Raw genomic sequence first — 72,089 nt, 5'->3', positions numbered from 1 at the left:
TGATTGAGAAGGACTTCGGAGGGAGAAGAAGAGCAGAAATCGACGGTGCGTTTGTATCAGATGTCAAGGACAAGAGGAATGACAAGCAGATCATATGGCCAGCTTGCGTTGATTTTCATCTTGCCTTCAAAGGCTACATCCCTATCTTCATTTTCACTGTCTTCTGTTCTCATTCCAAATTTGTGTTGGGCTTTTCGATTCTTCAGCTGGGTCTCATCTTCTTTCTGGTTTTATGGGTTTCTTTCGTTTCCTCCCCTCAACTTTGGCTCTCGGTTCTTCTAGTGTTTGCTTTACGGAGTTTATTGTAATTTTTCCGTGATGGGTTTTGATCTGATCGAATGGTGCTCAAGAAACTTGTCTATTGGTGCGCAGAGAAAACCCACTGATTGTAATTGTTTTTTGACGAGGGTGATTGGGCCCGACCTCGTAATAGGGGGACACGTGTAGATGGCCTGACTAGTAGATGACAGTTCAGTATGACCAGTCCGCATCACAACAGTCTCGGGTACCCATCTACCCCGGGCTGAAGTGACCTCAAGACAAGGTCACCTCAAAATGAGATTGCAACGTGAACACTTCGATGCCAAGGCACTTTGATATTTACTCTAGTTCGGGACTTAAAGGCGTCAGCTCAGGGATACCGACGTGCCACTGTGAGGATCCCAAAAATCCCTCAGACGGTTCCTAGACTTCACAGGATCACGCCGCATAACAGCCAGCGTCATCTCGGACGTGCCACTATGTTCTCCAAAATGTGATGAACGATGGATTTGGTATTCTTTGTACTATTCTGTTGGTAAAGACCTAAGATCTCCCCTTAGGATGCTTAGCTGGGCCTTTTTTCTTTATTGGATGTTAAAAGTGAAACTTTTTTTTTTTAATTTAAGTAAATTAAATACTTTAGGATCTTTTTTTATTAAACAGCAATCCCTAATAAACATAAATAAAACTACATGCATTAGTTAAGAACTAACCAAGTCTTGGTTAGCTATAAGTTGGATCAATTCAGGTGGATCCTTTAGAAACAACCCAGAATCCTTTAGCCCTCTTCTAGCCAACTTATGGGCTACCATATTTCCACATCTACCAACATGCACAAAATGAGTAGAAAGTCCAGCTATACACATGAGAATGTCGATGCACAAAAAGGTTGCATCTAGCGCCAGGTCAGCCTTCTTTGCACTCAAAGCTTGAACCAAAGATAAACTGTCCAGTTCCACCAGAATAGACTTGTCCTTAAAGCTGTTCAGAATTTCTAGGCTTCTCAAAATTTCTAGAGCTTCTGCTTGTATAGGTGATGCAGCTCTAGACTTCCCAAAAATAGCAGCTAGCATTGACCTAGAAGAATCTCTCAGGACAGCTCCAAAACCAGAGTTCCCTGGGCACAAAAAGCTACCATCCACATTTAATTTAAGAAAATCTGGCTTTGGTGCTTTCAAAAAAGCACCAACCCTTACTTCAATGCCTTGGTGCTGATGAGAAGAATTTAGCAATCCGGCTTGGGAATTCTTCGGTCTCTCTCTCCACACCCTATATAAAGCAGATAAATTAGAACTCGGGTTTGGATTAGTATTTTCAAAGACCTTCAAGTTCCTGCTTTTCCAAATAATCCATAGGGTCAAGAAAGAGAAAGCAATCATATCTTTTTTAACATTTTTATCAGGAGATCATCTATTAAACCAGGCAGAAAGCCACTTCATAAATGAGCTCAAATTACTCCCCTTTGGCAATTTAAATCCCAATGACTAGCAAACCACAAAGCTTTTGCATGATTACATTCAAAGAGATAGTGCATAATTGATTCAGAGCCATAGGGGCAGACAGGATAGGTAGCATCAATGGCCAAATTTCTTTTAACCAAGTTCTCCTTTACCACAATTGCATTTACACGACATTTCCATATGAAGTTTTTAATTTTTGGATCAATTTTTTATTTCCATAACCTGACCATTGGCTTTTGTTTAACTCCCCACCATTACCCCTTTCCTCCCTAAGAGGAAAATTTCCACTTTTCAAAGCTTTAAGGAGAAAGTAACTAGATTTGACAGTGTAGTGTCCATTCGGATTAAGAGTCCATCAGAGTTTATCTTCCCACTAACCCTCTGACAAGTTTATACTGAGGATACTTCTTGCAATAGGGTCATAGAAATTTGTCCGAATTAAACTTTCATTCCATCTTCTTTCATTTCCTTCCATCAAATCCTTCACCTAGGCTATGTAGGGATTGTTTGGTCCAGGGCTTGTAATTCTAAAGGATTCAATGTTTTGTAAGGATCCTCCCCAAACCCTGACCTTTGTACTAGAATTTATTGCCCAACAAACTCCTTTTTTTATGACCTCTCTAGTTGTTAACAGACTCTGCTACCCCAAGGACCCATGTTTTGATAAATTATCAGTTAAGAAAATTTTCTTCTTTATGTATCTGGCTCTGATCACTTTAACTCATAGGTTGTCTTCTTCCTTGCACACTCTCCACACTTGCTTAGCTAGCAAAGCCAAATTAAATAGATATGGGTCTCTAAATCCCAAACCACCAGCTAATTTATTCCTACTTAGTCTTTTCCAACAAATCCAATGGGTTTTCCTAGTTCTTGGGAACCTCCCCACCAAAATTTTGTTTGGATGTTTTTCAACTCATTACAAACACTTTTGGGGAGTAAGAAACATGATATGGTATAATTTGGGATAGCACTGGCTATAGCCTTGATCAACACTTCTTTCCTTGCTTATGAGAGCATAGCTTCATGCCAAGTTGACAGCAGTTTCCCCACTCTTTTAGTTAAGAAGTTAAACATGGCCATTTTGGACTTCCCCACTTGGGTAGGTAGTCCCAGGTAGATAGAGTCTACGCTCTCCTCATTTTCATAAACCTGACCAGGATTTTTTGAATTTTGGGGTGCAAGTTCCTATTGAAAAAATTTCAGACTTTGAGAAGTTTAACTGTTGCCAGATCTTTCCTCATACACCTTGATAGTGTCTAGAAGAGCCTCTTCTTTTCCTAGTCTGCCTTAATGAAAATGTAACTGTCATTTGCAAAAAACAAATGAGAGATAGTTGGGCAATTCTTGGTGATGGAAATACCTAAAATTTTCTTTTGGTGTACAAGCTCTATTAGTTTAGAAGACATGACTTCTAAACAAAACAAAAATAGATAAGGTGAGAGAGGACCCCCCCTGCCTTAGCCCTCTTTCAAGGAAATATTTAGATCCCGGCCTTCCATTGACTATCACTCTATAGGAAACTGTTGAGACACATTGCATTGCCTAGTTCACCCATTTGGCCCCAAAACCTTGTTTAAGAAGCACTTTTTCTAGAAAGGTTCACTCAATTCTATCATAAGCCTTATTCATGTCCAACTTGAGAGTCATCCAAGGAGTTTTACCCCTTGTTTTTCTCATGAAGTCAATTATTTCATGGGCTACAAGGATGTTACCCTGAATACATCTACCAGGGGTGAAAGCACTCTGGTTTTCACTAATCAAATTCCCCAAGAATGGTTTGACTTAGTTCACTAAGACCTTAGCTATTATCTTATAGACTGTATTGCACAAGCTACTATGTCTAAACTGGGTAGGAGTTTCAGGGTTCTTCACCTTTGGGATTAGAGCAATGTGGGTTTCATTAAACTCTCTTAGAATTTTACCTATGGCAAAGAAATTCTTAACTACCTTTACAATATCCTCCTCAACAACTCCCCAATACTTTTGGAAGAATAGGTTTGGAGTCCATCCGGCCTAGGAGCCTTCCTTGGAGCCATTTGGAAAAGCGCACTCTTAATTTCATCACCAGTTATATCTAAGTTCAAAAGATCTCTATCCACCTCATTTAACTTAGGCTGGACACATCTTAGTAAACTATCCTATATTCTTGGGTGTGAGGTCTTGAAAATTGGTGGAAATGGTTCTCCAATTCCTTAGCTATCCCTTCTTTTGAAGATTCCAACTCTCCATTGTCTTTTCTGATAAACATGATTTTATTCTTGCTACCCCTTCTTTTTGCAATTGAGTGGAAAAATCTTGTATTTTTGTCACCACAATTCAGACAGTTTACTCTTAATTTTTGATGCCACATTACTTCTCTCTTTAGCTAGGTAGCTGGATCGGTTTCCAGGGTTTTAACCCTGTCTACATTGTAATTTTGGCCACTCTTCCTAACTTCACTATCTAGTTGATTTTTTGTCTCCATGATTTTTTGTTGAACATTCCCAAATTTTTCCTTGTTCCAAACTTTTAGACTCTCCTTCATCTTTCTGCCTATGTTCCCCAAATTGATCTGACTAGAGTTAGAGCTCACACTAGTCTAAGAATTTTCCAAAATCTTGTGGAAATCCTCATGATCTGTCCACATTTCTATAAACCTAAACATTTTCCTTCTCCCACTCTTTCTAAAGTCAATATCCAACAAGAAGAAAATGGTCAAACCCCAAAGACACAAGGACCCTGGTTAGATAATTGTTGAAATAGATAAACCATTGGTCATTACAAGCCACCATGTCCATCCTTGCTCTGATTAGCTCATTCTGCTCTCTCTTGTCTGACCAAGTGAAGAAAGGCCCTTCACTACTACTCTCTTTTAATCCACACCCACCTAGGAAAGATCTATATTTTTTGTAAAGAGCAATAACTTAGAATTTTCCCTCCTTCTTTATTAGAACTATGCAAGATGAAATTTAGGTCACCTAGGCAAGCCCACAGGCCCCTAACTTGGTCAGCTAACTTCTTCCATTTTTGTAGAAACATTATTCTATTTGCTTTTTTTGGTTCCCCGTACACAAAGGAATAATGCTACCCTCCTCTAAGATTGTCTGAAAAACACACATGGATTATATTTTTATCTGCATAGAAGACCCTTACATCAACATTTTTTTTCCAAAACAACCCCAACCCATCACTCAGTCCCACTGAATCAACACCCCAACAGTTCCAGTCTTTGAAAAACTTTAATTTTTTCTTACAATTCAACAAAGAGGTTTTGGTTTCCATAAGAAAGACACAATCTACACCTATTTTGATCTGGGTCTCCCTCAAAACCAGAATTGTCAGGGCTGACCTCAAACCCTGACAATTCCAAATTAGGATTTTCATTTCTTACCTGGGGTCTGTTTGGGGACAGAACCCTCAACCCAATTATTGGATTTAACACATACAAATTTACTAATGTTACTTTTCCGTGGCCTCATGTTGGCCTTAATCTTTCTTCTCTTTTTAACCTTTTGAGTAGTAACCATGGCACTATCAATATATTTACTTTCATGCTCGATTATCATTTCTTTTTTCTTCTTTTTTTTAATCTTTCTAGTCATATTTAGCCAATCCAACCAGAACATTTCTGAATTTACAAAATAGCATTTACTCCCTTTTAAGAAGTAATTCATGTTAGCTCTAAACCACCACCCAAGTCCTTTCTCTTTTACCCTTTTTAACCAATTTTCACCCCAACCAAAACTTTGGGGAGATATTGATTCAATCATTGAGGTCTCAGGTTTACAGAAATAAACAGACTTAGTATCAGAATGGTTTAGAGTACTTACCTCCTCTGATCAAAGCTCCATCAAGTTCTTTCTAACGTTTGGTCCTTAGTCAGTTTCCATTTCTTTTACTTCTAGCTCCTCCTCCTCCATTCTGGTGTTAGTTCCACTTTCACCAACCAACTCATCTATATTGTCAACCAAAAGGTCATTGATGTCATAGTTTGATTCCTCCATCCAGTCCTATATCTTTCTAGGGTCCTCCCATGACTGGCCAAACCTGGCCATGTCTCCCCCTTGGTCATTTCTTCTTTTTTTCAAATCATGCATATTTTGGCCCTTTGCTTCCTGATCTGAATCATTCAACTCTCTAATAATCACTCCCTCACTTTTCCTTTTCTTTGGAAAATTGTAAATAGCCCCCTCAAATTCTACCACATCTTCTTTTAGGATCCCCTTTCCCTTCTCTCTTTTTAACCCCATAACTGTAAACTCTACCGTCTCATCCCCCCTCAAGTTAACACCAACTGCTCCTCCTTTTGCTATGTCAGCACATCCCACCAACTCGATTTGTTGACATTGACTGATGCCGCCTGGCATCTGCATCCCAGTCCACATCACCTCTAGCCTTGAGCTCCTACCCTTTGAATGCATCGACCATGTGTCCGTACCATCATCATCCTCCGCCTGCACTTGCTTGCCCCTCTTCTCTGATGAGATGATCAGCCTAAAAGTACCCATTGGCGGAAGGAAGCCAAGCATGCAAGGGTTCAGGTCCACCTTTTCTTGGTACAATCTCCACCTACACGAGCCAGCCTCGTCTGCTACGTAATCTCTGCTTTGCCTATGCATGGGTGATGGAGCTGCATTCAACGGAGCCTCCTGCTCCCCCGAACCCTCCTCTTTCCCCAATGGAGTAACTCTATTCTCTACCTTTCCCCCTTCTTTTTCCTTCCACACTTCTTCTCTCGTAGTAGAATTTATAAATTTAAAGTCACTTCTATCCAATGACGCCCTCAGAGAAGTCCTGGAACTTAAATTTCCCAACTCCAGCCTTAAGCTTTGGCTTGCTATCTAGATTGCAAGCATTTCCAATGCTTGTAAATTGGAGATTCTCCTGCAATTGTTTTCCTCATGGCCTATGATGCCACATGTATAATAGAACTTTGGAAGTTTTTCATACTGAAAACTGTATCAATTTTTCTCCCCATTCTCCTTAATCTCAAAGTTGCCTATTGCTAAAGGCTTTCTCACATCCATCCTAACCCTAAGCCTAAAGTATCGTTCCCAAAGAGGTTCTTCACTGTCATGTTCCTCCTCCTGTTCTTGCTCCTCCTTCTCTATGCTGATTGGTTCTCCAACAATCAAGACTAATCTTGCCCCCCAGTCCCAACACCTTTTCTCCACTAGGTCCCTCAAGATCCTAAAAGTAATGCACATCTCATAAAAGAACAAATTGTCTAGGGTCACATTGGGCTCCCACCTTCTGAGTAGGAGGGGATACCCATTCATGAGCCAAGGTTCCTGTTCTAGGAACTTCTTTAGATCCTTTCCTTTCTTGAAAATGATCGATAATTCTCCAGCCACTTTACCTTATACCACGAATCATTCCAAAAGTTCTGTACTCGTTGCAGCACTCCGTAAGCGTTCATCTTTCTATTTGCAAGCACTTTCCCAAACAAAGCTTTCTGGCATTTTCTCTGTAAAAACCTTAGAGACCTCTTCATTTCCTTACACAATAATTGCCACTCTTCACAGCTTCTAAAGCCTTACTAATGGAGTAGAAAGTTCTCAAAAGCTCTCTCCACTCACAGCTCCCATTGAGCATTAATGCGCACTCATGGCGCAGTCACTATGCACTCAATCTTAGGATCATTTAATTATATTATAAAGTAATTTACTTAATTAATTTTATTAAAGGGACCATTTTCAAAATTTAAGGTCGAAAGTGGTCTTTACAAACTTTGGTAGTGCCACATAACCTTGTCTAAAGGATTTATCAATGCCATTTCAAACACAGTCTATTTATACCCACAAATGGCCTTTTTTCTAATCAAAGTTGGGGGTTGAAAATTGAAACAGAACACCGAAATTGGTAATCTCACATTGATGAAGTTGGAGAGTTCAGACTTGTATTTATATTGTGTATTTTGCGAGTTCTACATGTACAAGTGTCCTCATTTTATTGTTGTTTAGGTATATACAAGATAAGTATACAATAAACAAAGATAAGAAGAAGTTAAGATAGGATAGAGTTTGATATATGTATGACTCTAGAACCACTTCAGCTGTCATTAGTTGTATCATCCCCCTCAAGTTGATGGGGGTGGAACCAATAGTCAACTTGTCACACAGCATTCTAAATCAATCAAGAGAGAGGGGCTTAGTAAAGATGTCAACCACTTGGTCATGACTGGAAAGAAATTGAACTTGGAACTCCTTTTTAGCAACCCAATTTCTCACAAAATGATAATCAAATTCAATATGGTTGGTGTGAATATGGGAAATTGGATTTGCAGTAAGATAGGTCACACCATAAGGTGGGAGAGGTAGTGGATAATGCACCCAATTCATGAAGAAGTGATTGCATCCAAACCAATTCTGATGTAGCACAAGCAAGGCTTCCGTATTCCAATTCAGTATTAGAGCGAGAAACCATAGTATGCTTCCGAGAAGACCAAGAAATGAGAATGGAACTCTTAAAGACACAAAAACCACCATGGGATCATCTTTCATCAGGGCATCTGGTCCAGTTTGCATCTAAAAAGGCATGGAGGTCAAGAGATGTAGAAGGAGATAATTGCAGGCGAAAAAGAAGTGTAGACTTGAGATAGCATAGAATCTGCTTAATCACCTCCCAATGATTAGAAGTGGGCTAATGAAGAAACTAACATACTTTATTGACAAAGAAGGCAATGCCAGGTCTAGTTGAAGTCAGATGCTATAAAGCACCAATGATACTACAAAAAAGTGGAGGATCAACAAGAGGCTCTCCAAAATTTTTGGTTAGCTTTGTGGAGGTAGCCATTGGTGTAGACACGGGATTCACCCCATCTAGTGAAGCACAATGTAGGAGGTCAATGATATACTGGCGTTTTGACAAGATTAAATATATTTTCTCAGGAATGGCCTTAACATCAAGGAAGAAGTGTAATGGGCCCAAGTCTTTAACTGCAAAGCCATTGCTCATATGATGAATGATAAGTTGCACAACCTCAATAGATGACCGAGTCACAATGATGTCATCAACATATATCAAAATAAAGATGGTACCTTCAGGAGAATGCCTTATGAGGAGAGGCAAATCAGAGATTGACATCTTGAAATCAACTGTGAGTAAAAAGTACTTAGCTTATGATACCAATTAAGCTTGTTTTAAGCCATATAGCAACTTGCACAGACACACATAGGTAGGATGGGTAGGGTTCACAAAACCAAGATGTTGTTGTTAGACTAACCACGTTCTCACATAGGTTGGTCACATTGTTGCATTCATTGGGCAGTTAGAGAATTGAAACATTTAAAGGCATCAAGGTATTTGATGGGAGGACCTTTTGATTACCTTAAGAACATGTATAAATAGAGACAGTCACCACTCGGCCATGTGCTCATTTGCAAATTGGATTCCAACAAGATCATGTTTGCTACTTGGAGAGATGGAAGGTATGTTTTTCTTTGATATTTGAATATATATTTGTTAAGAATCATCTTTAGATCCAATTTCCACTATTTTATCTTAAAAAATCAACAATTGCATCATATATACATCCTCCTCAAGTTCTCTATGGAGAAATGCATTTTGAATATCTGGCTGCTTAAGAGGTGATCCCCTTGAGAGAACAATAATTAGAAGGACTCGTATGGTTATGGGCTTGATAGTTGATTCTAGGACATTGGTGAAATCCCTGAGCAACTAGTCTCACTTTATATTGACTAATGTTGTCATCTGGGCTTTGCTTAATACGAAAAAACCCATTTGTATCCAACCAAATGATTGTTAGGTAGGGGTGGTACCAATAGCCAAGTTTGATAACATTGCAAGGCATCAAGCTCAAACCACATAGCTTCTCACAATTTTGTAGTGCCATTCACTTTAACAAATGGTCTTGGTTTAGCAAATAGAGAGGAGAGTGGATATTTGAAAGTCATATATGCTTTAGGTTTAAGTATCCCACTTTTGCTCCTAGTTTGCATAGGATGACAGGTTAGAGGACCAAAGGAGGGCAACACCTGAGCATCATTAGTAGAGGAGGGAGGACCAAATGATGTACATTATGACATTTATTGTATATGAATAAAGTAAACATTTGATTCAGGTTATTATGGTGTTTTTCTGTGTAATACCCTTAAACTGGACACATATGAGACTCGTATTAGTTTAGAATCTTCACAGCCATTGGATAAATCTGGGGAGATTTATCCTGTCAAGGTTGACATTGATGTGCCGCCAAGTTGGTTGGGGTAGCTTGTCTCAGCTGCCAAGGTGAGACCTGAGGTACATGCAGTGTGGGTTTTCTTGAAACCCTACATCGGACCAGAATTCCAATATTGCACTGGACCTTGGAGATTGATGGGCAAAACTGGAATGTTACACCTGACCCCTAGACTCGATTATGATACTGCACTAGGTGTCGGACTAGACTGTCTTTGATATGCCAATCAGTGAGATCCTTAGAGGGGTCAAAACCTAGGTATGTTGGGACAGTCTGAGAATTCATCTGAGTGAGTGATCATAGTGACAGGATCAGCCCCTTTGTCAAACAAACTGAATGATCAGGGATGCACTCTCTCTGATGGAAACCAGAGCTGCCGACAGCCGATTTCAATCGTTGAAATTTGTTTTTGCAAAATACATTTATATAAAGATATACATATATATTACGGTTTCAAAATGTTTGCAAAAGGTTTTAATTCTCGGGATCCATGTGAGTAGAGAGTGCAACACTATTCCTTGCAAAATATACATATATTCGTTGAAAATGTTTTAATTCTCGGGCAGTGTTTGATCATTATGAGTTGAGAGGTTAAGTGTAAGACCATTAAGGGTAATACCTGATGGGCTAATCTTACATATGCCCACAGTCCTTAGGTTTTTATAAGGTGCCTTGACCCAAGGACCACTTAGTGTAAGTGTTGGGCCCATTAAGAGCCCATGGTGATGGGCTCAGGGGTTCACTGTTTCCTACAGTGAATTCGGCCAGGCCTTATAATAGAAGCTGGGATGAACCCATGTGGCTGATGTGTGGATCAATGTTTGGGTCCCACACAATACAAGGATACCCAACTGGGCAGCTGTTTGGAGGAAAAGTGAGCACATGGACTTAATGGGCCTAAAGCCCAAATCGAACTGATTTAATTTGATTAATTAAATAAAGATTTGGATTAGGAAACTCCTAATAAGATTAGGAGGGATGATCTTTATCTATAGATAAGATAATGGTCTATCCTAATCTCTTAAAGAGAGTCCAGATCCAAATAAGATTTGGATTAGGAAACTCCTAATGGGATTAGGAGGAGCTCTCTTTTAGGCTATAAATAGAGGAGGAGGGTGAACCCTAGTTCATCCTACAAGATTACAGATTCAAGAGAGAAGACAACTCCAGTTAGACTAACGCCATCTTCTGCTCATATCTCCTTCTATTGCTGCCGCCATAGCCAGTTCGTTCTCCACATGTACAAGCGATCAAGAAGCGTTCTTGATATCAGATTTTGGTGAAAAACTGATCTGAAGTCATGCTCACTCACCCATCATCAAATTCTTGCTGAAGAGTTTGGTTCTTGTTGAAGAATCACCTACTGATTTTGCTCCACCCTATGTTGTGTCATCTTCCGTGGGAGCAGTCTTTGGTGTTTTTCTTGGGTGTGAACACCTTCGTTGGGAGTTACTACTACTCCGTATCAGGTACATCCCTCTCTACCTTTGGTTTCACATCTGGTCCAGTTTAGGGTTCAAGACTGATCATTGAAAATGCAGTTTTCTAAAACACGCAATGTGATTCCCATATGGGAGAGAGAGAAACTTTTGAAATTTCGCCCTACCTTCCTACAGGGTTTGGCTATCCATATGATGGATCTCTCATCCATTCATTGGTATCAGAGCCAAGTTCAAATCTTGAACCGAAATTGATTAGATCTGAAACTACGCAAATGGGCAGAAGGCGTTCTACCCGATTTGCGCAGATAAGAGATTTTCTAGGAAATCAGTTCCCAGAATAAGGGCTATTGATCTGGAATTAAATATTTTAAATATGATATATATTTAGAATTGTTCTTTTTATTTATCTTGATTTATGAGTTGCTCGTATGGTGGAGATCACATTCTTTAATGGCGTAGGAAAACTGCGATTTGTAGTTTTTTACATTATGGTCTATAATTATTATTTTTTTTAATTTCTAGATTGAATGTATAGGAATTCAATCTGATGTAATATTAATAGAAAATTAAGGTTTTTGATCTGATGTATTTTATTTTAATTTCTAGACCGAATGTATTTTATTTTATTCAAGATCGAAGTTGATTGTGAATCTGCAAACTAAAATCTAACATCTGTTTTGCAGGTAGCAGATCTACAAACAACCCTAGTACTGATTCTTGATTGTCTTTAATCAGTAATTTAATTTTAGACCAAATCTTAAATTAATTCTTGAATTAAAAATCAAACCCTAGACCCATTCAAACCAAACTGGTTGGACCGAATCTGTGGTTCGATGGGGGCTGTTCTCAGCCCTAATTTTTCACTCTTGGATCAAGGGATTGATAGTTAATTGCAAGACCTAATTTGGCCCACACCTGTAAAGCCCAATTTTAATGTGTTAAAACTGCTTAAGCCCAATAACTACATAAAAGCTATATGGGCCGAACTGCTCTTTGCAATTCAGCCCATATACCTAGATAATATTAATCAATAATATTATGGATAAATATGGGCCTTAATAATGGGCTTTACAGATATTAATTGATTGGATCAATTTATCTCTGCATGTGATGTATGGATGTGTGATGTGCAACGTTCATGGGCCATAAACACTTGGCCCATGCTGATATGATAGTATCTCTTACGCACACCATGGATGAATGCACAACATTGCCATGGTGTCCTTAAGATCATTGGATGATCCTCCCTTTGTGGTGGGCCCCACACCTCCCATAAAGAGGAATTGTGCAAAACCCTAGCCGTTTAAGGCCCACCAAAATTTGGCCTTATGAAAGTCAGTGGGAACCACTTTGGTTTGACCTAAATTAAACTAGGGCATAACTTTTGTTCCCTCTTGAAATATGGGTGCATATGATAGGGAGATTCATATGATGAAATCTTTAAAGGCCTTCCATCATTAGCATGAAGATGGGTCGTTCAGTAATGAGGAAACACACTATAAAATTGGGTTATCCATTTGCTTCTTGATCTGTTGGAATGTTTCATAAGATGATAGGGGCATCATAGACCGATGTGGGAGGGGACTATCCTAAAATGGAAGACTCTCTCATGGTACCTTGGCGTTCACAAATATGATGGGTGAGCACTCACTGGACAAAAATGTTTAACATAAAATGGCAATGGACCTTATTTGATAGAGGCCAAAGGGAAAGCTTATACGATGAGTGGATATGATCATTCACAGAAAGGTGGTGGGGTTATGTAACTGAAACAGTTGGCTCCATGCAATCTATGTGATTTTTCATTTTTCCAGAGACATAATTCGTAGTCTCTGTCACTGAGATAGAAGAAAAATCTCAGATAAACAAATGGAAATTGAACATAGATTAAAAGCCATATCTATGTAGATAACATGAATCAAATTAGGTTGTGGACTAATATTTGCTTTTTACCAGAAATGGCAAACGGACAATTCGTTAAGCTGTTAGACGACAACAAACTTAAGGGCCCAAACTATGCTGACTAGTACCGTAATCTTATGCTGGTCCTGAACTCTGAAAAACTAGACAAAGTAGCTAAGAATCCTGCCCCAGAGCATCCGAGTGATAAGGCTTCTAAGGCCCGAAGGAGGGACTACCATGAATGGGAAGAGAAGAATTCCCTAGCCCGCTGCTATATCATTGCTTCCTTGGACAATCCGATGCAGCGACAGTTCGATCAGATGGAATTGTCCAAGGATATATTTGATAGTCCGAGGACAATGTACGAAGAGCATAACCGTTCTACTCGGTAGAAGGTCTTGAAACAGTTCATGACCGCGTAGATGTCCAAGAACCAACAGGTTCATGACCATTGTCTTCGGATGATGGGTTACATCAATGAACTTGAGGCTCTTGGATCCGGGCTTGACCATGTCACAAAGGTAGATGCCATCCTGAATTCTCTACCTCCTTCCTTTAATCAGTTCATCATTTACTACAACATGAACAAACTAAATGTCAGTATCCAGGAACTCAGCAATATGTTGCAAAGAACCAAAGAATTGATTAAGAAGGATAGGCCTTTTGCCATGCTTGTTGAAGCAGGAAAATCAGGCAAGAAAAAAAGGAAAGCAAAGAGAAAGCCTCAGAAGAAAGCTACCAAGTCTAAAAAGCAAAAGAAAGATAGGGCTTTAGATGCTTATCACTTCTGCAAGTAGACTGGCCACTGGAAGAGGAACTATCCTTAGTATCTGGAATCCAAGAAACAAGGTAATTTTGAATCTTGTATCATAGACCAATTTGTTGGTAACTTCTACTTCCTGGTGTATTGACTCCGGGGCTTCGACTCATGCGTGTAACTCACTGCAAGGGTTCAAGATAAGCAAAAGACTGAGTGACGGAGAAATAACTCTTTACTTGGGGACTTCTGCAAGTGTTGAAGCAATGGCTATAGGAACCGCAGAGTTAATTTTCAAAGAATGAAATATTGTACTAAAAGATTGTCTTTATGTATAGAATTTGAGAAGAATTTTGATTTCTGTTTCAAAACTGTGTGCGGATGGATATTTTATTTTTTTTAGTAATATGATTACTATCAAAAGAAATAACAAATTCCTCGCATACGGAGAACTTGAGAATGGTTTCTATGTTCTTCATCCTTCTCTGGAAACTAACATAGCCAAAACTACATCGGATGACACCCCTAAGAAAAGAACCTGTGGTACAGTTAATCCCACGTGTCTGTGGCATTACCGACTTGGCCATATTAATATAGATTGTATCACAAGGTTGGTAAAGTATGGTCCTTTGGATTTTCTAACTGTAGAAGACCTTCCAACTTGCAAATCTTGCCTTCAGGGTAAGATGACAAACGACCATTTAATGGTAAGCCTGAAAGATGTACAGGCACGCTTGACCTTATCCATACTGATGTATGTGGTCCCATGAGTGTTAGGACTCGTAACCAACACGTGTATTTTATTACACTCACCGATGATTATTCTCGGTATGGTTACGTGTACCTAATGAGATACAAGTCTGAATTATTTGAAAAGTTCAAATAGTTCTGACAAGAGGTCGATAAACAGTTAGGGAGAAAAATTAAGACCTTTCAATCGGATCGAGGTGCGAGTATCTCTCTAGCGAATTCAGGGACTACTTAAAGGTCAACGGGATAGTATCACAGCTAGCTCCTCCTTCTACCCCACAAATAAATGGTGTGTCAAAGAGGAGGAACAAGACTTTATTGGATATGATCCGGTCACTTCTCGTATACTCAGAGTTGCTCACATCCTTTTGGGGTTTTGCATTGGAGACTGCGATATACGTGCTAAACCGGGTTCCAACCAAATCAGTTCCGAAGGCTCCCTATGAGCTTTGGACCGAAAAGAAACCAAGTGTGAGACACTTGAAGATTTGGGGTTGTCTGGCACATGTTAAAAGAATGAGTGTGAACAAATTAGAATCCAAGACCAGTCGTTGCCTATTCGTAGGCTACCCCAAGGGCTTTGTGGGTTACCTATTTTATGACCTAGGAGAACAGAAGGTGTTCTGTAGCTGAAATGCCCATTTCTTAGAGGATGATTACATCCAGAACAATCATCGTCAAGAAGTTGTTCTTGATGAGGAGAGCTCAGGGTCAGTGAGAGATGTCCCACAAGTTCCAGGTAATGACCAACCTAGAAGATCTATCCGGGTTTCCAGGCCTCCAATTCATTTCGGCTATGACCAGGATAGTTACCTGGTGGAAGCTACGACCAGTGAGGAGGATCCCGTGACTTATACGGAAGCTATGTTGGATATAGATTCTTTGAAGTGGGTAGATGCCATGAGAGTTGAGATGGACTTGATGGAGAACAATGGAGTCTGGACTTTAGTAGATCCACCCCCTGGGGTAAAAGCAATTGGTTGCAAATGGATCTATAAGAGGAAGAAGGGCCCCGATGGTAAGGTTGAGACCTACAAGGCTCGTCTTGTGGCGAAAGGGTACACTCAGAAAGAGGGCATCGATTATGAGGAAACCTTTTCACCGATGGCCATGCTTAAATACATTAGGATCCTGCTAGCTGTAGCAGCATACCATGATTATGAGATTTGGCAAATGGATGTTAAATCTACATTCCTGAATGAAGATCTTAGTGAAGATATCTACATGCAGCAACCACAAGGTTTCATAGCTGCAGGTCAGGAACACATGGTATGTAAATTAAATAGATCCATATATGGACTTAAGCAAGCTTCTAGGAGTTGGAACATCCGGTTTGACTCTACTATAAAAAAGTTTGACTTTGAGCAGAACCTGGATGAGCCTTGTGTTTACAAGAAATCCAATGGTGAAAAGATTACTTTCCTGGTTCTGTATGTAGATGACATTCTACTCATTGGGAATGATGTAGGAATGTTGACTACGCTGAAAGTGTGGCTTTCACAGCAATTCTCCATGAAAGATCTTGGAGGAGCCTCCTATATACTGGGTATTCGACTCTATAGAGATAGATCGAAGAGGATAATAGGATTATCCCAATTTGCTTACATTGACAAGATAATCAAGAGATACAGCATGGAGAACTCCAAGAAAGGAAATGTTCCTTTTAGGCATGGAGTCACTCTCTCAAAGGGCATGTCTACCAAGACTCCCGAGGAGATTGAGGGCATGAAGGACGTTCCCTATGACTCAGCCGTAGGGAGCATCATGTATGTCATGTTGTGCACTCGTCCTGACATTGCTCAGGCAGTGAGTGTGGTAAGTAGATTCCAGGCCAACCCAGGGTAGGAGCATTGGACTGCTGTGAAAAACATACTCAAGTACCTTCGAAGAACAAAAGAGTTTTGTCTGGTATTCGATGGTAGTTCACTACAAATCTAGGGGTATACTGATGCTGATTTCCAATCAGATCCAGATAATAGAAAGTCTACATCTAGGTATGTTTTCACGATAGGATCGTGTGCTGTTTGCTAGAAAAGTAGCGAACAGGGGTCCACGGCGGATTCCACAACCGAAACTGAATACATTGCCGCAAGTGAAGTTGCCAAAGAAGTCGTATGGATGAAGAAGTTCATTCATGAATTGGGAGTAGTTCCATCCATCACCCATTCCACTGTTGTGTGACAACACTGGAGCTATCGCTCAGGCTAAGAAGCCACGAGCCCACTTGAAGTCAAAGCACATAGAGAGGAAGTACCATGTACTACGGGAGATAGTTGGAAGAGGGGATGTCCTGATTCAAAAGGTAGCATCAACGGAGAATGTAGTAGACCCATTAACTAAGCCACTAACACAGAAAGTGTTTGAGAAACACATGGAAAGTATGGAACTCCGGCTCATACTAGATTGAACCTAAGTGCAAGTGGGAGTTGTTAGATAGTGTATGCCCTTAGCTCTAATCAGAATGATGTACATTATGACATTTATTGTAAATGAATAAAGTGCATATTTGATTCATGTTATTATGGTTGTTTCTGTGTAATACCCTTAAACTGGACACATATGAGACTCGTGTTAGTTTAGAATCTTCACAGTCGTTGGATAAATCTAGGGAGATTTATCCTGCTAAGGCTGACACTGATGTGCCACCAAGTTGGTTGGGGTAGCTTGTCTCAGCTGCTAGAGTGAGACCTAAAGTACTTGCAATGTGGGTTTCTTGAAACCCTGAACCGGACCAGAATTCCAGTATTGCACTGGACCTTGGAGATTGATGGGCAAAACTGGAATGTTACACCTGACCCCTAGACTTGATTATGATACTACACTAGGTGTCGGATTGGGCTGCTTTTGATATGCCAATCAGTGAGATCCTTAGAGGGGGTCAAAACCTAGGTATGTTGGGACAGTTTGAGAATTCATTTGAGTGGGTGATCATAGTGACAGGATCAACCCCTTTCTCAGACAAAATGAATGATTGGGGATGCACTCTCTCTGATGGAAACCAAAGCTGTCGGCAACCGATTTCAATCGTTGAAATTTGTTTTTGCAAAATATATTTATATAAAGATATACATATATATTACGATTTCAAAATGTTTGCAAAAGGTTTTAATTCCCGAGATCCATGTGAGTAGAGAGTGCAACATTGTTCCTTGTAGCTGAGGGAGAGGTCCTCTCTTGTCGGGCGGTGTTTGATCATTATCGACTGAGAGGTTAAGTGTAAGACTATTGAGGATAATACCTGATGGGCTAATCTTGCATTTGCCCACAATCCTTGGGTTTTTATAAGGTGGCTTGACCCAGGGACCACTTAGTGTAAGTGTTCGCCCATTAAGAGCCCATGGTGATGGGCTCAGGGGTTCACTGTTTCCTACAGTGAATTCGGCCAAGCCTTATAATAGAAGATGGGATGAACCCATGTGGCTGATGTGTATATCAATGTTTGGGTCCCACGCCATACAAGGATACTCAACTGGGCAGTAGTTTGGAGGAAAAGTGAGCACATGGACTTAATGGGCCTAAAGCCCAAATCGAACTGGTTTAATTTGATTAATTAAAGAGGGGTGATTCTAGGATTTAGATTAGCAGATAGGATAGAGAGTTATCCCTTTACACTCAAAGAGTCCAGATCCAAATAATGATTTGGACTAGGAAACTCCTAATAACATTAGGAGGGCTGATCTTTATCTACAGATAAGATAAGGGTCTATCCTTATCTCTTAAAGGCAAATCCAAATAAGATTTGGATTATGAAACTCCTAATGGGATTAGGAGGAGTTTTCTTTTAGGCTATAAATAGAGGAGGGTGAACCCTAGTTCATCCTACAAGATTACAGATTCAAGGGAGAAGACAACTCCAATTAGACTGACACCATTTTCTGCTCTTGTCGCCTTCTATTGCTGCCGCCATAGCCAGTTTGTTATCCACCTGTAGGAGCGGTCAAGAAGCGTTCTTGTTATCAGTTTTTGGTGAAAAACTGATCTGAAGTCGTGCTCATTCACCCACCATCGAATTCTTGCTGAAGAGTTTGGTTATTGCTGAAGAACCACTTGTTGATTCTGTCACCTTCGTTGGGAGTTACTACTACTCTGTATCAGGTACATCCCTCTCCTACCTTTGGTTTCACATCTGGTCTGGTTTAGGGTTCAAGACTGATCATTGAAAATACAGTTTTCTAAAACAGGGAATGTGATTCCCATATGGGAGAGATATAAATTTTTGAAATTTTGCCCTACCTTCCTGCAGGGTTCGGCTATCCATATGATGGATCTCTCATCCCTTCATTCTAGTGCAAGTGAAGGAGACAAAACAGATTCTCTAGGGGATGTGCATGGCTGAAATAAATCAGGTGATGCCGTTGAGGGTAATAAAGAGCCTGGTGGATCAATGGAATGTGTAGTAGGAGTAGCAGTACATAATAGTAGTTGAGCACGACACTGAAGGGATATAACTGACCATAGGAGGTGGTCCAAGAGAAAACCATGTACCTGAAGGAGGCGAAGACTATTGTTTGGGCACATGAGCTTCAAATGGAAACACATATTCATCAAATAGGACATGTCAAGATGTAAATACATGTTGAGAGGGAAAATGTAAGCATTGATACCCTTTATAGTTATCATAGTATCCCAAGAACAAGCAAGCCGATGAATGAAAGTCAAGTTTATTACGAGCACAGGGCTGAAGAGATGGAAAGCATAAACACCCAAAAACCTTTAAGAACTCATAATCTGGATTACATTTGAACAACAACTCAAATGGTGATTGCATATTGAGCGTCGGTGTTGGAAGTCTATTAGCCAAAAAAACTGCTACATGAAAGGTCCCCCACCAATAATCCTAAAGCATTCAGGAATTTGCTAATAATGTCAATCCTATTTCAACAATTTGGTGATGGCATCTTTTAACCATCCCATTTTGCTCTTGTGTGTGTGGACATGAGAGTCGACGAGAGATGCCACATTGCTCAAGGTAAGGTTGAAACATTTTGAATTCTCCCCCACCATTAGTTTGAAGACATGTAATTTTAGCATTGAAGAGATTTTTTTCAACTTGTTATTTAAGTTTGATGAATGTAGAAAGATCATCAAAATTGTTAACAAGAGGAAAAATCCACTAATATTTGCAAAAGCCATCGACAAAAATAATATAGTATCTGAATCCATTTAATAGAGTCCATAGGAGAAGTCCCCATACATCATTAAAAATAAGTTCAAGTGGAGACATATATTTAGTGGAATTGGAAGTGGTAGTTTATGCGACTTTCCAAGAAGACAAGAATGACAAAATGCCATCTGTTTATTAGAAGACAGAGAAAGATTATTGGAGGTGACTACATATTGAACCAGCCTTGCAGTGGTATGCCTAAGCCTTTCATGCTAGTGGTCAATAGAAGTCTGCACTCCAAGGAATGTAGTGGGAGGAGGGACATTAACTCCACTTGAAATCCCTTGTAACTCATACAAGCCATGTTTACTATGATCTTGAAGTAACACTCTACCTGTCTCCCAATCCTTCAAAAAGAATTCACTGGGGTGAAATTCAAAGAAGCAATTGTTGTCCTTAGAAAATTTTGCCACATAAAGTAAATTCTTAGTAATGTTGGGAACATGGAGTATGTCTTTCAAAACAAAAAAATTATCAAAAGCATGTAATGTGGAAGTACCAGTGTGTGCAATAGACAAACCTTCTCCATTTCCGATAGTTATCTAATCTGGCCTAGTATATTCAGATTGAAGATGAAGATTTGCCAAGTCTACAATCATATGGTCGCTTGCACCCAAATTTGTGTACCAACTACTATCAATGACTGGACTAGTTGTAGTAGTGTATGCAGAAGGAGATGAATCCATGTGAAATTTCTTATCAAAATGATCCATGCACGTATAAGTTGTATGATCTAATTTTTGACATATTTGGCACCTAACCCCTTAATAGGGATTAGGTTTCTTACCTTTCTGGTGACCAGGCTTTGGCTTAAACTTGTAGCCATTTGTTTTGAATGATTGAGGCTGCTTCTAAACTACAACATTGGCCTAGGGAGACATGGGATCAAACAAAATTCTAGTGTGTTGCATTCAAATCTCATGATTAAGAAGAATAGCATGTATGTCATCAAATGATAGATCTTCTCCCTTCAGCAAGATAATGGTGACAAGAAATTCATAGTTTGGGTCAAGACCTCCTAACACAAATTGAATTAATTCAGAGTCTATGATTACTTCACCAATAGAAGTCAGGCTTTCAGAGATCAAATGAGCCTTTTCTAAATAATCAACCATTGACTGATCCATTTTCTTCAAATGGGTTAGTTCAAACCTGGGCTGCATCACACAAGCTTTAGATTTTTAAGCAAACAGACTTGACCTGGGCCAAAACTCCATTTAAGAGGGAAGAAAGGATCCAACTAAGAAGCAATTGGTCCTATTGTTCCCATAGAGCAAAATTAGGATTCACAATAGAAATACCATCCTTCTCAATGGTCTTGGGTGGGCATTGGATAGTACCATTCACATAGCCCATAGCTTTGAAACCTTTGAGAGAAGCCACAAAATGAGATTTCCACAATAAGTAGTTCATCGATTTAGTTTGATTTAGATTAAATGACTTATTCTAGCTGGAATATTCAGGTTCACGATGGTGATGACACCAGCTTCAGCAACGCATGAGTTTGCAAATGCTGTTGACATGATTGAGTTAGCAAGAGTCCAACTTGCACTCTGATACCATGAAATAGAACATCGAAATTGGTAATATCACCTTGATGACATTGGTGAGTTCAGACTTGTATTTATATTGTGTATCTTAAGAGTTCTACATGTACAAGAGTCCTCACTATATTGGTGTATAATACAAGATAAGCATACAATAAGAAAAGACGAGCGGGGGATTAAGACAGGATAGAGTTTGACAAATGTATGACTCTATCACTTGAACCACTTCAACCGTTATTAGCTGTATAAAAAATGATTCTTTAGCATCGAAATTGGCCTTTTTACAAAATTTATGGGTTATTAGAGTTAAAAATCTCTCCCTTTCTCTCCCTCCCTCTCTCTCTCTCCAATGAATTGCGAAATGATAGTAAGACAACAGCCCATCTACACATACACTGCCACAAGAGATGGTAGGGCCTTGTCTGTAGCTTTTTCTACTTACAACCATAGCTTCTAGGCTTCTAGCTATGATATAATGCCATAATTACATGTATTGAATTACTGATAGTTGTTATATAATTATATTATATGCTATAGTACTAAATGTTTTAATGGAAAATATATATCTTTAAGAGATAATCTAAAACTGACTTTTCTCTCTCCCTCTCTCTTTTTAGTTGCACAAGCCAAATGATTAAATTATTCAACCTGTGACTTAGTGATGAAAACGATTCTATATATGTTATTCCAAAGTCTGGTGACATTACCTTGACCTCAAGCACTTAAGACCTTTGATGATAAAGGAAGTGTCAGTTGTTTTTGGGGTGGCCTAGTGGGGGATGCCTTCTTCATAAAACCCAAAAATTTTCTTGAAAACCTCAGTGTGTGAAACACTACAATTCCTTTATTGAACCGTCCAATGTACTCTAGTTGGACCACGTTGGGAACTGAGACAATTTACAAGATGCCCTTAGGATTTCTTCTCTGCCTATTTCGTTTGCATAGTAAAACATTTAAACCTCCTATGAGATTCACATGGAACCAGAAACATATATCACCTTAGTTGAACCAAAACAATTTCATCATCTCCGGTAAATCAATTACAATACTCAGGTGCCAGATAGATCATAAAACTCATGTTCTTATTTTTTATGATTGATGATGGACAATGTCAGAAAAAAATAGTCATGGCGGTAGCTTTATCCTACATGATATGGAGTGGTAATTTTCAGAATGGATCATTTTGCGCCTAACACAGTGAACTCTTTATGTTTTTTGTATTAAATATGAAACATATTTACATATTTATAGTGTAAGTCGTTTGGTTGGGATCTTGGATCCTGTACAACCGTTTGCCAGGTCAGTTGGTTGGTTTCTAACCACCTAATTGCCGTGTGCCCCCCCGTGATATGCCCAACTTGGATAAGAGAAAATGGAAGCACCGAGAGCTTTGGACAGGTCATCTAGCTGGGATTTAGTAGAAAGGTGTCAAAGTTGAATGGTCTTCTTCCGTACATGTTCCCATACAAAATGATAGTTTATATCGGTGTGTTTCATTCATTCATGAAACACTGGGTTAGTGGCTATGTGTATAGCCACTTGACTATCACATAAGAGTTGAATAGGTTGTTCTAATGAGAGTGTGGTCACGAAGAACATGTAGTAGCTAGATCAACTTGCTTGTAGACATTACCATTGCCCGATATTCGGCTTCAACAGATGAATGGAAGACTGTTGATTGTTTCTTAGTCTTTCATGAGAGAACAGATGATCACAACATAGTAACATATCCAATTATGGAGCAATGCGTTAAAGGACATGTGGCCCAATCTAAATCACAATAAGCATGAAGTGACATAGCTGAGGAAGAAAAGAAGATGCCTTGTGCTAGATCAGCTTTGATATATCAAACTATCCTTTTTGTAGCCTGCATGTGTTCCTCTCATGGGGTATGTAGGAATTGTGAGAGCATATGAACTGGAAAGCTGAGTTCAGGTCGTGTAATGGTCAAGTACATAAGGTGGCCCACTAATCTTCTGCATTGTGAAGGATCTACTAGTAATGGGCTATCCATATCCACAAACTGTTGTTGTTGTTCCATGGGATGAGATATTGTGTTTGCCTCAAGCATTCCAGTCTCAGTAATGATATCCAAGGCATATTTATACTGGCAAACAGAAATGCCTGAGTCTGTCCTATTGATTTTCAGGCCCAAAAAATACCGAAGTGGGCTCAAATCCTTGAGATGAAAGCATTCATTAAGGTGGCTTTGAGGGCAGCAATTTGAATTGGGTCGTCTCCCACAATGACCAAGTCATCAACATAGACAAGAACAGCCATGAAGGAGTCAGATTGTGTAGATGTGGAAAGAGAGTAATCTGCCACAGACCGAGTAAATCCAAATTTACGAAGAGCATCAACAAACTTTTCAAACCAGTGACGGGATGCTTGTTTAAGGCCATAAAAAGATTTTTGAAGTTTACATACTTTGTTCTTTACATATTTAGGAAACCTAGGGAAATGAACATATATACTTCTTTTGTCAAGTCACCATGTGAGAAGGCATTATTGACATCTAATTGATGTAATGCTCATCCTTTAATAGTAGCAAGAGCCAACAAGCAGCGGAATGTTGTTAATTTTGCAATAAGTGCATCTACATCATGATAGTCGTGACATTCAGTTTAGGTATAACCCTTGGCTACAAAATGAGCTTTATATCACTCAATTGTGCCATGTACCTGTTGTCTTAATTTGTAAACCCATTTGGATCTGATGGGCTTCTTGCCAAGAGGAAGATCAACAATTGTCCATGTATGGTTATATTCTAGTGCAACAATTTCATCATCCATTACTTTACACCAATTGGTATCCTTGACAGCTTGGAAATAAGATGTTGGTTCCAAGGCAAAGAAGATGTAGCATTCAGAGTAGTCAAGGAAGTAGGAATGTTGCAAATATAATCCTTCAGGTGCACAAGCTATCGTCTGCCAACATGAGTGTTATGGGCAGGACTGGTTTCAGGTGGATTTATGGTAGATATATATTTTGAACTTTCAATTAAGGGTTCTATGGGTTTCTCACCTGAATGTCCAATTGAATTATTGATGTCAGTGAGGGAGGTGCTAACAGGATCCATGATGCGGCCAGCATCAACAACATGATAGTGGGTTATTGGGACAATAAACGTATCATCATTTTGTAGTAAAGGAATGACAATGTCCGTTTTTTTTTGTCCAATGGTGTTATGTGTTGCTATTCAAAAGGGAATGTGTCTTCATAGAATAACACACCATGAGATGTAAAGAACTGGCCAGTTTCAAGGTTGTACACCATGTATCCCTTTTGACCATAAGGGTAAGCCACTCATATGCAACAAGAAGCTCATGGGGGCAAACTTGTCTTTCTTGGGAGGTTGTTCTTGAGCATAACATAAACACCCAAATGTGCAAAAATGTTCATGACTAGGAGGTTTGTCAAATAACATCTCATGAGTGATTTTCCTTGCAAGGGAATTGCATGTAAGTAGTTGATGATGTAGGTTGCAGTTAGAGTGCACTCTCCCCAAAATGATAACGTTAGGGAAGCTTGGAATCTCAATAATGTCATTTTGTTTAGGGGAATCAACACATGAACACTGATGCATGATATCATTATTCTTGAAATAGGATGCATGGGCCCGGATAGAAATTCTATACCATTGTCAGATCTTACTGCACAAACAATTGTATTAAATTGTGTATATACCATATTACTAAATGAGACAAAGAAAGAGTATGTGTCTAATTTGTGTTTCATGAGAAAGACCCAAGTTGCATAGTTGTAATCATCAACAATGGATAGGAAGAAACGAGCACCATCATGTGTTGAGTATGGTAGGAACCCCAAATATCACAACGAATCAGATTAAATGAAGCAGATGCTCGAGACACACATATTGGAAATGGACTACGAGTGTGCTTGGCCCGTTCACAAATGTCACAAACATGTTTTGGTGGAGTGGTATTGTAATCAAATAGAAGAGATAACTGCCTTGACAGGTAGTATCACCGTCTACATTAGTGATTGAGAGAGCTACAGAAGGATGTGTAGGCTGAAGGTAGTAGATTCCATTGGTCAGCATTCGTTTGCTAATCACAGTCATGAATGTTGGGTCCTGAATTACATATGAAGTAGGAAAGGAAATAATAGTGCAATGTAATTGTGTGGTGCGTTTGCTTATGAACAACAAGTTGAATCGAAAATCAGGAACGTATAGCACATCATGAATAAGAAATTTTGGGCTTATCATGACTAAGCCTTTATGAGTGGCAAACAAAATTGAACTATTTGACAAGTTTATTGATAAAGGAGAAAGCAACGGTTCATGATGAAGAAATAAAGATTTCATTGGGGCTATATCATCAGATGCCCCACTATCAAGAACCCAATTAGAAGAACCAACTGTTGCTAAAAAAGCCTTACTAGACATATTCAAAGCACAGATGGGTTGTATGTCAGTGTTAACTAAGTGAAGGAGTTGGTTATATTCATCAGGTGTAAGAGATATTGGTGAGGCTTGGGAAGGCTTGGGAAGGGCCACTAGTTGTACTAGTAGCAATCTGTAATCCACTAGTAGAGTCAACATTTGTCTTGGTTCCATGACCTAGCTTCAATTTTTTCCAACCTTCAAGATATCCAATCAATTCATAGCACTTATCCTCAAAGTCTAGGTTGAGAGTTGGAAGCTCGATCACTAGATCTGGAGATAGTTAGGGCAGCAACATCCAAAGGAGAGGTGGTCTTTTGATACATCAGAATTTGATGTTTCTCATCTTGAACTATGAGCGCATAGGCTCGATTAATGGTAGGAAGTGGATTTGTGGCCAGAATGGTGGATCTAACATTATTGAAAACATCATTCAAACCCACCAAGAATTGGACAATTGGTAGAGTCTGTCTGTCTGCCTCTCTCTCTCTCTCTCTCTTTCTCTCTCTCTCTCTCTCAATCTGCTATTATTTCTTTAACCACATTGCAATTAATCCCACAATCACAGTTAGGAATGGACAACAAATTATCCAGCTCATCCTAGAGACCTTTTAGCTTTGTGAAATTGGAAGCAACTAGGAGATCTCCTTGGTTTAGGTTGGAGAGATCTCACTTGAGTTGATTCTTGCAACTTATCCTTGAGAGAAGCATTCTTCAAGTTCTTTTCATATGTCTCTAGCTGATTCCATGTAGGCGACACTCTCGTGGAGCTCACAAGCCAAAGAGTTGAAGATTCATACTACCACCATGGAATTAACTTTGATCCATGCCCATTTTTCCATCGTAGATAGACTTGTCCTTTGTAGTGAACCATCCACGAGTCTGAATTTGCTTTTCGCCCTTAGAGCAATGTGCATCGCAAACTGCCAAATGAAGTAGTTGTCTACTATGAGTAGGCAAGAAACCAAAACAACTCCAAGGTTATCAAAGGGATGCAAATAATATAGATTGTCGAAAGTTGTCGCTATTTGCCAACGAAAAGGAAACCCAGCCAATGGGAAAGGGGAACTCACGCAGCGGGAAGGGACAAAGCAAATCTTGATTGTTGTCAAGTTTATGATACCATGGCAAACACGACCGAGCAAAAACAAAGTATCCAAAAACTCTTTATGTTTTCTGTATTAAATATGAAACAGATTTTCATATTTATAGAAGATGGGGATAGCCGGTGTAAGTCGGTTGGTTGGGATATTGGATCAACCTTGGATCTTTTACAACTGTCTTGCTAGGTCAGCTTGTTTGGTTCTAACCACCTAACCGTTGTGTGTCCACACTGATATTTTGAGTATTTTCTCTTAGAGTTTCAAGGAATCTCATCCATAGAAAAATGATGGAAAACCTAACTTTATTCTCCATATCATCTCCAATTTTAAAAATTAAAACTTGTTAAAATACCTTTAATTTCCAGATGCAAGAACTCTTTAATCAGGACACTTTATTTAAACTACTGATTAATTTTCTTCTTTAATAGCTGATGACCTGGTTGGTGGAGCTTGTTGTAACCTTGACGATTCAAATATGTGAAAAAGTCTAATTTCCCCCAAAAAAATCTCTAAACCGAAAATTAGCTTCATTCTCCATTTTCTTGATCTGACAACTCTATTGTTCCCATGAACAAAGATCTTGTTTCAGTTCAGCTACTGGGATTTGAGTTTCAGGATGGAAAAAGTAGTGAGAGATACCAATAAAGTGTGCTTTACCTATGAAATAATGGGATTTATTGTGTTTAGTTCTCCGGAGATGGAAAAAACGATCATGCTTTGATTCTCTGTGGAAATGGAGTTTTATAATAAATTTGCAGTAGATGGTCAAATGTGATTATTTTGAACCCATACAGGATAGGCAAGTAAAAACCCTAAGGGTGCTTTGTAAATAAAACCCGAGTGGATTCCTTTCAGTCTTCACAAAATTTGTCTTCACACTGTCATCCCAACAATTGCGGCCCTGCATTTGCATCATCTCCAGGTGAATGAAAAAAATAAAAGTGCAAAGATGTTCCAAATGCATGACTTTTAAGTGTTGTGAGAACAAATTTTGTGAGGATTGAATCCATCTCCTACTTCTACATTACAATGTTCTTTTTGGTCAATAATAGTCTTTCAAATATGTCATTTTATACTTCTATTTAACTAAACCAGCAGTAAATAAGCTATTGCAAAGTAGAGGGAGTATTTTAGTAAAATGCAATCTCTAGAAAAATTCCTTATCAGTACCTTATACTTTGGCTCGAGTGACAATTTGGTCATTGCACATTAAAATGCAACGTACAATTCAATACCCGAACATTCAAAATGTGACAATCCAGTACCTGTCATTAACTGGTCCGTTAATCAGTCGTTAAGTGACAATTGAAAAGTCAAAAACGCTTTAAGAATGTCATCTAATTCTCTTTATCAACCATCCAAACATTGACAATAAAATGAACAGATCCAAATTCTAAATTCTTCTAAACACTCACCAATTTTTTTGAATAAAAGAGTCTAGGATTTGGGATTGTTTAGTTTTTTGTCAACATTTGGGTGGCTGATAAAGAGAATTAGATGGCATTCAAAAGGTATTTTTGATTTTTAAAATGTCACTTAGGATTGATTAGTGATAGGTACTGAAGTGTCACATTTTGAAAGTTTAGATACTGAATTATGAGATTTTAAAATTTGAGGACCAAATTATCATTCAAAATAAGTACAAATAGTGATTGGGAATTTTCCCTAAATCTTAATAATTATGTTAAACTATAAGAGGTGTCTATTAAAATGCAAATTATAGACAAATAAATGATCGGAGTCGACAGTTGACGTACACTATACCATCGGCAGTAGTACACATCATCATTATTGACTAATTACCCATTAGATTTATTTATTAATCTTAAGACGATTTAAGTATCTTCTCATCATAAAATAAAGAAGGGAAGAAAGGATTAATTTATGGGAAATAAAGAAAAGGGAAGATATTCCTAAGTGTGATTCTGAGGCATCTCCTTAAAAAACTCTTAAAAAAGCAGCCATGCACTTGCAGAATTATGTTCAAATACTCAACATGCATATAATTAAGACATAAAAAATAAATAATTAAGTAATTTGAACAAAATCCTCCTCCTCCTTCTCCATCGATCTTCTTCTTCTTGGGTTTAATCTAGTCTTCAAATGTGGCTTCCATTTCTAGTTTTCCACTTTTTGCACTTGGACTGCAATTCTGGCAGATGCTGTAGAGAGGTTTGATCACATGTTTCCTCTTGATTGCGTGGCCTTCCTTACTTTCGTCTTTATTAATTAATTATGTGCTGCCTCTGCATGCATATATGCAATATGTGTAGTGAAACCACAAATCTAAATCTAAATGGTTGTTCAAATTCAAGCGCTGTAAAATTTGATGCAATTCTCTAACAACTCAAGGTTGTTGCCAGGGATGTCTTTGACCCTTGACCCGTTCTTGTATATCTTGAAGCTTGGTACTGCACTCACGCCCTCTGATTTTTTCAAGTAAGGATGGTCCTCAACCTCTACCTGCAAATGCAACCGACATTTATTTTTGTTAATTAAAATTAGCTAATTAATCACATCTCTTTATTTATTTATTTATTATCTTATCTTAATTCACATGTAATTGCTATTGACCTCATCGGGTTGACATGTCATTCCTCCATCAACATTCAACACCATCGTCATGAGAATTGAGAAGCCCACACTGCATTCCTTCTCAATCCCCAATCTGGTGATGGTTGGGGATGTTTAAGTAGGTCCCACAACTTATCCGAGACCGAGTTGATTAATGGGTCTCTGTGTCTCATCTCACGCGCGTTGCGAGAGCACGACCACGACTGGGTCAGAATTCAGAAAAAGCTCACTGGTCTACAGCCCTAAACTGCTCCTATGTCTATGGTCTTGAGCGCTGACGCGCGAAAGCCGTTGCGCGGTAGCGCAGGTCCATTGGTCCCCTCTCCATCTTATTTCTTAACCCCTCCCCTTAACTAAACCAGCTTTTAAAAACTCCGGTTTCCACTCTCCAACGTTTGTTTGAGAGAGAGAGAGAGACCTTTAGGAAGTTGACAGATGGATATCTTTTGCACAGTTGCTGCATAAACTCAAATGCTGGCTTGTCGCTGGATTTGTTGCAGAAAAGCACGACCGACATTCCTGCAAAATAAAATATGATCATCGATTTTTCAGTAATTTGACCACCACATCACCTATACTTACCATGCTGTTACCTAAATTCTCGCACCAAAGCTGAAAAAGGGAAGAGAATATATTTTTTTACCTTCTTCTACTTCTACCACTGTGAAAGTGAAACAATCCACTGGCTCGGATACGTACCACCCACAACACAACCCACTGACTCGGCTCTCACGATTCATGACCCGTCGGATTTTTAATGTGGGCCTGGCAGTGAAATCCAATTTTCCGAATTTACTGACTGAGGTCGGAATCAGACTTGAAAATTAGGACAACGGGTTCAACGTAATAAACAATCCCATTATCTATTTGACACTGGGCAGTTCATACCACGGACGGACAGAGACTACTTATATCAAAATCTGACCCGATAAGGAAAGACGAAGAGATCCAATGGTTCTTCGGGGCGATTTGGCCCGACATATTAAAAAAAAGGGGATACGCGGATACAACTTGACTAAGATGATAGCTCAGTCTAACACGTCTAGTCTGTATCAGATCGAGCTCGGATATTCAACCACCTCGTGATAAGGTCACCTTGGGATGAGATCATCTCGGTACAAGATCACAACAGGATCACCTCTACCTCAAGGCACTTTGGCATTCAATCCAGTTCAGAACTAAAAACCATCAGCTCGGAGATACCGATTCAGACCACTATGTGATGATCCCGGAAATCCCTCCAACGGATTCCGAATCTCATGGGATCACACCGCGTAACGGCAAGCCTTATCTCCTCCCCGCCCGGTTCGGGCGGAATTGATAAGCGTTATTAGTTGATAACGTTATCTCCTAATTAAAGTGGAAATGGATTCCATCGTGACGAAGATCCCAGAACCAATTCGCAAAACCCGCGAGGATTCAACTATATTAAGACTCCAACCCCGATGGCTCAAGGTACGCGTGATTTTTCTGCTATCTACCTCTCTATATTTTCGAGGCTATTTCAACTCGTAACAACTTGCTAACTTAAGCATCGGAGTGACCTCGTCTGGTTAATCACCCCAGGTTCTCTGATCTTATTTTGCAGATCCGCTTAACTCCCCATCCGACTAGAAGCTATATCATCCTCCAGAAAGGATCAATCAGATCGTGCAAAATCACCTTTTGTGTGGTCAAAGATGCACCCATGACCCAACCAAACCAACCTGGGAACGTCTATTACTCACGTGCAAAATGTCGCAACATGAATAGTTAAATTAATAAATATTTTCGGTTACCAGGCGACGTAACGAAGTGTCTGAAACGCTCGTTGTTGGAGACGATGACCACGTCCTCACCAAACTTCATGTCTTTGACATCTTCACCGCGCTGCTTCTTGAGCTGCACCTGGGCCTCGAACAAAGCCCGGCCCACCGCTTCGTCTCCTGGCGTTTCTCTTATCAACGTCTCGTAATCTTGTATTGAGGCCTCCCAATGTTCCAGCTTTGTAATAATTAGTAAACAAAACAAAATTAATTATTTTCAGTTCAGCTTGACAGCTTAGCTTAGCTTATCCCCCGTCCGTAATGTCTCATACGCACGTTAGGCTCAGTTTGGAAGGAGTATAAATACAAATATGTACGTAGAGTGTAAAACCTTACACTTTGTATTATTTTGTATGTATTTGTATTGTACATTTCACTCCTTCCAAATTAACTGAGCCTCAGGTTGTTGGTTAGATACTCTTACCTTAGCATTACAGTCAGCTCTCCTTAATATGGCCTTGCTGTAAGAGGGGCGCACGTTTAACGCCTTTGTGCAATCGTCAACGGCTTTCTCGAATTGACCGAGTTTGGATCGACAGGCGGCTCGGTTACAAAGCAAGACCGAGTTGAACGGGTCGTACTCGAGTCCCTCACTGTACGCCATGGACGCCTCTAAGAATTTTGAGTCCTTGAAAAGGTTGTTACCCCTTGATCGGGCCGCGGCCACCGCTCTGGCCTTCTTCACCACCGCACTCACCTCGTTGTTACTCGAGTCGAGTCGAATCGCTCTCTGAGACTCAGCCACCGCGTCATCGAACCTGCCAAGTGCCAACCCATGTATTTATTAATTTAATTATATTTATTATATATATAGTAAAATAATTACAAATTAATCCCTAAATAAATAAAAATTAAGTATAAAAAACAAACTTATTTGTTTTCTTTCTACAGTTCTACTTCTAGAATGCCGTCTGACAGACTGAGCCACTTTTAAAAACTATAAAAGGAGGCAGTGTTCATTTTAAGTTTCAAGGTCAACAGCTAGGCCACGTCTCTCATATATGGTTCAGTTCAGAGTTCAGACAATAGAATCCGGCAGCACATAGATGATAAAGCTACGGAGCCTCCTTCCATTAAGTTTGTTGACTTTGTAAAACTTGTTACGTTGAGTATAGTTAAAGCAGCCAACCTGCCGACGGACATGTCAACCTGAGCTCGTATTAGCAATAGCTGAGCAGTGACGGAGGGGCCAAAGAACTTGGTGCAGGCCTCCATCTCAAACTCTGGTCCCTTGCTTAACGTGGCATCCGCGTCTTGGTGCCTACACAGTCTCAGCAACGCCTCTGCTTGCAACGCAAATACCTTTTTCTCCACAACAAACCAAACAACCACACAAAGATCCACCACGTAAGTTTACAAACCGCACACAAATTAACCTGACGATCGAGTTTACAAATGGACTAGTTTTGGTGATTGACCTGTGGAGCTGAATCGGCACCGGAGGATATGGTGCACTTAGTTTCCTTTAACAACATCTGCCAGTCCTTTAGCTTGCGAGCTTCGGCCAACTTGTTGAGATGGGTTTGAAGAACTTCGGCTTGAGCAATCTCGTTAGAGTTCGCTTCGGGTCCTGACTGTTTGTAGTGGTTCAAAGCTTTCTCTGCTTCTCCTAATCTATAAGACCAACATGTGAACGTGAATTAATGTAGTTAGAATATTAGTTTTCACCTATTCAAAGATCGATGTAGAGAGGGTAAGGCAGATAGCCTCTTGCAATTTACTAGCTAAGTACCTGAGATACAATGTTGCTAAACGGTGATGAGCCCGGTGATACGAAGGGTCGATTCTAATGGCTTCTCTGCACTCCAAAGCCGCCTCGATAAGCCGACCCATACCCGTCAATGCAGCACTCTTGTTGCTACGGTAAGAAGCCTTTTCTGGGTCGAGCGCAATGGCTCGATCATACAAGGCCAAGGCCTCTACGAATCTCCCCTTCTTAAACTCCTCGTTGCCCTGCAACTTCAATTCCTCGGGATCTAATCCCTTGGACAGAGTTCGACATAAGGGCTCTGCCTGCTCCTTTGGATGATGGGCCTCTGTCCTTACTATATTACCCATTCCAACGTTGCCGCCGTTAACATGTTTGGACGAAGTCTCCCTTGCAGTTTTAGGTAGGTAATCGAGGACGTCCATGGTGGAATCAGGAAGGTTATTTGAATTAGAATTGCCGCTTCCTGGCTGCCTCAAGTTACCTAAATGACCGAAGAGCATTACATTGCTTGAAGAAGCTCGAACAAGACCGCTACTTCCCTTGGTTTTCTGGTGATCGGTTATCATGCTATCGAGCTCGACGGAGATGCTAATGGCCTCCTTGGGTACCTTTCTGCCTTGGCCGACGCCTTGTGTTGGTGATACCTTGGTTATGGTTGCTGTTGTTGCCGATGTTTGGATTGAAGCCATGTTGGATGGGGCGTTTGTCGTGATTATTCCATCTGAAGGTTTTCTGGCTTGGTTCTGATGATGGGAAGATGGTACAGATTCTACGACAGGCTTGTCCGGTAGTTTCGACGGAGGTTCGGCCAAATTATTAGAGGAGCTGAGGAAGGTAGACTCATCGGAGTCTCCTCGTCTTCTCTTGGAACAAGTACTACCGTTCTTGTCGCTGGGTGGGGGGAGATCGCATGCACAGGCTGATCTTCTCGACCAGAAGCTCCGGCGTCGGAAGACTCCACTGTATAAGACCATAACACCACAGCCGGGTTTCTTTTCCGGCGAATACTCCGCCATTTCTGTCATGATAGATATCTCCCTTTCCTCTCTTTTTGGATGGTTCTAAAAACAGTGGCGTTTTATAGGAAATTCAAACATTATATGTAAAAAAAAGGGGGCCGGGGAGGGTCGAAAATACGAAAAAATCTAATTAAAAAATTGAATAAAATGACCAAAAACTGCCGGGAAAGCCCATGTCCTCGGCAGCTCTGTTAACATAGAAGGTAAAACAAAAAGTTGAACCATTTGAAGCTTTTCAACAGCAAAAAAGATAAAAAAAAAAAGAAGAAAAATTAATGGACCCCACTCAGAAATAAACGAAAATTAAAAGAAGAAGAAGAAGAGGAGGAAAAGAAAGGAGTTAGATTGCTTGAATCAGAAGAAGCCTACCCCAGGAGGTGTGTGCATATTTCATCCCACACAACCTCCTGGAGTGGCTGACAAGAAACCAACTATTCCTCCCTCTTCTTTAATTTTCTTTCCGCCTTGACGATGAGAAGGAAGGAGAGGAGAAAAAATAAACAAAGAAAAGAAAATAATGTTTTATTCAATACCAAAAAAAATTGTTGTTTATTGGAATGTGATTTGTGATTTTGTTGGGACAGGAGTGAGAGTAAGCGGCTGATACGGTCATTGAAAAAATTTGGATCTCTAGATTTTCAGCAAGAAAGCCAAAAAATTTGGGTCCGGATTTTGTTATTGTTATTGTTATTTTGACTTTTACAAGTAATTAAGAATCATTTGGGATCATCAAAAGTAAGCATCCCACGTAGGATTGCCAGCTGTACCATGGCTCTCTTTCTTTCTCTCTCTCATTGAAGCTGTGCAAGTGTGAGTTTGCTTTTTACCTTTTATTGCATTTACAGGTTTTACCGTGAAAGAGAGGATGGATGACAAAATTAATAGGAAAATTGAAGCGGAAGAATGAGGAATGACGTTGTGTGAGAAATTGGGGCATCGGGGTCGGGGGGCATATGTGGCGGTGCCGACCTGGCTTCATCTGGAACAGAATAACCGAATTGGGGTGGACTTTCCACAGGATTAATTGGCCGGCACTGAGGGATGATAATTGATAATGAGTACAGTTGGAAGTTGTGAGTTGTGATGATCGATAAGACAGAGAATAGTTTTGTTGTTGGGTCTCAGAAATTGATGAGAAGATGGTGTTACTGTTCGGGTTAGGATGGAACATGGAATATATGTATCATAATGATAGAAATTTATTCTTATTGGGGTCTCGAGGGCCTCACATCATGTATTGATAGAGGTGTAACTCGGGCAGTATATATATATATATATATATATATATAATATTAATAAAATAAATAAATGTCTTTAATTTTATTATACTATTTTATTTAATTATTGTATATATAAATAATTGTATATATCAAAATTCATATAAAAATAAAAATTTTAAGATCTTTTTCATTTTTTTTAAATAAATAGATTTGATTTAATCCATAACTAGAGGTGTATAGTGGGTCGTGTTGGGCTGGCACGACATGACTTGTGGGTAGTCTGCATTAAAAGCGGGTCGTGCTGTGCTGGCCTGCGAGGGTTGTGCTACCTTCCCCGATGAAAATTTTGGGGGTCTACCCTGCACGACCCATGGCCTAGGCCCAAGCGGGCCCATGTTGTGCCATCTCGTGCTGCAAGCCTGGGTCGAGCCAAGCTGCAGGCCGTGCCGTGGGCTTTGGCCGTGCTGGGCTGGGCCATAAGGCAGGCCTTGGACCTGGGCCGAACCGGGCTGCACTGTATTTTTTATTTTTATTTTTTTTTTAATTTTTGATTTCTTTTCTAAGTAAAATTGTAAAACTAAAATATTTAACTTTCCTTTGAACTTTGGGAATTGGGAACTATTTAAAAAATTAAGAAATGAAAAATCTAAGTCAACTAACACATAAATGAAAAAAATACTTAACCAAATTGAAATAAGAATGATAGAATAGCAAATTGGAAGAAAAATAGGAATTTTATTTCAGTTAAATTTGAATGGTACAAATTACAAATACAATGATTGGATCATTGGATACTTGGATGAATGAAATATGAAAATGGAATAAATTAATAAAATATAAAAAATACAATATAGTTACAAATTGAAAATACAAAATTGCATTATTAAAAAATTAAAAAAATATCAAATAAATTAAATAAAATTAAAAAAATTACAATAATTTGAAAAAATAAAAAATTCTATACAAGTAGTTAAATTCATGAATCATCATTCATGACTTTCATCATCTGCTTCGGGTGAAATATCTGGTATAGTATCATGCCCTCCCTTGCCTTGTAATCCATCTTCTGCATCTAGCTAATCCTTGAAGCAAATGCACATATCTATGCTCTCATCGTTCATGCAACATCTTTTGTCATCTAATACCCTAGTACCTACACTAAAACAGGACTCCAATGGAATTGTAGACACCAAAGGGTTTAGTAGATCACGTGCCATGGCGGTGAGAACTAGATAATTTTTTGAATGTTCATTCCACCAGGCTAAAATATCAAAATTATTTGATCATTCACCTAAATTAGAAAAATTTGTTTGTAAATAAAAATTAAGTTCAATAAATGAACTTGTTGTAGAACTAGCATATTTTTGTCTTCTACTTATTAAATAAAAAAAAAATCTCTTCTATTACTGGGCTCAAGGTCAGAAGTAGAAGAAGATGATGAACAAGTTGTAGGAATATTTCCTACAACTTCAAATTCATACAAGCTGTACATTTTAAATAATAAATTATCAATTTCTTCATTTTTATTTCCTATGTCAATATTCATATTTTCACAATATGATTCAAGTAAAATATCTAAACCATCTTTTCTAATTGACGCAACGTGGAAGCAATGGAAACCGGAGCTGACTATGCAAGCACCGGGCGTTCGCTAGCACCTAGTGAATAACACCGATTTCTCTAGGAGAGAGAAAAGGTGGCGAAAGCTAAAAGAAGAAAACTCAAGAAAATCTGAAAAATATGAAGTATGAATTGATTCATAATTCTGGGAAACAACAACTGAAATAGATCCAAATATCTAATCTGATAGGATCGAGCTCTCCTTGGTTTGATCTCCACCGTCCGATCTCCCTAGATGTATGAATCTTGGATTATCTTGCTAATCTTGATGCTTCTTGGAGTCTCTCTTGATAATCTTGGAAGAGTCTTGGAAGAGTCTTGCTTTATCTTGCTAATCATTGGAAGAGTCTTGCTTTATCTTGCTAATCTTGGATCAGTTTTTGCTTATCTTGAATTCTTGGACTTAACCTTATCTTGAATTGACCTTATCCTAGGAGCTGCCACCCCTAGGGGTGAGATGGACCTTGTGATGGGCCTCCATTACTAATCCTAGGGTCTAATATTGTAGCTAAACAATAAAGGGAAGAAATGTTCTCCCAATATTTTTTAAATTTATTGTCCATAATTTCAACAATACATTGAAATTGTGGACTATTTCTATATTTTGCAAAATAATCACTAATTATCATTAATTGATAAGGTAAATTACAACTAGTTGGATAATAAATTCCAGATAATTCATTAGTTGCATCATAAAAGTGTTTTAAAAAATCTCTTATACAAACTGTCATTTTCCAGTCTTCCTCAAATATCATATCATTAGCCACTTTTGAATTATAAAAATCAGAAAGAATTTGTTTATGATATATTCAACTTTCCAACATAGCATAGATAGAATTTCACCTATGCCTTATATCTAATATAAAATGCTTATATTTTAAACCATAATTTTGACACAAATATTCAAATTCTTGTTTTCTTGCCCCTGAACTTTTTATATATATAATACAATTTATAATTTTTTAAATATGAGTAGAAATAATATTCAAGGCATCTTGAATACATAAATTTAATATGTGACGTATACATCTAATATGAAATAATTTACCATTTAAGTATGGTCTTAATTGAGATTTTAGAATATTTATTGTAGAATCATTATTGTTGGCATTATCAAAACTAATAGAAAATAATTTATTTTCTATTCCATAAGCATGCAAAGTATTTAAAATACTTGCAGCAATAGCTGGGTCACTATGTGGCCTTTCAAGCCTAGTAAAACTTAATTTTTTTTTTATTCAAAAGTCAAATTTCATCAATGAAATGGCCAGTAACACAAATATAACTAATATTAAATTTGGATGTCCAAACATCCGAAGTAATTGCAACTTTAGAATTAAGATTTGTTAACAAAGAAATTAAATTTTGTTTATAAGAACAAAAAGTTTTTAAAGCATCGGTTCCTATAGTATTCCTTGAAACTTTTTTATATTGTGGATTTACAGAACTACGCAACCATTTTTCTAGTTTTGGATCTTCAGCTAATATAAATGATTGTTCTGCATGTACAATATATTTAGTAAGTTCTTGTCTCATTTTTTCTTGTGAATATTTAAAAGTACCAAAACTACTTCCCCTCCCAATCTGTGTTTTGGTTGTTTCCCTCCCTTCATCTTCTTTTTTCTCATGTGTGAACAAATGTCTGTTCAAATGACCCGTACCACCCTTGTTACAATAACTAAAGTCCTTTTTACATTTTTGGCAAATGATCATTTTTTCCTTCCCCTCAATATTCTCTACTTTGAATTTTTTTCAAACCGGGCTACTTAGCTTAGAGGCCCTCCTTTTTCCCCTAGTATCAGTAGCGGGGGTGAAAAGCTCCACTTCCATCAACATCAATCGCATCAGTGCTAGCACTATCATGATGTGATTAAATATCATCAATAGTGAACATGTTGGGGAATCAGTTTTCAGAAGAGCTAGTCTTTTTTTTTTTAATTCTAAAAAGATGAAAATTAATCTAATTCAACTTACTCGGATTGTTGGTTCAAAATCCCAATTTGATTTCAATGGTTGAAGCTTTTCAACGTTCAGCCTCCCAAATTGAGATACTTGACTTGATTGAGCAAGCCTTCTTTTTGTTGAAAGTCGAAACTTCAATAAAGTTGAGACTTGAGAATTGGAGAATGCAGAATAAGACAATCAATTAACCAAAATTACTCAGACTACAGAGAATTGAGAATGTATGAGTATAAGAGAGAAAGAGAAGAAATTAAAATAATTGTTGAATTGGTGTGATGAGAATGGTGGAGGATAGGGCAATTTATAGGAATTGAACATAATTTAATTGCCCAAAATACCCAAAAAACTAGTTGTTATTCAGTTGTTGGGAGGGTATTTTGGTCATTGTAAAGTTATTTATAACTTTACCCAAAAATCTCCCCTAAACTAGTTATATAGTTGTTGGGGGGCATTTATGTCATTTTTCCAACCCTCCATAAGCAAATACACAAATACCCCCCTAATATGGCTGTTTATAGCTGTTGGGTGGTATTTCTATAAAAACCCCCCCAAAAAGCTGAAACTAGCAGTTGGGCCCCTTTTGGGGGGGGGGGGGGGGGGGGGAGGCAACGACTATATTCCGGGCAGGCCGCCGTGCCATACTGGCCTGTGGTGAGCCATGCTGTGGGCTGGGTAGTGCCGTGTTAGCCCATGGACCTCAAACCCTCGACCAAATATGGCACGGACCTTCATGTCGTGCTGGCACCTCTATCCATAGCCCAATTTAATCTAAGAATTAGCCCACAAGCCAATACGCCCCATGACAAGGCATGGATAAATACAAACTCAAATCATGGACTATATCAAACCGACCCCCAAAAATATTCTAGAAAGAGAGGCACAGCCTGAGACAACCCGCACTTTACGCAAACCACATACAGACCGTTACATGCCGGCCCAACATGACCCGTTTTATAGGTATAATAAAATTCAGAACAAGCAGAGAGGATGTGGGGAAATCCAACTGATGATAGATGGAGATTGAGGGACCCATGTCTGTTGGCTAAATAGGATGCATATATTTCCCAATATCTAGGTGGTGGATAGGACAGTAAGATGATGATTTAAATGACCAGGATTCCGGGTGTCTTTAACTTGTTTCATCGTCTTTTTGCCGACCAAAGAGAACCTTCTTTCATTCTCTTGGGCGTAGTAAGAGCGAGCCTAAATAGGAGTCAAAAGACCCAAAACTCGAAGAGGCAATAACCCCGTGAACATATATATGCATGTGCCTGCGTATTTTCTTTATATATATATATATATATATATATATCTTTTGAAGGGCTACACAGTGGGTAGTTTATACATCAACCCATAACCCCCCAATTCAGGTGCAGCGAGAATTCCAATACCTTATCAATTAATGGGTGTTTATCTTATAAATGTTTATTTAAAAAATGCTATTTTAAATGGTTATTACTTTTATTGCTTTATGGATATTTCAAATAACATACTATACAGTTACTTTCCACCTTAGCTTAAACATTTCGTTTTAATAAATGCCCGGAGAAAATAAGAATTTTATGTTTTCTTAATATCTCATGTATATAAATCAATACTTTTTTTTTTTATTTTTGATGTTTATTTGATAAATGTTGAAATTAAACAGTAGTTTCATGTATAATAAATACCAATGCCTATGTGAAGCTGATATAGTGGCATTTATTTTTATAAACGCCCATAAAACCAAACATAATCATGTCTGCATGCAAAGCGATTAGTCGTATTTTGATTTTTGAGGCAAGGGTTAGAAATTCTTTCTCTTTATTGAATGATCCATTACAATTCATAACAACGAGGATTAATTGAATCACGTCAATTTTGGTTCAAGGCACATGTTATGATCCTACTCACCCTCTTTGTACTTGTCTCTTTTCTTCAACTACAAAGTTTATTTTCTGAGTTAGCATCTTATGTCTTATTATAAAGTCTTTATTTCTTTTTATGTTTTCATTAATTACATAAACATTCCATGGCCATAGGTTTCCTGAAAAATGATGAAACATCTCCTGTACAGCTGTATTTTGACATCTTAAATAAGTCCCTTCACACCAATGAAGTTTATAACTATACATCTTCTATTAGTTTACCTGAGTGGGTGATCATAATGACATGATCAACCCCTTTGTCGAACAAAGTGAATGATCGGAGAATGCACTCTCTCTAATGGAAACTTAAACTATCGGCAATTGATTTCAAATTGTTGAGATTTGTTTTTGAAAAACATATTTATATAGAGATATACATATATATTATGATTTCACAAAATATTTGCAAAAATGTTTTAATTCCTGGGATCCATGTGAGTAAAGAGTGCAACACTGTACCTTATAGCTAGACCTGTTCATGGGTCGGGTGGCCCGACGGGCTGGCCCGGCCCCTGGACGGGCTTGAGCATGTGTTTTAGCCCACGGGCTTGACCTCGGGCCTAAAAGCCGGAGTCCGACTATTTTACGGGCCGGGCTCGGGATTTGTTAGAAAAGCCCGGCCTGAGCTTGGCCCGGCCCGACTTTTCCTAAACTACCTAACCCTAACCCTAAATACTTAAAATTTTTCTTTTCATTCTCCTTTCTCACTCTCACTCTCACAGAAGTGGCTCTCATTTCTCCCTCTCAATTCTCAAAACCGGTGAACCCAACCCACCTGCGAACTCAGTCACCGACGGCCAACTCCACCAGAAGGTCCAGAACTAGTCATCTCTCTCTTTGGCAGTGATCTCTCTCTCTCTCTCTAGCTGGCACCATTTTCATCTTTTTTCTTCTCATTCTCAGTTCTCTCTCTTCTTAGAACTAGGTCTTCTATCTTCTCAGTTCTCTCTCCAGCCAGCGGCCCAGCGCCACCAAAACCTAGGCACACCATTTTTATTCTACAAACTCAGGCACCGTCGCACCGACGGCTGGCATCACCAGATCTAGATCGTCTCTCTCTCTCGAGCGATGAGCTCTCTTTCTCTCTCTCTCTCTCTCTAGCCCGCACTGTTGTGTGTTGTCATCTTCTATTTTCTCACTTTCTGGGTCTTTATTCTCACTCTCAGACTCCCAGGAATCGGCGAACTCAACAGGCACCATTCTCTCAGACGACACCGGCGCTCAGACTCCCAAGTCAGGCTTCAAGCTCGGGCCCGAACTTCGGGCTTTTTTGAGGGTCGGGCTCGGGCCCAAGTTTTAGGCCTGTTGGTCGGGCCGGGCTCGGGCTCGGGCCTGAAAAGTTTATGTTAATAAAGAGCAAAAGCTCGGCCCGGCCCATGAACAGGTCTACTTACAACCGAGGGAGAGGTCATCTCTTGTCGGGCAATGTTTGATCATTAAGGACTGAGAAGTTAAGTGTAAGACCATTTAGGGATATTAAACCTGATGGGCTAATCTCACATATGCCCACAGTCCTTGGGCCTTCATAAGATGGTTGGATCCAAGGACCATTTAGTGTAAATGTTGGGCCCATTAAGAGCCCATACTTATGGACTCAGGGGTTTACTGTATTCAACAATAAATTTGGCCAGGCCTTCTAAGAGAGGTTAGGCTGAACTCATGTGGCTTATGTGGAGATCAATGATAGGGTCCCACGCCATACAAAGAGAAACAAGCTAGCCAGCATTATAGGAAGTGATCCTGAAAGCCTAATGGGCCTAAACCCCATTTGAACTGAGTTAATTGGATTAATTAAATAAGGGGCGAATCTGGGTATGGATCAGCAGATAAGGATAATATCCTCTTATCCACTTAAAGGGTCAATATCCAAATAAAGATTTGGATTAGGAAACTTCTAATTGGATTATGAGAAGCTGATCATGATCTACAGATAAGATAAGGGATAAGCCTTATCACTTAAAGAGTCCAAATCTAAATAAAGATTTGGATCAAGAAGCTCCTAATTAGATTAGGAGATTAACTCTTTAAGGTTTATATAAAGGAGGACGGCGAATTGGAATAACACACATAGTTCTGTTGCTTTCTGCTTCCAATTCTCTCTCTCTCTCTGCCCTATCACCTATACTGACTGATTCTGTAAACTTATGCTAGTTTTAACATCCGAGAAATTGGACAATGTTGTTAAAAGCCCTGCTCTGGATCGTCTAGGTGATAAGGCTTCTGAGGCCTGTAGAAAGGAATATCAAGAATGGGAAGAGAATAACTCTCTTGCTCGGTGCTACATCATAGCCTCCCTCAACAATCTGATACAAAGACAATTCAATCAGATTGAAGTGTCCAAGGATATCCTGCATAGTCTAAGGACGATGTATGAAGAGTATAATCGTTCTACTTGACAAAAGGTCTTAAAGCTATTTATGACTGCTAAAATGACTAAGAACCAAATGGTTCTGACCATTATCTAAATATGATGGGTTACATCAATAAACTAGAGGCTCTCGGGTTAGGGTTTGATCATGTCACCAAAGTTGATACCATTCTAAACTCTTTGCCTCTCTCCAATCAATTTATCATGAATTATAACATGAATAAGCTAAATGTTAGTCTTTAGGAACTCAGCAATATGTTGCAGAGTAGGGCTGTTCACAAGTCAGGTTGGGTCGATTTATTGGGGTTTTCCCAACCGACCCGACCTGGTCGAGTTACCTGAGGTGGAAACTGAAACCCACCCACTTATAGTCAAAACCAACCTAGTCGGGTTGGGTCGGTTTGGGTCAATTTCAGTTTTGCTCTTGTACAAAAAGGACAAAGAAGCTTAGAACTAGAAGGAAATTGAGAAGATGGGAGAGTTGGGAGAGCCAAGTTCAAAAATCAAATGATGTCTTGAGTTAAGGACTTGAGGGGGGCAGACCAAGTTAGAGAATAGAAGACAAAAGTTATCAATAAAATAGAAAGTCAAACTATTTTATAGAAAGAAGGCTAAGATATTTATATTTCAAGAAACTTTCTAAGTTCTAATCTAGGTAAAAAAAAGGACACCTAATTCTAATTGTAATTGCCTAATGGGTTGCCTATTTGGTGTAAAAGACTATAGAAAGTAGGATAGATACAATTTAAGTAAAAAATGACACCTAATTCTAATAGAAGACAAAAGTTATCAATAAAAGTTATCAATAAAATAGAAAGTCAAATTGTTTTATAGAAAGAAGGTTGAAATATTTATATTTCAAAAAACTTTCTAAATTCTAATCTAGGTAAAAAAGGACACCTAATTCTAATTGTAATTGCCTAATGGGTTGCCTATTTGGTGTAAAAGACTATAGAAAATAGGATAGATATAGTTTAGTTAAGTAGGAACTAGAAGACTAGTTAAGTAGGAATTACCGAACTAGAAGACTAATTGGTTTGGTTCGGTTCGGGTCAGTTTTGGTTTTCACACAAGAAAACCGAAACCGACCCGATATATCAGTCTATGTATTTGCCCAACCCGAAACCGACCAGTGCTAATGAAAACCCATCCGACTCGAGTTGGGTCGGTCCAGGTTGGTCAGTTTGGCCGGGTTGGGCCTTCTTATGAATAGCTCTATTGCAGAGGGTCGAAGAACTGATAAAGAAGGATAAGCCCATAGCCATGCTTGCTGAAAGTGGTAAGTCAGGCAAGAAGAAGAGGAAGGCAAAGAAAAAGCCTCAAAAAAAGGTTAGCAAACTTAAAAAGCAGAAAAAGGACAAGACATCGGATGCTTACCACTTTTTCAAACAAATTGGCCACTAGAAGAGGAATTGTCCTCAGTACTTGGAGACCAAGAAACAAAGTAATTTCGAATCTTTTGTCATAGAGACCAATTTGTTGGTCACTTCTGCTTCCTGGTGTATTGACTCTGGGGCTTCTACTCATGCATGTAATACATTGCAGGGGTTCAAGACAAACAGAAGATTGAGTGACGGAGAAATTACGCTCTAATTGGGGACTTCTACAACAGTTGCAGGTACAATCATAGGAACTATAGATTAGTTTTCAGAGAATGAATCTTTGCACTTAAAGATTCTCTTTATGTACCAAACTTAAGAAGAAATTTGATTTATGTCTCAAAGTTATGTTTGGATGGTTATTCTATTTTATTCAGTAATGTGATATCAAATGGAATAACAAATTCCTCACTTATAGAGAACTCGAGAGTGGTCTCTATGTTCTCCATCATTCTTTGGAAACAAACTTAACCGAAACTACATCAGAAATAATCCCCATGAAAAGAACACATGAAATAGTTAATCCCACGTGCCTGTGGCGTTACCGAGTTGGCCACATTAACCGTATCACAAGGTTGGTAAATGATGGTCTTTTATATTTTCCAACTATAGAAGATCTTAAAACCTATGAACCTTGCCTTTAGGGTAAGATGACGAAATGACCATTTTCAAGTAAGCCTGAAAGATCTACGGGCACACTTGACCTAATACATACTGATGTATGTGGTCCCCTAAATGTTAGGACATGTAACTAGCACATTTATTTCATAACATTTATTGATGATCACTCATGGTATGGTTATATGTACCTAATGAGACATAAGTCTGAATCCATTGAAATGTTCAAAAAGTTCAGACAAGAGGTCGAGAAACAATTAGGGAGACAGATCAAAGCCCTTTGATCAGATCGATGAGGTGAATATCTCTCCGATGAATTCAGGGACTACTTAAGGGACAATGGGATTGTTTCACAGTTAGCTCCTCCTGCTACACTATAATTAAATGGTTTGTCAGAGATGAGGAACCAGACTTTATTGGATATAGTCCAATCACTTTTCGTACACTCAAAATTACCTACATCCTTTCAGGGGTATGCATTAGAGACTGCGATATACATACTGAATCGGGTTCCAACCAAATCCGTTCCTAAGATTTCATATGAGCTATGGACCGATAAGAAACCAAGTGTAAGACACTTAAAGATTTGGGGTTGTCTGGCACATGTTAAAAGAACAAGTGCTGACAAATTGGAATCCAAGACTAGTTGTTGCCTATTTGTAGGCTACATCAAAGGCTCTATAGGATATTTATTCTATGACCCAAAAGAGCAAAAGGTGTTTTGCAGTCAAAATGCCCATTTCTTGGAAGAAGATTGTATCTTGAACAATCATCATCAGGAAGTTGTTCTTGATGAGGAGAGCTTAGGAATAGTGGGAGATGTCCTATAGGCTCCAGATAATAACCAACCTAGAAGGTCTACCCGAGTATCCAGGCCATCAGTTCGTTACAACTATAATCAAGAAAGTTACTTGATAGAAGCCACGATTAGTGAGGAGGATCCCATGACTTATACGAAGCTATATTATACATAGATTCCTTGAAATGGGTAGAAACCATGAGAGCTGAGATGGACTCAATCGAAACCAATGGAGTATGGACTCTATTAGATCCACCCCTAGGGTGAAAGCAATTGGATGCAAATGGATATATAGGAGGAAGAAGGTCCCCGATGGTAAGATTGAGACCTACAAGGCTTGTCTTGTGGTGAAAAGGTACACTCAAAAAGAGGGAATTAACTATGACGAAACCTTTTCGCCCGTGGCCATGCTTAAATCCATTAGGATTCTGCTAGTTGTAGCGGCACACCATGATTATGAGATTTGGCAAATGGATGTGAAAATCGCGTTCCTGAATGGAGATCTTACTGAAGATATCTACATGCAGCAACCACAAGGGTTCATTGCTACAGATCAAGAACATATGGTGTGTAAACTTAATCGATACATATATGGACTTAAGCAAGATTCTAGGAACTAGAACATCCAGTTTGACTCTATCGTCAAACAATTTGACTTTGAACTGAATCCGGATGAGTCCTGTGTTTACAGGAAGATAGTGGGAGATAAGGTTACTTTCTTGGTTCTGTATGTAGATGACATTCTACTCATTGGGAATGATATAGAAATGTTAACTATAGTGAAGGCATGGCTTTCACAACAATTCTCCATGAAAGATCTTGGAGAAGTTTCTTATATCTTGGGTCTTCGACTCTATAGAGATAGATCGAAGAGGATAATAGGATTATCCCAGTTTACTTACATTGACAAAATTGTCAAGAGATACAGCAAGGAGAACTCTAAGAAAGAAAATGTTCCTTTCAAGCACGGAGTCACCCTCTCCAAGGGTATGTCTCCCAAGACTCCCGAAGAGATTGAGGGTATGAGAGAGATTCCCTATGTCTCAGCCATAGAGAGCATTATGTATGCCATGCTGTGCACTCGGCCAGACATTGCTCGAACCATAAGTGTGGTAAGTAGATACCAGTCTAACCCGGGACAAGAGCACTGGATAGCTGTGAAGAACATACTCAAATACATTCGAAGGACAAAAGAGTTTTGTCTGGTATTCGATGGTAGTCCACTATAGATCATCGGGTATACTGATACTGACTTCTAATCAAACCCATATTATAGAATGTTTACATCCGGTTACATCTTTACGATGGGGTCCTGTGTAGTAAGAATAACAATTCATAACCCAAGTTGAGCACATTATTGTAAGTGAGATTGCCTAATGGATGAAGGTGTTCATTCTAGAATTTGGAATTCAACACATCACCCATTCTACTGTTGCATGATATCATTGGATCTACAGGAGATTAGTGTTAAAAGGTAGCATCAATAGAGAATGTGGCATACCCATTGACTAAGCCACTAACACAAAAAGTGTTTGAGAAACACGTAAAAAGTATGGGACTCTAGCTTGTACCCGATTGGACCTAAGCACAAGTGGGAGCTGTTAGACAGTGTATGCCCTTAGCTCCAATCAGTTTGATGTACATTATGACATTTATTGTATATGAATAAAGTACATATTTGATTCATGTTATATTGGTGTGTTTCTGTGTAATACCCTTAAACTGGACACCTATGAGAATCGTGTTAGTTTAGAATCTTCACAACCGTTGAATAGATCTAGGGAGATTTATCTTACCAAACACTGATGTGCCGCCAAGTGGGTTGGGGTGGCTTGTCTCAGCTACCAGGGTGAGACTTGTGGTACATGCAATGTGAGTTTTCTTGAAACCTAGAACCAAACCAAATTCTAGTATTGCCCTAGACCTTGGAGACAGATGGACAAAATTGGAATGTTACACCTGACCCTTAGACTCGATTATGGTATTGCACTAGGTGTTGGATTGAGTTGTCTTTGATATGCCAATCAATGAGATCCTTAAAGGGGGTCAAAATCTAGGTATGTTGGGGTAGTCCAAGAATTCACCTGAGTGGGTGATCATAGTGATAGGATCAGCCCCTTTGTCGGACAAAGTGAATGGTTAGAGAATGCACTCATTTTGATGGAAGCCTAAACTGTAGGCAGTTGATTTCATATTGTTGAGATTTGTTTATGCATAATATATATATATATATATATATATATATATATATATATATATATATATATATATATTTATTTATGGTTTCACAAAATGTTTGCAAAAATATTTTAATTCTCGGGATCCATGTGAGCAAAGAGTGCAACATTGTACCTTGCAGCCAAGGGAGAGGTCAACTCTTGTCCTTGGACTGAGAGGTTAAGTGTAAGACCATTTAGGGATAATAAACCTGATGGACTGATCTCACATCTGCCCATAGTCCTTGGGACTTCATAAGATGAATGGACCCAATGACCATTTAGTGTAAATGTTGGGTTCATTAAGAGCCCATACTGATGGACTCAAGGGTTCATTGTATTCAATAGTGAATTCGGCCATGCCTTGTAACAGAGACTAGGCTGAACCCATGTGGCTTATGTGGAGATCAATGATAGGGGCCCACGCTATACAAAGAGAGTCAAGCTAGCCAGTATTACAGGAAGTGAGCTTGAAAGCCTAATAGGTCTAAAGCCCATTTCGAATTGGGTTAATTGGATTAATTAAATAGGGGACAAATCTGTGTATGGATCAACAGATAAGGATAAGAGGATAGCTCTTATCCACTTAAAGAGTCCATAACCAAATAAAGATTTGGATTAGGAAACTTCTAATTGGATTAGGAGAAGTTGATCCTGATTTGCAGATAAGATAAGGGATAAGCACTATCACTTAAAAAGTCCAGATCCAAATAAAGATTTGGATCAAGAAACTCCTAATCAGATTAGGAGATTAATTCTTTAAGGTCTATATAAACGAGGAGGGTGAACTGGAATAACACACACAATTCTACTGTTTTTTGCTTCTAGTTCTCTCTCTCTACTCTTGCCACCCTACCCTATTCGATCTCCACCTCTTGGAGTGATCAAGATTGGATCTTGATATTGTTTATTGGTAGAAGAAACAATCTTGAAGATGTGCTCACTATCTTGTTCGATTCTTGTGAAGAATCTAAGGTTCTTGCTGAAGAAACACTTGCTGGTCCTACCTCACTTTAAGTTGTGTCATCTTCAGTGGAGGAAGGATTTGGCACCCTCTTTGGGCATGAACACCTACATTGGGAGGAGCTTTTTGCGTAGATTCCATATCAGGTATTCCTCTCTCTAATCTTGGTTTCAGATTTGGTCCGATTTGTTTCAAGAACGAACATTGAAAATGCAATTTTCTAAATAAGGGAATAGGATTCCCAGATGGGAGAAAGAAATTTTTGAAATTTCGCCCAGCCACCCTGCATGGTCCGGCCATCCATATGATGGATCTCCCGTCCCTTCAAATACAACACACGGGAATTTTGCAAAACATGAAAACAAATCAAATCAACCATTACAAAACAAAAAAGTCAGAATTAATTGTGTCCCATTAGATTGGAAGGGCTCATGTTTGTTTGTGTGTTGAACTAATGACTAACATTGCGTGCTCAAGCTCTTTCATCTTTACAAGTGGAGTGACAAATAAATAGATTGGAAAAAAGATTGAGGTTGAGATAGATAGAGAGAGAGAGAGAGATGGTTGATGTAGAAAGATTTTCGACTCTAACAAGTAACAAGGTTGAAGTCAGGTGGTTCTCAGAAGAAAGGAGCCCATTCTTTTACAACTAACATGGGGATTTTATCATTTGCAAGGATGGAATTCTGATGATGTTGTGGCCAACACTAGGGGTAACGAATTTATGGATGCAAACGGATCGGATCGGATTCGAGTCAAGGTATATTTAAATTCTATCTGACACTATTCATGTTGGATCTGATCTGATCTAAAGATTCAATCGGATCTGATATGACTCAATTTGAATTTGAATCCTATCTATAAGTTGAATATTCGGATCTAGTCTGATCTTATTTGTTTTCTTTAAAAATTAATAAATTACTAAAAGAAAAATAAAATATACTAATTTAAATAAAGTAAAAACCAAAAATACTAGTATTTTTTAATTATTTTCATCATATATACACATGTCTTTTATAAAAAAATAAATAATATAACAAAATTATAAAAATATAATATAAAAAAGTAAATAACATATATATATGTATTAAATATAGTTGTATTTATAAATATATAATATATATTGGACCGGATAGGGGTGATCCAAATCCTATTCGAAGATCCGAATAGGGGTGATCCAAATTCGACCAAATTGGATTGGATCATGATCCGATCCATTTGCATCCCTAGAAGAATTAGCAAAGCCCAGCTGCTATTATTACCTCGGTTATACCTTGATGATTGCTATTTTTGCAAATCACCCATTGCTAGCAACAAACCTTTTATGACTACAATCTGGCCATCCTCTCATTTGTATATTACTAGAGGTGTAAAACGGGTCGTGCCGGACTGGACCTATGGCCTGCGCAAAGTGCGGGCCATGCCGTGCCGGCCCGCGAGCCATCCTGGGTCATGCCGCCCCTCCTTGGGGACAATTTAGTGGGTTGGCCCAACACAACCCACAACCCAAGCCTATGTGGGCCCGTGCTGTGCTGTGGGCCTGGGCCACAGGCCGGGCCTTGGGCATGGGCCGAACCTAGCCAAACTATTTTTGTTTTTTTTTTTTACAGTTTTGATTTTTTATTTCTTTGCTAAGTAAAACTAAAATATTTAACTTTCCTTTGGGAACAATTTGAAAAATAAGAAATCTAACAAAGAATTGAAAAAAATACTTAATCAAATAAGAAGTCAAAGAGACAAAGACTCAAAGTGAATAACAAATTGTAAGAAAAATAGAAATTTTATTTCATTTAAATTTAAATGATACAAAGCATACAACGGTTGGATGAATGAAATATGAAAATTGGAATAAATTAATAAAATATAAAAAATACAATATAGTTACAAATTGAAAATAAAAATTATGTTATTAAAAAATATCAAATAAATTAAATAAAATTTACAATAATTTGAAAAATGTTATACAAGTATTGAGTATACAAAATATATTGACTTCTTTTTCTCCAATTGTTCTTGACTTTGATCATCTGCTTCAGGTGAAACATTAGGTGTAGTGTCATGCCCTCCTTTTTCCTATAATCTATCTTCAACATCCAGCCAATCTTTAAAGCAGATGCATATCTCTAGACTTTCATCATTCATACAACTTCTATTGCCATCCAACACCTTATTACCTACACTAAAATAAGACTGATGGAAGTGTAGACACCGAAGGGGTTAGTAGATCACGTGCCATGGTGGTGACAACTGGATAATTTTTTGCATGTTCACTCTACCAGGCTAAAATATCAAAATTATTTGTTCCTTTAAGGTGAAGGAAGAATAACATAAAGTAGAAAAATTTGCTTGTAAATAAAAATTAAGTTTAATAAATGAACTTGTTGTTGAGGTAATGGATTTCTACTTCTTATTAAATAAAAAAGTTTTTCACTTCTACTATTGGACTCAAGTTCAGAAGTGGAAGATGCAACTGTACAAGTTATAAAATTTTTATTATTTTCTATTACTTCAGATTCATATAATGTATACATTTTAAATAATAAACTATTAATTTCTTCTTTTTTATTTCCAATTTCAATATTCATATTTTCACAATATGTTTCAAGTAAAATATCTAAATCATCTTTCCTAATTCTATGATCTAATATTGTAGCTAAGCAATAAAGAGAAGAAATGTTCTCCCAATATTTTTAAATTTATTTTTCAATATTTCAACAATACTTTTAAATTGTGGATTCTTTCTATATTTTTCAAAACAATCAATAATCATCATTAATTGATAAGCTAAATTACAACTAGTTGGATAATAAATATTCGATAACATCAGTAGGCATTTTTGCATTATAAAAACCACTAAGAATTTGTTTGTAAGAAATACAACTTTCTAATATAGCATAGGTAGAATTCTATTTATGTTTAACAACTAATATAAAATGTTTATATTTTAAACCATAATTTTGACATAAATATTTAAATTCTTATTTTCTTCTCCAAACTTTTAATATATATAATACAATTTCTGATTTTAAAAATATGAGTAGAAATGTTATTTAAAGCATCCTGAATACATAAATTTAAGATGTGACATGCAAATCTGATATGAAATAATTTATCATTTAAACATGATTTTAATTGAGATTTTAAAATATTTATTGCTGAATCATTATTATTAGCATTATCAAAACAAATGAAAATAATTTATTGTCAATTCCATAAACATATAAAGTATTTAAAATACTTGTAGCAATAGCTGAACTGGTATGTGGCCATTCAAGCCTAGTAAAACTTAAAATTCTTTTATTTAAAAACCAATTTTCATGAATAAAATGACCGATAACACAAATATAACTTATGTTAAATTTAGAAGTCCAAATATCAGAAGTAATTGCAACTTTAAAATTGAGATTTGATAGTATATAAATTAAATTTTGTTTATATGAATTAAAAAATTTTAAAGCATTTGATCTAATAGTATTTCTAAAAACTTTTTTAAATTGTGGATTTATAGAATTACATAGCCATTTTTCAAGTTTAATATCTTCAGCTAACAAAAATGGATGTTTAGCATGTACAATGTATTTTGCTAATTCTTGCCTCATTTTTTCTTGAGAATATTTAGAAGTACCAACCCCGCCCCCTCCCCCGCTCAATTTGTGTTTGTGTTGTTTCTCTCCCTTCTTCTTCTTCTTCTTCTTCTTCTTCTTCTTCTTCTTCTATGGGTGAGCAAATGTCTACCCAAATGGCCAATACCACCATTGCTACAATAGCTAAAGTCTTTCTTACATTTTTGGCAAACAACTCTTTTTCCCTTCCATTGAACCTCCTCTACTTTAAATATTTTCCAAATCGGACTAATCAACTTAGTGGCCTTCTTTTTCTTTCCCCTAGTATCAGTACTAGAGGTGGAAGTTTCATCAATATCAATAGCATCCATATTAATGCTAATACTATCATGTTGTGATCAAGGTTCAAAGTATCGACACGTATAGGCCCGTATCGAATGATACGTATCATTCTGAGACCTCCCCGATACACCCCTATAGTGGGTGTATCAGGGTTTTGACCGGCTCAGAGGGTGGAGGAGCCTTAAACCGCCCCATTGAACCGGTTTTGAAAAAAAAAAGTAAAAAAAAAAATATAGTATCAATATCGCCTAATACGTTGGTAGGGGTGTATCGGGCGTATCGATATTTTGAACTTTGGCTGCGACTAAATATCGTCGACATTGAACTTGTTGGGGAATTGGTTTTGGGAGGAGCGGTCATTTTTTTTAATTCTAAAAAAATAAAAATTAATTTAATTGCACTTACCTAGATTTCCGTTCGGAATCCCAACTTGATTTTAATGGTTGCAGTCTTTCAACTCCAAGAATCCAAGCCTCTCAAATTGCTAACTTGAGAGTTGAGATACTTGAGCTATTGAAAAAGCCTTATTCTTGTTGAAATTTCAATAAAGTTGAGAATTAGAGAATCAGAGAATGTATGAGAGATTGAGAGTTGAATTTGAGAGAGTATGAGAACTAGATAAGATATTAAGAGAACTGTTGAATTTGTGTGATGAGAATGGTGGAGGATAGGGATGGCAATTTCCCCGTAAACAGGGCAGGTTTTCCCCGACCCTAAACAAGGACGGGGTAGGGACGAGGAAAATAATTTTTCCTCGAACCGGGTACGAGGCGGTGACAGGTTTTGTATATAATTCCCCGAACCCGAAGGTAAATTAGTAAAATATCTCTAGGTTTAATATTGATATTTAAAATATCTCTAAGTTTTCCCTAAATTTTTAAAATCCTAGGATCCCATAATTTTATTTTTGAATTACCCCTAAAGTATTATAATTCAATTCTAAAATACCCCTAAATTCCTATATCCTATGTATAAATTGTCCATAAAATAAATAATTTTTAAGTAATTGCCTTGAAGTGGGGAAAATTTGGGGATTCCCCGTCTCCGATGGGGAATGGATGCCCCGCCTTGAACTCGCCCCGCCATCGGGGACGGGGTGGGTACGGGGCAAGGTATGTGACTTCGGGGCAGGGATGAGGAGGGGGTGCCCCACTCCAAACCCGCCCCGTTGCCATTCCTAGTGGAGGATAGGGTTATTTATAGGAATTAAAAATAATTCAAAGTGCCCAAAATACCCTAAAAACTAGTCATTTTTTAGTTGTTAGGAGGGGTATTTTGGTCATTGTAAAGTTATTTATCACTTTACCCAAAATGCCCCCTAACTAGCTTTTGGGAGGCATTTGCATCATTCTTTCTCCCCCCAAAACCAAAATACATAAACACCCGCCTATATACCTTGGGGGGGGGATTTTTGTAAAAAACCCCCCCAAAAAGTTGAAACTAGACGTTGGGGACCCCTCCCAACAGCTTGTTCATCGGACAGGCTGAGCGTGGCCCATTATGGGCCATGCCGGCATGTGGGCCACGGGCAGCATGGCATGTGTTGTACTGGCCCGTGGACCTGGAACCCTAGGCCCAGCACAACCCATGTACCATCGTGCCAGGGCATGGGCGGCACGAACCAATTTACACCTCTATACACTACAACCAAAGAGTAAAAGTAAAGTTAAATTGTTATCTACAACATCCAACTGATGATGATAATGTTGACATGTGTCTAATTATATATAACAAAACCCACTTCATAATTTGGAGGATTGTAGTAGCAGGATATGAACCTTCGGCGTTTCGTAACTTGCCAATGTCTCAGCAATTTGTTTACCTTCAGCCACACCAGGCTTAAATTGAGATTGTGACCCACATCATTACCTGAACAATTTCATTTTGAATCTTTTTCATCATTAACCAGTAGCATTGAGCTCCTCTTCATGTATATTCCATTAAAAATGGTCACATCTTCCTTTCAATTACACCTGATTGCAACTTTATCGTAAGCCCTACACGGATGTCAAGCAATAAACTAACAATATGGGCAAAAGAAATAAAAGATAAAGAATTTCTCTAGTTGTAGCCTTGTAGATGTGAACCAGAATAAAACACCAATTAGGACTAAGCATCAGCAAGATTAACTGACAGAAAAATCCATGAACGAACTCTTATTTTGTTAGATTGCTCATCTATCACTGCCATCATGTTACATTACCTCTTCTTTCAATTACAGTTAAATATACCACATCCACAGAAGGCCTGACTGTAGAAGATTAATTAATAAGAAAAGGAAAAAATAAGTTCATCTCCATTTTGCTCTCACCTGTCTCAAATCTTCCTCATAATCATCAAGACTGAAATTTATATCTGCGACTCCCTGGAACTTGATAGCTCTTCTGTTGTATTTGCTGAAACAAAATTTCTCTATTTCAGAAAAGATGACCTCCATACAAACTTTCTTGGGCGGAGAGAGTCTATAAATTGGGTCTGATTCAACCATTGGAGGTTCAGGGCATTGAACACCAGGCTTGGTTGTCTTTCAGAGCTGATTATATTGCTTCACTAGTAATGGTGCTTTCAAAATTTTGCATTTTCCCTTTCATGGTTCAATCACATGATTGACTACTTCTATGTATTGGGTGCACAGACACGCACACGCACACATTTTATATGCATATACTTCCAAAACCTTTATAAATCCTTGCAGTTCTAAAGTTTTACCATTAAGAGTTCAGCTTTTATATATAAAAGTGCAAGTGCTAAATTGTGTTGAAGAAAAAAAAAACAAATGAGAATCAATGAATCATTCTTAAACTCATTATAATCTTTTTCTGCCTTCATTATTTTATAGTGATATTTCATCTCCTTGAGTATTGCTTCAAAGAGTTGTTCTATGTCATACTTCATAACATTTTGCTATTTCCATGCTTTGGTTCAACATGTACCTGTTTATTTAATATTTATTAAGACCATAAATTTTATTTACATCTACTCTAAAAGAAATTTCAGGCACCCTCAGGCTTACATGTTGTGGGAAGACTCAATGATATGGTAGTTCACCTCTTCTTCAACATTCTTGAAGAGGAAATGATACTCCTGAGCCGTCTTCTTTATAGGAGCAATTGATCCAGCTAATTTCACCACTCTTAGGTCAAATTCTGCAGTTAATGACAGAGAGTGAGTTTCATTTTCTACAATCAAAGTAGAGCAACAAACAGGTATTAAAAATAAGGGCAGTCTAGTGCATGAGGTTCCCACCAATGTGGGGTCTGGGGAGGATATTTTGAATTGGGTTAAGAGGGATGCAAACTGTTTGGCTGATCCTTAGGCCAAACAGAGAGTGGGAAGAAGCACAGCTTTTTGGGCCATGTTGTAATCTATTCTCTTCTGTATATTTGGGGAGTTAAGAAAGTTTACCTCCCCTTGTACACCAAGAACAGACCATCTCAGAGGTAGACTGGAGTTGTAAAAGAAAATCTTGTGGGGGATCAAGGGTAGTGAGAGCTGGTATATCCTTCAAGCTGTGTTTAGTTTAGTGGATTGAGTTCAGATATGAAACTTACTATTTAGTTTGATGTAATGGCAAGGAAAACCAAGTTCTCATCATAAAACAGGTGAAAATATAAAATTTTAGGCCTGGGAAAAATTCCATTCATTATACATTGATACAAATGCAGACAATGTAGAAAGAAATTTGAAGCATTACATTGATACAAATGCAGACTTGAGGGTGGGCCTGGGTGCAATGGTTGGGTTGCTCCATTGCGACCTGGGTGACGAGGGTTCAAATCTTGGAAACAGCCTCTCTGTATGTGCAGGGATAAGACTGTACATCTGTCCTTCCCCAGGCCCCGCATTGGCAGAGCCTTGGGCACTGGGCTGCCCTTTTTTATGTAATGCTTTATGTGAAACTTCCTTCCATTCTCAAAAGTCTTCCACATTCCTATGACATCTAAGAAGATTTACCTTGAGAAGATGTTGACAGTAAATAATCAGTTAAATTAAAGGTTCAAAATGTAAACCCTGGATTTACTAGTTCATAATTTCACTTGTCTTTCTAAATGATGCTTCTCTGTCAGTCATGTGAAAGTAGCATAAGTTGCCACCAATTTATTATTTCCCGATTAACATGAAAAATGGACCAATGGCAGTCACTCCCTACTTCCCTCTTAATCAGTAGTCATATGACTGTTCAATAGAAAAGAAAACCAGTAATAGGTGGAACCATAGAGAGATCCCAGATGCTACAATCAGTTGACACGCAAAAACAGAAGGAATGAGAATGGCCTTAATATTGTTGTGTGGATTTTGCTTAGCTATGACGCAATTTGTAAAGCCAAACTGAACCCAACAAGGAGTCTTGTGTTTTGTTTTGTTTTTTAATTATTATTATTATTATTATTTTCTTTTTGAGATTTACCCAAGTTCACAAATAAAGTTAAATGGTGCCTTCTTGCATGTTCAAGAAAACATTCTCCTCGAGTAACGCTGAAGTCTTCTCCATTGCCATCCAACTAATGTCAACCAGAAAAAAAAAATGTAACAAGCAAAGCATGGCATAAGAAATTTCACAAATGCGTTGAAGAAATGAATTAAGTAATTTACAAGAAGAGCAGTTGAAACAATGCCACTCACAAACGATCCGTATAGTTGAAGAAATTAAAGTATTCTGCAAGAAGAGAAGTTGAAATAATGCCACTTGCATTCCAATCCGCATGGCATCTTCCTATTCAAAACCAATTTAAGAAATACATTAAAAAAATATACACAAAACATTATAGAACTCACCCTCAAAATAGACGCAGAGATTTCTTTCAGCGATTTAAGTGGAACAAACGGGATATGGGCGCGGTTTTGACTTTTGAGAGCAACTTGTCATTTGTCAGTCAGTAATGTTAGGATTCAGGAATGAGCAATGTGCGCAGTAGTGCTTCCTCTGAAACCCATCAAGTCCCGCCTATGGGTCCCATAGGAGTCTAGACATAGAGATAGAGGTGATATCAAAGAACAGGGCAGAGAGAGAGAGACCATAACACAAACGGCTTTCTTCTTCCTCAGAGAGCTTTCCCTTGTGGGGCGGAGATGTGAACTGGCCAACTCCCCTCCCAAGTGCCAAGTGCCAAGATGAATTTCCACCTTGAGAGCCCAATAGAAAGGTCTGGGCTGTAAGCCCAATGAGCGTGGGCTTTATTGGTGGTAGAGTTGTTCTTGGCCTGGCCGCCTCTGGTCTGGAACAGATTTATCATCTTCATCCATTAAAGGGCGTTGTTGAAGTTTAGAGAAAGGAATTTAATACAAGTTGGGGCCTCTGAATTCCAATGCAATTAAATAAAGATTGGTGAGACCTAAGCTATTTACGCTAGTCTAGGCTGGCAGTGGCAGATGGTATTGCAGTAGGACGGAAATTCCATACTTAAAGTTACTAAGTTATAACTACTACACCCAATCTTCTTTCAGTCTTTTGATGTTTAAATGGCTTGGAAGAAGAAGAGGAGCTAGAGAAGACTGAAGTTGGATTTTTCGTTTTATTGGGAAATTAGGGAACTGCCTCCCTCAATCCTCATGCTGTGGCAAGGAAACACCTCAAATTCTTATTTTCCACATGACACGTCAATTCATTCAGTCCCCTGCTTGTCTTTTGGTAAAAAACAAAAGGGTAAATTACAAAGTCCCTGTCACAAAGACACCCTTTAACTGTTAAGGGAGATACGGAATGCATTAAATTATCAAAATATCCTACTAAATTCTCTTAAAACCTATTTAACCTATTGTTTTCTCTTCTCTTCTTTTTTCCTCCCTCACCGTACTCTCTCATTCTTTCTCTCTCCCAACTGAAACTAATTTCTCCAGTTCCACCACCATGGGTTTCACTTCTTGAGGAGGTTCTCCTCCAGCAGCAGCAAGGTAGAGCTCCTCTACCTTGGCCCAGATACAGGACTTACTACCTTCCTATCGGGATGCTCAAGCCATCTCTCTGTGTACCTATAATGCTTTGGCCTAGACCGTTTCATGTACGCAGTAATGGAGAGAGAGATCTCTTGAGATTCTATGTCGTGGAATTGAAAGGAACAAGAGCAAGGCATCCGATAAGGAGGGTCTGGGATGGAGATGGACTGCAGGCACACAGATTTTACTTCTGGGTGGGGGTTGGGTTGTAGTAGTTGTAGGGCCCCTTTGCCCTTTGGATTCAATAATCATCAAAAATCAAACTTCTCTAGGGTTGACGAAGAGTCCTCTTGTAGTTGTGGTTGGGGTTTTTGTCCATCCCATTATAGCATGTTGACCTTCCTTCTTAAACGCTTTTATGCACCACAAGTCTTCAGGATAATAATTTTCAATGTGGGATTTCTTTAAGTCTCACTCCATCGCAACCCCTACTTCCGTTATGATTACTTTACAATCCCTACATTCAGTAGCCATGCTATGTACAAACCGGCATAGTGCAGGAACCAACTCACCGGACCTCCGACGCTCTCCATGCATGCCATACATGAAATAGAACCCAAAGGGGTGGAAGACATCCGCAGGAAGATTCGATCCATCATTCTCGAGCTCTTCGAATAGATATGGCATGCCTCCGTTGTTACATACACTGACCATGGCCTAGCTAGAAGGGACAAGCCATGTTGGAGGCGGAGAGTTGGAAGTCGAAGAGACTCATAAAGGAAGGTAGTCTCTTCGACTTCGCAGGCGGAGAGAAATTGAGGAGCGTTAAGGAAAGAAAAAAAAAAACTTCTGCGAACTGAACCTGTTCGGTGAAGCCTACCACCAAAAATAGAAGAGAGAGAGAGAGAAAGGGAGAGAGAGAGAGGAGAAAGAAAAAGAGTTTTTGAGTTATCATGGGTGAAGAATACAAACTTGTGCAGTGATCATTTCTCCAATCGTCTTGGGATTTCAGTATGCAGTTAATAGCGCCTCAAGCTGCATATCTACTGGCTTGATTTACTATTTCTCTTCTCTATTATCATTTTGGTGAGATTCATTTTTGTCTCTTAGTTATTTGGTAATATGTGATGAAATCCACATTTATTGGGTGAATAGTTGATGTTAATATCCTCTAGATTCACTGTTAGAGAAGAACTTGGTTATATCCCATTAATTTATTAGTGGAAGTTTTAAGTGTCTAGTTGCCCATGGTTTTTCCTTTCGTTTTGGAGGGTTTTCCACGTTAAAATTTTGTATCTTTATTTGTAGATTGTGTTCTTGTTATTGCATACACTTTCTATTTGATTGATATTGTTTGGCTTGCATGCTCATTTAATTGCACAAAGAGGGAATGAGAATTACTTCGCTTCAGTTCAAATTAAGTGTTATTTGGCTATTGTGAGATAGCAAGCTTATTCCCAACAAGCCCAACTGATCTCAACTCATCCCATGAATTTCCTCGCAGGTAAGCGACCCATGTACCCAAGTTCAGTTTGTTCCTCAGGATTCGGTTTATGTCATGAGGAAAGAACTCAATGGAGCCCAAATATCTTCTGTACAGGTACTCAGCTTCTTCTTTCTTAAGCTTCACAACCTTGAGCTCCCGTGAGATACACATTGCAAATGGAGAGAGAGAGAGAGAGAGAGAGAGAGAGAGATTGGGATCTGAAGAATGAAGAAAGCAGTAATGGAGAGAGAGGTCAGGATTGAATTAAATGGATTCAATCCCAACGCTGTTAAGGAGAAGGGCAAGAAGAGAGATCGGGGGAGAGAGAGAGGTGTGAAGGAATGGAAGGGTAGTATCAAAAGGTCGGGAAAGATGAACAATGTTTTTCTTGTCTAGTTATTAGAAGGGTAGTATGGGGATTAAAAAATATTGTAACGGCATTTTTGTATGGAAGGCTAATGGAAGGGGGTCTTTGTCCCACGATCATAATACAGTGGGTCTTTGTCGCAAAACAAAGTACAAGAGGGTCTTTGTCACAGAACCCATAGTACAGGGGGGTCTTTGTAATTTACCCAAAAAAACAATATTGAGCACAATTTTTCTTTTACCCCACATCCATAACGTGCCATGCCCATAAATGTTTCCAATAGCTTTGGCTCCCCAACAGTCAAAATAGAATTAGCCAAGTTCTTTTATTTAACCAAATTGGCCTATTGGTTACTGGTTCAGTAAAGAATCCCAAACCAAAGCAAAGAGCATAATCAGATGGAGCTTTTCCTCTTTGCTGCTTATCAAATGAATTCAGCTTAGTCTTTTACTTCACGCCCAACACCCCAAGACTGGTAGATATATGTAGGACTGGATACTGGTCTAACCCTAGCCAGTCTTGGTAAAAGATATGGTCCAATATGAGTCCATTACAAATGGAACAAGTCCAATTCAATCCGATGAATGTTTTGCACTGGTCCAGTCCAATTCAATGTTTGGACCATCTAATTTGTTCAAATTGGTTTTAATTTAGACTGGGTTCAACTCAAACCTGCTCCATTGACACCCATACTCTTATCTTCTGTCAATAGACCAGATATTGGTTCAGTCCAACCCATTCTAATATAAATCCATTTCAGATGGACCAGGTCCAATCCAACCCCTTGAATAAATATTTTGAACCATTAAGTCTAGACTGGTCCAATTCAATATGTTAATCAGTCCGTCTAATCCGGTCAAATTGATTTTGATTGGGATAGGGTCTAACGCAAACCCAATCTGACACCACCAAATATATGAAATCTGTTTGAAGTTGCATCAGAATTGAAGATTGATCCAGCCTCTGGCAAATTTGGTTTCTAGGCCCAAATTATTATCAGCCCAGATCATGCAAGACGTTTACACTTGAAACTTCGGTGTCACCCAAAGAGACCGACTTCTCTCCAAAATTACAACCATATTAACAGATCCATCTCCAGTTGCAACTTCTTTGGCCAACCCAGAACCAAGAGTGCCTCCAGCTCCATGAAAGAGTTTAGTTGAATCAACAGTTTGAATCGATATCGATGATTAAACATGTCATGTCATGTCTATTGCTTGCTATTTTTCCCTAGAGGCGTACTAATGGCTCTTTTTATCAAAATGTTGGGAAAAAAAAAAAACGAAAGAAAGAAGAAAAAGAAAAATCTACCTCACTACAGTAAATTATTTTTTTACGACAAATAGAATTGGAGCTTCATTGTCATTTCAATGGACCCAATTGCTTATTTCACACTGGGAAGCAAACTGATGAAGAGAAAGAGGCAGATAATATTAATTCGCCAATGAGATCAGAATGGGTTGGCTCCAGATGCAACAGCATCAACTACCCATAATGGGATAGGGGTAGCTTCTCATTAACACAAATTATCATCAAACGTTTCTATGTTACCATCATTACATATTCGATGTTAGAAATGGCATTAGAAAACAACAATAATATATATATATATTGATGATGATGACGACGACGACGACCATTTATCTATTACCTCTGTCCCTACATTGCAGAAAGCATGCCTGAACTTTCATGGCATCAGTTGTCATGTCCAATGCTATTATGGCCCATGTGTTTCAACAATTAGGCCTAGACCTCGGTTACCTCATTCAATGTTTGGTACGATATCATAATCCTAGAACTAGTAATATATGTATAGAATACTACAGTATCCTCCGAAAAAAAAAATAAAAGAACAAATACTATAGTAAACTGCAGCAAAGGAAATAGCAAACAATGCTAAAGCATTTATAAGGAATGCTGCCACTACTGTTTTCTACTGGTAATCAGAGTAGATATCTACTTTTCATCTTGTTAATTGCACTTGCAGGGTCAAGGCTCCTTGGGCAAGTGACAGCAGTTCTTTATGCTCCTGCACCTATACAACCTCTTCAGGTCTTCTGTCAAAGCTTGCAAGTTGCAACATTTCCTCCTTGAAATCATCGCGGCTGCAAAATATTAAATATGCACAGTACTCAAATTACCAGAACACAGATGACTCCACTCTTAGGAAACTCAAGCCCAGTATACTTCCCCTTTTACACTCTTTGATATAAACTAATTGTTGTTCCCTTCTTTCTGGTATATAAACACCATCAAATCAAATTAATGCAAACGAGTAGAATGCTTTAGTAATATCCTTCATAGTAATCACAAATCAATATTAGAATGACAATATGTCTTACAATTAATATTTCAGTTTGTAGGATTTATTGCACATCAGTCCTTTCATATCATCAACCAAAATTAATTAGCCTTGTTTATACAGCCAAATACTCAATTACCTGTCAGACACCCATCTATGGGCATGGAGCAGTGCAGCTGGTCCATTGGAACTGTCTTCTGGGTTCCACCAACAGGAAGGACAGGAAGTGCTGCAACAAGCGCACAATATACACTCAGACAACCCATCTAACTTCCTTCTCTATCTGCAGGTGATTGCCTGAATTCTCACCCATCTTCTGGTCCCTTCTTTGTCTTAAGCCAAGGTTCAACTAACCTATAGATCGAACATAAAAACTTCATAGCGTACCCCCTCTCTTTAGTTACCTTTTGGATATTCTAGTGTGCTTTTGAGAAAACATTACTAACAAACCTATTAGATGAAAATCTCCATCTATGTAATCAAGGATATATAATTTTATTATATTACCAGATCAAAATTAAGAAATAAGGAATGCAATTTGTTGAAAACCAGATTAGAATGACAAAATCTATAAATACGTTTAAGATTACAAGATTCCAGGAAGTCATCAGTTCCTTGTGAAAAAGGAGGATATGCAAGAGAAACCCTGAAAATGTCTGTAAACACATAAATTGCCAAATTTTTCTTGTTTTATTTGTTTCATGCTGGTATACAATATGTTTATCTATGGTAATCCTTTCCTGAAGTGAAAGGGCATGATAAACAACTGAAAAACAATAAAGATCTACAAGGGTTATCCTAAAGTTTACTTGATGTAGCTAGACTTTCTATGAGCAAGAAACATAAATATACAGGGTACTTTCTGTGAAAGCAATTTTCTTTGTTGTTTAAATATATCTTCCGAATGCCAATGCAGAATGTAAAAACTCAAATAAAAGCAAGATATTTGAAAACCCATTACTAAGTTTTAAGGAATATTGTAAGAAAAGGAAATACTAGTGTTTTGCCTACACTTCTCTCCTTTTACAACCTTAAAAGCTTAAATGACAGAGATGCCTTGTTCTCAATCACAAAAGGCTACTAACAAGCAGTTGGGAGCATTGCATTCACAAGCTAAATAGCATTATATCGTCCCGTTTCTAATAGCACAATCAATATTCCATGATAGGATACACACTCATCAACATACTCTCTTGCTGTAAAAAAAAAAAAAAATCATTTCACTTCCAAATCTATCTTTTTTTCTTGATTCTAGCTGATGAGTTTCAATTATACCCTTCATGTTCCCCGCTTAGGAGGAAATTATACCATCTATCTATTATTTTAATGCCTTTTATTTTCTGTCAAATAAAGCTAATATTTTCGGTAAAGAGAAGTAATGACAAAACAGAGTATAAAGAGAGATGAGATTCTTGTACATGTTTCCTTGTGAAATCTTCTTCACCAATTTTCATTCTTTCTTCTATCAATGTGTTTTCCACCTACTAGTCTTTTCCTACATGACAACAACAATGCTCTTTATTGATGCCAACAAGTGGAAAGTATGACATTATTTCCCTAAATGAGAATGAATTCTTGCTAATTTGGTTCAACATTTTGATGCATACGATGTTTGACAAAAGGCCAACCCCAAATAGTTGGTATTAAGGTTGAGTTGAGCTGACCATGTCTGACAAAGACTCGAGTAATCCCATTTAACTTGAGCAAATGAAGGTCACAGTGATATAAAGAACCAATAAGTTCTCCTTAGGCTTATCAATACCATCATTGAAATTACTTCTGACCTAATTATAGCATGCATCATAATGCTCTAAGGGTCCAATGTTCTTAAATCACCTCCATTACCTCTTATTTGCACGATTCTTAAGCATCCCAAATGGCTTGTCACATGGTGCCGGAGTCCAATCCATCTAATCTCTGCCACTAATAATGATCTATGTTGTTTTATTATAATAAAGAACTACTTAATTAGCTCATTACCTACATATAGTATAAACTCAATGTTCATATATACATGATATTTGTTTTCTGTATCATAATATATTTGGACATTTCAATCTACAGAAATTGATCCGCAGTGTGATGAACTTATTAACGGGTCAGAAGAAATTCTTCCACCAAGAATAATCTTAAATACCAGACCAGTTTAGTCTACTTTAGTAATTTTGTTGGATATAATGGAAATGATTTCCAAGAAAGAAATACAGAAAAATGAAATTTTGATAACTTGTACTGCTGATAGAAATTAGTGAGATCAAACAACTAGATCCTTGATGACAAACATGTGAGGAAGAGGAGTTATTATGGTAGGCTTTCTAGTACTTGTGTCAAATAGGCATGAGCCAAGATATTGCATTTGTCCCATTTATGTTCATAGAGCATGAGCTGCAAACGCCTTCCCTACAAGATCTTCTGTAGCTCAAGCTTGAACCATTATCAGACTTTATCTTTTGGAGTTTATCTAATACCTAGTATACAAAAAGAAAAGAAAAAATAATAACACAAATCAATATTTGAATGCCTATGGGTAATGTAAATTATAAACCAAATAAGGTATACAGACAAAAGACACAGATAAAACAGTCCACAGACATTTGGGAGTCGCCCCATAAGCTTAAAATAAGGTGGAAAAGTAAAGTAAGATGATTTGGAAAGTGGATACAAAGCCATCCATGATACAGGTAAGAAGTGATTAATTTATTACAAATTGAAGGTTGTAGAAGAGTCAAGAGTAGGGAAAAACAGACATGAACAATGACTTGAGGCAAGCAATTTTAACAATGGAAGGCTCTGAATGGAGCTCAATTAATGGAAGAAAATTATTAATGGAGCTAACCCCACATAGATGGGATCAAGCTTTGTTAAATTGAGGTTAGTCTTCATGTCATACAATCACACATGCTAGTCTATGTTCTAGTACAGATGGCAGTCATGAAATGACTCCTTCCAACATTTATATGATGATTTTCCATATTCTTGTTGCCTTTCCTGTCAATTCCAGAATAATTTTATGGAACTTTTTTTTTTTTCCTTTTTCCTGGCCAAGAATCTCAAGGAACTTCATTCTTATATAAAACATGGCTTGATGATTTATTGTGTAATTAGGTGATCAAATTAATAATGATTTAGCTCTCACAATTCACAAACCATAGGAGCGTCTTATCAGTAGGTAACAATGAAATGTAGATAAATACTTCATTAGCGGCCAAATTATGTAGTCAACAGACTCATCCTACAGGTCTCATAATCAACAAATACGTCCTACTGAGTAGCAGCAGGTTAGGTGAATTTGGGGTAGATAGTACATCAAAACCAGTAATCTCCCCTCAAGGCTATTACAAAGGTCATTATTGGTGGCTTTATTATAGCCACACAGAAAAAGAAGGACCCGTTTGGCGCATCTTTCCATGTGATCTTTCGGCTGTTTACAAGCTGGGAAGATTGATTTTCGGTCTATTCCCGTTTGGCTCGTGGAAGGTCTAGCTGCCAACAGACGGAGTACCGAAAAGATGCAAGAAGCCCATTTTGGGCTGATTTCAGGAAGCTTTAAATGAAGATTTCCACATCTTTCGAGTTTTATTCTCGTGCGGAAAGACATGCGTCTGTCAAACATGCTTCGGGCTGCTCAGATCTTTTATGCAAAAGCTAAATGTGTCTTTTACATGTCAGACCTACCAGAAGATGCCAAAGGGGCCCGAAATCTTTCAGTGCTATCAAATTCATTTTATCTTTTGGAAGATATCATAATAGGGAATTACATAGATAGTAATATAATTGAAGTAGTTTGAATCAGTACCTGTGGTCAAGGTTCAAAATATTGATACGTGATAGTGCCATATCAGGCAAATTGATACTGTGCTTTATTAATTTTTTTTTATATTTTTTTTCTGAAACCAGTTCAAGAGGCAGTTTAAAGCTCCTCCACCCCCTAAAACAGACAGACCCCCAATACACGAGCATATCAGACGAGTCCTGAAATAATACTTATTAGCTGAAACGGGCCAATACGTATCGATACTTTGAACCTTACCTGTGATCTTATATATGGATAAAGTAGATCGAAATTTCTCAATTAGTACCTTGTCACATGTGAGAAACAAGTGTCGTATCATGTCTGATTAAATGATGCAGATTTTGTGTTTTCTTTGAAATATTTCAGTGTATTCGAAGTCTGGTATTCTCTGCCCCACGACGGCCAAAATGTGGGTCCATTGTTTTTAAAGTGTGGACATTTGATGTGGTGGGTCTGTTCCTAGAGTTGGATTGTTAGGCTTTTGCCCTACAAGTTGACATGTTCACGGGCCCACAAACAATGCAGATGTGGACCCAAATAAGGTTGCATGTGCGTGGAGCCCACTGGTCTGACCCCGGCCAACTCCATTTCCATTAGTTAACAAGGTCATTACATTACAGGTATTCATAATAATAACTGTCATCTTTTTTTTTTTTCCTTAACAAAGGGAGAAATTGTGTTTATAACACAAAATCAGTATAATACTTTCTTTCACTTTATTTCCTGGCAACCAAACGACTGTTAGAAATTCCTATTTTATTTGTTTTTTTTTTTCCTTTAATTGTTTACTTCTGGTGCAGGCAAACCAGAATTAATAATTAAGAAATTAATTAATATAGAAATATCCCCTTCACTAAATTAATTATTTAAATATAATTTTTCTAATAAATATTAAAGAACTAATGTCAATGAACTGATGAGATTGATAATAAAAAAATAGTTTCATAACTTTCCATGATTTTTTAATCACCATTCCTTTATTTTCTTTTTTTTATGATGTATGAATGAATAGTATTTTGAATAATTTCATTATTTTTGTCTATCTAAGTTGAATTACATTGATTCAGCTGAAAAGCACTTTGAGTTCTACGGAGGTCTGTGAAGTTCTTTGGAAATATACGAAATGTCAGTAAAATCTATATAAAAATAAAACCATGCATCTCTCTCTTTCTCAGGGGGGCAGAGAAACTACTAACCATAACCATGGGAGAACAGGTAGTAAGGTCCAAGTAGTAAGACTGGATAAGCTCATTCAATGCTCAATACCTTGGTCTTTTCTGGGAGTGAACTCTAGGCCTCAACAGTGGTTCCCCTGTGAAGCAGATTGCTCCTCCAAAACTGGAAATGCTCCCTTTGTCGACTGAAAACAACCAACTACACTGTCGTAGCCATGGCGAAGCCATCTCTTATTCTCATTCCTTGCTTCCTCCACATCGCTCGCTCTCTCCCTCTGGTTTTGTATTGTGAAGCATTTGGAAATTGGAACCAAGTCTGGCATGCATTTTTATTTAATTTTGGGTTCCAACTTCCAACTTCCATACGTGTCTGCACCCCGCATGAAGGTAACGTGTTAGAAGAAGACCCCAATGTCGTGCTGATCGAGGTCCGTGTTGGTGGAGCCCAGATTTTTTACTCACTTTTCTTACCTACTTTCTACCCGCAGTGAATTAGAGTCACACATCTCTCAATTGTAAACTGAGTAAATAAAGGAATGAGGTGTGTTTGATTATTGAGGAGTGCCCTGGGTTGGGCCTTCTGGCCCAGCTTAATTTCCGAGTTCTGAATCCTAAATCCTGATGATATTAATCGGTTTAAAGCAACTTGGGTCATTCCATTTCCACTACGGTCATGTGGGCTTATGCTTACATCGGCCCAACCATATTTTCACTTCAATTAGACAATTCCAATTCGGCTAATGCTTACATCACTTACTTATGTCTTGTGTTGGACCTACTCCAGATGGCTTCTATTGTTGATCAATTGTACGATCTGAATTCTTCTAAACCCTCTTCGATCGGACCTGAATTTAGCGAATATGGACTTATGAAGTGATTCACAAAATGGTCAATCAAAATTTCCGACAATTTTTAAATCCGCCTTGTTGCCTGTCCATAAAAACAAAGAAAAGATTTATAAAATCCAGCGGCTAGAAATTAACAATCAAGCTTATTCCTTTGTTTGTTGATTCATTAGATACAAGGGTCGAACAAGCAAGCATGTATAGTTGAATCCAGAAAAGCCGTTGCCTGGTGTATGGCAAAGTTGGTCCTTCCCTAAGTCGAACCACAACCCGGACCTGGAGATTCCGTCCACACCACAGTGCTCACTAGGCATTGATTCAAAGGTTTATTTACTCCAGACCCGAGGGTTGATCTGATGAACCGGTAAATCCCACTTTTAATCTCCACATAATGTTTTGATAGTTTTGGCCCAGTGTTTGAACCCCTAATAAACCAGTAATCTTTCCAGTTCTATAATGTCTTCCGTGCCCAGTCTGGGTTCGGGTTCAGTATTAACTGTGGGCCCGAGGAAAAACAAAGAAAGAAAAGAATAAAATGATCAAAGGCTAGGATCATCCATCAGATTATTGATCATTGATAAATAAGAAATGTGGGAGACACCCTTACTTCATTTGACTAAAAACGAAAGAATGACGATGACTCAATGAGATAGTAAAAGTAGAAGAATTAAAGCACCTGCTAAGATACATAAATAAATAATAATTAGGTAAGGTAAGCTAATTGACCTTTGAAGGGCTAAGTTACTTCAAACTTCAAACAATCCTCTCTTTCTCTTGGGTTCGGCCCAAACACATTGTACATGGAAATGGAATCTCAGTAATGTTTGCCACAGGGCACCGGTGTGCTGACACCCTTGTCAGACGGAAACGAGGTTTAATTTTCTGGGTCGTATTTATTTATTTATATGGTTAAGGCCACAGGCCCAAAAGCGTTGAACTGTCGAATCAAATCCATAAGGCAAGAAAGAGGTCGGAGATGATAGCCTTTGATCCATCGTTGAATCCAAATTCAAAGCCTAGCCTAAACCTACCGCCACCACATGTTGGCTCACGTATTTTAAAATGTTTGGCTCCTTCAAAGCCAGGCTTGGTTAATCGCCACGAGATCATATCAGTCATACCCCATAATAGAGTTTGGAATCGGAATCAGAATGGGTCATTTTAATTCTAATTATTTAATTGGATGAATGGGATTTCTTTCTCATTTCTTATGGAATGACATTTTTTCCAATTGGAAATATTCATTCCCTCCCCTGTTCTTAAAAATGAAGTCCTATTCCAATTAATTGCAATTCATGTTTTAATTCTTAGGATAATAGGCCAGTGGCTTGTTTCAAAACCACCCAAAGTGTAGACGCGCGGCCCGTGCACGATGAAACACTTGCGTAGAACATGAGACTCATGGTCATAGCCCCAAAAGCAATATTCACATGGACACCAACAGACCGTGCACGGCTTGGAGTTTTGTTGTTAGGTGAAAACAGAGGACAGGACAGTATATAAATATAATCCCTATATTTCAGGCCTCTGGACTTCTATACTTTGCAAGTATCTGACTCTGCCCCATTATTCCATGCTTCACACTGACCCGGCAACTTGGGTGGAACAACCGGCTCAATCCCGGGTTGACTGTTGGTCTGTCTACCAAAGTAGTGGCAAAAATTTTATACAAAATTTGCCAGTTCCCACCTTTGGAGCCACTCTGTTGGAGCAAGAGGAACTTGTACCTCCTAGAAGAAAAGAATCAAAAGGAAACAAAACTCTACATGACTTCAGGGTTATGACCTGTTCGTTTCCAAGTCCAAATTGATGACCCCGTGAACTGAAATATGGCTCTTCTTTTGGCTGGTAAAATTTCTGACAGATACATGAAATCGAACCCTGCCTTCATCAATCATCAGGGTTGGAGTTGGAGAGAGGGCTATTCCTCTTTCCAGTTATGTAGACGGGCATTTGGTACAATGGAGTCGTGTTGCTGTTACGTCGTATTGGGTTGGTTAATACAAAATTGTGAGAGTGAGATATTTTTTTTTAGTTGAAATTAATGTTTTGAATTAGTCAATACAAATTGTTATTTTTATTTAAAACATCAAATTTAATGTTTTCTTTAATTGAAATAAGATGTGGCAATACGTATTTTTCACAAATTTATTTATATATTGATAATGTAACACTACTGTACCAAACACCCTGCTAGTCTAGCTAGGCTAGTTGTTCACACAGATTGAAATATAACAAATGATTAAGTGGTGGAGACCAGAACGCTTTCACCATGATCGCCCCTTGGCTTTTATGATTTTGTCAATCACCGGCTAAAAAGGTTGAGTAAAACAAAACATTATTGTTTTGTTATCTAATTAATTAAGATTTGAAGCAAATGAATGATAAACACGTCGGAGATCTTTCTCCTCTGATAGTCTGATTGATCACCACTCACAAATTAATTTAACTCGGAGAAGGCATTAGTTGAAAGTAGACAGAGAGATGTTTTCTGTTTTTTTCTAATCGGTAAAAGTAGAGAGAGATGTGACGACACATTAATGTTGAAGTAACCACCCTGATTTGGCATTTTATCTGCCCAATCAACTAATAATAACATGCACCAAAGAAATAACACTAGGCATATTTACTTACAAATGACTTTATTTTTCTTGAATTTAGAAGATCCCTTTTACATCAAAAGAAAAGAGAAAATAATCCCCTCATACAAAAGAGAATCGAAAAGATAAAAACCCATAATGGAGTCTAATGGGGTTAGGTATGCCTGGATTAAGAAAATTCAATCTGGGTCACTTTCCAAGTTTGGCTCACATGGGTCCATTTATTTACCGGCATATTGGCAAAACGCTTCGATCATGTATGGATTTTCGGATAGCTGCAGTTCTGCGGTTCATGGTTTTCATGATCCAAATCTGGAGAATTAATTCAGTCAGTCATTATTAACCTATAATCATCAGAACTTGAACCAGGAAATCATCATTCTGTTTTCATCAGAGGATATATATATAGATTAGAAGAAGAAGAAGAAGAAGAGCAGCTCAAGAAGAACAGAGTTACTTTGGTTTGGCGAATGATCATGATCTGGAAATCTCACTAAATAAAATAACCTCACACACTGATTCCCTTGATTATCGGGTTGGTCACTTTCTAACCTCACCCATTGCCATCTTTATCAGTAATTAATCTCTTTTGTGTGTGTGTGTCTAT

The 72,089-nt window shown here is 38.2% G+C and overlaps 1 protein-coding gene and 2 long non-coding RNA genes across 7 annotated transcripts in view; all 3 read right to left on the bottom strand.

Moving 5' to 3' along the window:
- The window catches only part of LOC148876793 (uncharacterized), a 2,505-nt gene extending 2,259 nt beyond the window's left edge, over positions 1 to 246 (bottom strand). Inside the window, exon 1 of the long non-coding RNA XR_016113429.1 lies at positions 1 to 246. This exon is cut by the window's left edge and continues 394 nt beyond it. This is a non-coding gene — a long non-coding RNA (uncharacterized LOC148876793).
- A 28,665-nt stretch (positions 247 to 28,911) lies between these two features.
- Positions 28,912 to 34,629, bottom strand: LOC148876792 (TPR repeat-containing thioredoxin TTL1-like). 2 transcript variants are annotated; one of them, XR_016107341.1, is made up of 8 exons: positions 33,085 to 34,623; positions 32,771 to 32,966; positions 32,482 to 32,654; positions 31,777 to 32,110; positions 31,326 to 31,530; positions 30,191 to 30,312; positions 29,966 to 30,066; positions 28,912 to 29,436 (listed from the first exon to the last, which is right to left on the bottom strand). XR_016107341.1 is itself a non-coding variant. In XM_088970346.1 (7 exons), exons 1-7 carry the CDS (start codon positions 34,086 to 34,088, stop codon positions 29,284 to 29,286), a joined length of 2,166 nt encoding a protein of 721 aa, XP_088826472.1. In that variant the 5' UTR covers positions 34,089 to 34,629; the 3' UTR covers positions 28,912 to 29,283. The 2 variants fall into 2 exon arrangements, 1 of the variants encoding a protein (XP_088826472.1); XM_088970346.1 differs by lacking the exon at positions 30,191 to 30,312 and having other exon boundaries at positions 33,085 to 34,629.
- A 27,720-nt stretch (positions 34,630 to 62,349) lies between these two features.
- On the bottom strand, positions 62,350 to 68,343 carry LOC148876791 (uncharacterized). 4 transcript variants are annotated; one of them, XR_016095419.1, is made up of 4 exons: positions 68,129 to 68,340; positions 65,392 to 65,537; positions 63,209 to 63,423; positions 62,350 to 62,872 (listed from the first exon to the last, which is right to left on the bottom strand). It is a non-coding gene; the product is annotated as an uncharacterized LOC148876791 (long non-coding RNA). The 4 variants fall into 4 exon arrangements; XR_016095425.1 differs by lacking the exon at positions 65,392 to 65,537 and having other exon boundaries at positions 68,129 to 68,343; XR_016095408.1 differs by lacking the exon at positions 65,392 to 65,537 and having other exon boundaries at positions 63,209 to 63,298; positions 68,129 to 68,343.
- Positions 68,344 to 72,089: the final 3,746 nt, after the last annotated feature.

The sequence above is a fragment of the Nelumbo lutea genome, chromosome 1 (genome assembly GCF_056320005.1).
Source record: "Nelumbo lutea isolate HS-2025 chromosome 1, American lotus-T2T, whole genome shotgun sequence".
NCBI classification, from domain to species: domain Eukaryota; kingdom Viridiplantae; phylum Streptophyta; class Magnoliopsida; order Proteales; family Nelumbonaceae; genus Nelumbo; species Nelumbo lutea.
This window is presented reverse-complemented; position numbering and strand designations above follow the sequence as displayed.

Coding starts and splice junctions, on each gene's coding strand:
- LOC148876792 (XM_088970346.1), bottom strand. CDS start 34,088: ATGACAGAAATGGCGGAGTATTCGCCGGAAAAGAAACCCGGCTGTGGT. Junction 30,067..31,325: donor ACACTTCGTTACGTCGCCTG/GTAACCGAAAAT, acceptor TTTATTTTGCAG/GAATGTCGGTCGTGCTTTTC. Junction 29,437..29,965: donor CATCTGTCAACTTCCTAAAG/GTCTCTCTCTCT, acceptor TTGCATTTGCAG/GTAGAGGTTGAGGACCATCC.